The following is a 52,270-nucleotide window of genomic DNA, read 5'->3' on the forward strand; positions in this document are numbered from 1 at the left end:
TAATCCGTAATTTCCTTCTCTATACATTTCACCTTGACGAGCGAGTAATAAATATGTAGGATCCTCCATGCAGCCATCAAATTCTCCACTTTCATCTGCAGTTTCAGTAGAAATAGCTTTGTTGTACCAATAAACAGCTTCTGACCATGATTGCTTTCTAAAAAATAATTTATTTATTCCATTACTTAAAAAAAATAAATATCATGCTATAGTAAACATTAAAATTATTAAAAACTATATTAACACAATCCATTAAAACTGTCAAGAAATTTAATTATTTTCATTAATAATTCATATGTAAGCTAAAATAAAAGCACACCTTGTAACTACAGCAGTATGTTTTAATAGAGTAAAAAACATTTTCAACCTTAGACAGTTTTTATACATTTGTTATTTTCAATTATGATTAATTAATTATTTATATATGTTACCAGCCAAACCCAATTTCAGGCCAAACTAGTTTATCCTACGCATGTCAGGATATACTACTTTAGCCTCGGACAATCTAGTTTGGCCTAAATACTTTAGGCTTAACTAGTTTGACCTAGGCCAAACTGATTTATGTACTACAAATAGGTGCCAGTGTAAAAAAAAATGATTTTGTGTAATTCGAAATGCCACCACAGTACATCCGGTGGTTAAAGTGTACAGTATATAGGTAACCCCAATGGCGGTGCTTCAGTTAGGTTGGTTTGATTAGGTTAACTACATTTTTAGTAGACATTTCCTTTTTTTTTTTCTATAAAACTATAACTTTTTCCAACAACTATAACTTAATTTAAATATTCTGCTTTCATACTGACAGCATGAAATCAAATGAAGCATGCAATGCCATAACATTGTAAATGCCATTTTACAATGTTATGGCATTAAATGGTTCTAAATATGTTTCATTGAAGAAATGAATTCTAAATGCAATGTTTTCTACTACAAAAAACTATTGTGGTGACAGTGGTGCTGTAAGTGGTTGTATTTTGAAGTTGAATTTTATAGGCAAGCCGTAAGGCATTGTACACTTCATATATAAATTCATAGTTTTGATAAGAAAACATATCCTTTCAAAAAAAATATGTTTCCTATTAGAAGCATGAAAAATAATATTATAAAAAAATTTAAATTTTTATCTTTTCTTCCAAGTTTTCTATATAAAAATAGATATCTAAACTGTGAGATGATGCATAATCACATTGTGAGGAGTTGCACCAAAATATTATTTTATGTTCTGGGGCATTATATATATATATATATTTTTTTTGTCAAAAGAGTGAAAAATTCACTCTCCCCATTCAAACTTAATCACTCCATTTTTAAAAACTGATAGCTGCCCCATGACCCATTAAAGAAACATGTAATAACTGAATTTTTAAGTGCTAAAAATATAATGCTGATTGACATTCACCATTCAAAGGCTGTGTACGGTAGAAATACTATTGACCAACCTCACAGCAGAAGACCAGTTTCAGTGACAGATGACAATCATCAAAAAACAAGTTGATGAACTGATAAAAAATGATTGTTATATCATCCAAAAGCAGATAGCAGTCAGGCTAAGAATCTCTAAAGAAAGAGTAGATATATCATTGCTCTACTTGGCTGCATAAAAATTTGTTTTCAATGGGTTTCATTATAAATTTTTGATGCCAGGAAACAAATAAATACATGTGGAGTATTCTGAAAAACTGCTGAAATACTATCATAAAGAAGAAAATCAATTTTTTTTTTTTTGAACACTGTTACTGGAAATGAGTCTTGGATCAATCATTTTGATCTTGAAGAAAAACAACAAAGCATGAAGTACAGGCACACTTTCTTTCCCTGTTCAGAAAAATTCAAAACAATGCCATTTGCCAAAGATTGTTTTGACTGTTTTTAGGACTCATAAAACAGTTTATTTGACAAAATTTTTGAAATCTGGAAACATGCAAGACATATTAAAACAAGAAAGAATCTAAGGCAGAGTGTCAAGTTTGAGATTTTGTTGCTGCATGACAATGCAAGACTGCTCATGCAACACTTGTGCTCTTGAGAAGCTGAAGTTCAAGGTTTTGTTGCATCTGTCTTACAATCCAAATTTGGCACTGTGTGAATTTCATTTTCTACCGTCTTTAAAAGGAATCTCAAAGGGTTTCATTTCAACTAGATAATGGAGTGAGATAAGCTGTGACATTATGGATCAGACAAAAAACTCAAATTCTTCTTTTACAGTATGCATAAACTTATTCAATACATTTTTCTCAATTTATAACTAAAGGTACTTTCGTTCCATTTTCAATTGTTCAAATAAATAGCTTCTTTTTCTGAATATTTCACTGTGTGAATACTTATCAGCCTATCATATAAACTTTCAATACTGCTAAATTTAAGAAACATAAGAAATATGATTTACTTAAATTTAAATATCTGAACTGTAAAGTATAAAGATGATTGGATTATTTCTGAAAATGCTGATGAATTGCAATAGATCCAAAATAGTAATTTTATGATAAATAAATATTTTAGTAAAAAAATGACTATTTACTCCAAAAAAGGTACATAATATAGGTTTCAAATTTATTAATTTATGAAAAATTATAAGCATTTTCATAACTAATTATTTTCACATTAGGAGAAACCATATAAAAATTTGTAAATATGTCTAGCTTTTTCCTTTTAAAGTTCCTTTTTACAGATGCATTTGTTCAAGACAATTTTAAAATACCGAACCACTGTAACAGAGCTAAAGACTATTTATCCAATGTTTTCAAATTTATAGGTAATTAGAGACTAAAAGAAATTTACATATTTCATAAAGAGAATGTCCACAAATGTAGTTTAGTTAAAGGGGGTTTATGGTGTGTGTGTGTATATATATATTTATATGTCAGTGGCTACCAGGAAGCACTACAATGAAGGAAAGGGATCTGGATCTGATCATGTAACCCAGCTTCTTCTTAAAAAATTATTTTGAGCTACAATATAATCTATTCATTATTGAAAATATGTTATAGATGAAGCATCATGCATAGGGTGGATCACAGTATCGTGGAAACTATTACTCAGAATAATGTTAAGCAGAAGGGGCAATAAATCAGCAATATCAAACAAGAACTAATATTGCAACAGCAGCACCAGTCTATATAATTGCAAAATTATAATTATTTAATTTGTTAGTATAAAAAATTAATACAAAAGGATATGTATTGTTACAAAATAACATAAAAAATATATATTCAATGGTAGATGTAGAGAGGAGTGAATAATTTTAACAGTATAATTATTAAAAGTTAAAAGAACTGATGGTAACATTTAAACGAGAAAAACCATTTGGACAAAAATTATAAGCCACTGAATTTCAAATTTTTACAATTATTATTTATAACTGATCTATGTATCTTTGTTTTATGTTTGTTTGGGAGGAATTGCAAAAAAGGCTTTTACAATGCTCCCACCTGGTGTTTAAATTTAAAAATTAAAATAAATAAAAGTATTTGGAAGTTTGGCTTCCTTAAACTATGTGGTTTTAGGGGTAGGGGACATTTGTCTGACCATAAACATCGGGATAGGAGGCAATCAAAGTTTGCAAAATTTGATTACATGATTTGTGGACATTCCAAAAAACAATAAAAAAATAAACAAATAGTAATTGTAATGACTTTTAATTTAGTTACATACAATCTATTTCCAAGATCCTTTCCAGTATCATATGCTTTTGCAACATGAATCATAGCAGATCTATTTCCAGCTCGTGCAGCTTGTAACATGTAATTCATTCCTATTTCTTTATTTTCCTCTGTATCCTAGAATAAAATAAATTTTCTGTTTTAAAGTAAATAAAAAATAACACAGCAGAATCCACCTACTGTAATCATGAATATTGTCTTAGTTGTTTAATCTTATCTGAATAAGCAAGTTCAAAAACGAAAGTTAAAATATGCTTGTAAAACTACTTTTTGTAGTCAGAATTTAATTACAATTATCAGTATCTTCAGATAATAGGCATTTTTAAGCCACACTTCTGCACTATAAGCCTCAATATGCAGCTGATAACATACAATTATTATCAGTAATAATCAGCACTTTAAATATTAAACATTAATCATTTTAAGCATTGCTCACAATACAGAAGTTTAAATTGCTGTCATTTCTTACTTCAATTAAACACTAGATGAATTATTCTTAATAATAATAATAATAATAAATCTTCAAGTTACACATTTTATGATAATTTCAATGTGGTTTATAAGAAAAGAGTTAATAATACCAGAGTTTACATAATTATAGTCTTACTTATTTTCCTGCTTAATATTAAAGTTATTCAGTTATTATTATTTGTAAGTGATTGGAATAAGCAGATTCTACTGTATAAATGAGTACAGTAGTTTATTGTAACATTATATTCTGTATTGTACACTAATCAGTTAATAAATTATAGATAGCAAATAAAACAATAGTAAAATAAAATTAAAACTAGAATGGAGGCAGAAAAAAATACATCTCCCTCTTGTAACTTTAATAGGTCTGAAGGTAGTGTGGCCAAGAACAAAAGAATTTAATCCTAGGAGTTACTCGGTTTTGATAATAATTAAAATCTTTACTTTTTACAATTAATGACAATACTTTCTGAAGAAATACCATACAAATCTTACAACCTACAAATACACAAATATATGGGACCAACACCTACAACGATACTGGACGGGTCCCATGTGCTGACAAGACAAAGGAATGTAGTGTTTTTACTACTATTGCTTTACTTTTTGTCATTGTGCATGATAAAAACGAATGAGACAAGATCATATCAAAACTGAGTTTATTGTCTTCCTCACATATATGGTACATGTCTCGACAACACAGCTAAGCTAACAAAAGAATAACTAACAGCCAACGGTCTTACTGGGTGAGTTTGAATTTGTTCCAGGAAGTGATGACTCATACCACCTGGGGTTCGTTGCCTGGTTTTCACGACAGTTGAGATGTGAAGAGTGGCGTTCACCGTAGGAACTTTATTCTAACTTATTTCTAACTTAATTAAAAAATACAATATCTGGGCTCTGGATCAAGTTATAAGGAATTAGAAGATCAAAATTAGATAAGAAAAAAAAAAAAACAGGAAAAAACCAAAAGGGGAATAACTGTCAAAGATAAACTTCAGATCTGATCTTCAATAGGATTCTCTTTCTGTTCAGCATAGTATTCATGTCCTCTCCTCTCTAGCTCCTCCTTCCAAAAAGATGATCATCTCCTGGTGCATTCCCCTATCTCTCTTCTCTCACCAACCCCTATTGACCAATCCAGTGTTACCCCTTTTGGTTTGGGGACATAATGGACTAACCAGTCAGGATAAGGCCCGATGAACAAAGGTTGGAAGTGAAGTTTTGAAATAAAAGTGGTGAAAAATTAGTAACAAGGCTTAACCAAGCCTCAGTAGGAATGTCTAATGTTTCAATGTTTACTTTTAATAGGGTTCCAGGCACTTGGTGTTCTGAGACTAAATGAATTCTTCCAGAAAAAAAAAAAAAAAACAAAAATTGTCCTAGTGAAAACAGGGACAATTCCAGGATAAGCAGCAGATGTGTATTTTTACTCTGCTGCCTAATAGAAATACATTTAAGATGCAGAAAAAAAAGGTTAAAAACTGTTCCTACAATGACAGGTAAAAAATCATTCTGGTTGATATCCTTATCAAGTTCTTTAAGAGTCTTTTCTCAGTGAAATAGCATTGAAATAAAAAATATTCCTCATAACCTCACATAATCCTTTACTTATGTCATTTTGGTTTTTTTTTTGTTACAATGCCACTGCTTCTTATTACACATTTAACAGAAAACTTTATTAAGGATTATCTGTAAAACAAAAATTTATATGACAAAGGATTAAAATAAAAAAAAAACAAAGGAAAGAATGAAAAATTGTACTTTGCCATTAGATAGTGGCAAGTATAACATCTGGGAAAAATCCAGCACAATGTGTTGTCTATAAATGTTTTCAGAAAGAAGAAAAACAATGACCAAAAATAAAAACCAGAGCATTTGACCATCCTACTTTTAACCATATTTTAGTTAACATTATTAATTTTATAACAAGCCCAATTATAATATTAAGTCAATTTAACTAAGTAATTTTGGTTTATTAGGCAACCATCCTTCATTAATATTAATAATTATAAATTACATTAATTTAATTAATAATTAAGAAATTTCTGAAAGAAAAGAAATGATTTTGAGCAGGGCATAAATCCACATCTACATACAGTTCAAATGTATAACTGGCAATAATATGCATTTTGTTCAAGTCCCACTCTAGGTTGATCCTTTTTCCAGAAATTTCTAAATTATTTTAATAAATTATAACATCATTTTTGATTATCATATGGTTGCTTAATAACCTATTTTTAGGTCAAATAATTTAGTTAAATTAATTGATTAATTTATATTAGCTTAATAAATATGGTAACTAAGTACTGAATAAAAATAATTAAAAAGTTTCAAATTTATGTTTATTATGAAAAAGTTTCTAACAATTTGAAAAACTTTTAATAAATAAATAAAATGAAGAAAATCTAGTTCAAAAACAATTATCAAATTTAGATTTTATATACTGTATTGTTTAAATCCTATCTTCTGTTCATTTCAATGCTAGTTTGAGAATACTGGGAGCTAGTAGGGCAAGTGGTACCACTTGCCCTACTAGCCCCCAGTATTCTCACACAGTATACTAAATACCACTTAATTGGCAACAGATCGACAAGATCCACTCACATGGTCTTTGGATGGCTAGGAGGGCTACAAGATTGAGTGGGGAGTGAAGTGGGCAAGTGAATAGGGTGTCCAAGGTTGGATAGAGACAGGTAGCCAGGTTAACAAATAAAAATATAAGTTTAATATAAATGTCTAAATCTAAGAGTACATAAGAGTACAGAATATATCTAAAGCTACACGACTAATTATCTCCATTCATATTCTTTCCATGTTGAGGGAGAGAGTTTACATATGGCTATTAAAATACCTCTGAGAGAGATGCTGTTCTCTGTCTGGGTTGAGGTTAAACCATGATCGATGTCTTCCTTTCTTATAAGGCAATTCAAACCGTCATCTTTGATGATGATAGCAGGGAGGGAGCCTTGGAAGAAGTCTATTCTATATGGTGCCTTGGAGAGGCCACTGGTATCTGCTGTCTATGGCGAGTGGATCTTCTTCTCCGGGACAAGCTGCTTCCTAAAGACAAACGCCCCTCGAAGTGTGGGTGCTTTGTCCTTATATTTGATTTTTCCTGGGAAAATGATCAGGTGATCAGGTGTTGTTGGAGATGAAGGTTGATTTTTGCAGGTGTGAGGTTATAAGTCTCTATCGATGATGCTATAACATCACTTACATGCAGCTATCATGACCACACTTGGTCCGAAAGTTGTACGCTTCCTTCTATTTACTAGTCAATAATCAATTTTCTCCTCCTTTAACTAATTATAACATCTGAGTGTTTAACTTAACACTCAGATGTTATAATTCTCTCTCAGTTATTGATAGAAAAGATTATCATTCAATCCGTTTTCTGTGTGATATTTTCTTAACAATTGCAACAGAGAAATAGGCTTAAGAATTTTCTTACATTTAAGTAAAATCAGGTCTATGATCCTCACATTACTTCCTACTTTCTTTAAAATCATACTTCCTTAAAGGATAGTGTGATTTTAAATAGAAAAGAAATTTGAATACATTTTCTATTATACTCTCTCTCTCTCTCTTGCCCAAAAACTTCCAAATTCTGAATTGTACTTAAGCATAACATTGCTTCATAAGCTAAATACCTAAACTAATATGGGTTACAAATTTTTCTGTTTACTTCTATAACCAATTTCAATTTCCAACAAATTATGCCTAAATATGCCATTCAATTTCTCACACACAAATCCATATATTTGTGCAACAATTGTTGTTCAAAGCACACTGACTAAATGAAAGAAATGGAGGAGTTAATATACATTTTGTCACAGTTCGGTCGGGATAGCTGTATAGTTGATCACTCTAGAAGTTGAGAGTGTTCAAAGTCCTTCGTAGGTATTCTGGATAGTCTTATGTTGTTCTCGCAGCAGATAGATGCAAGTCAGATTTTCTTCGTGTGTGTGTGTGTGTGTGTGTGTGTGTGTGTGTGTGTGTGTGTGTGTGTGTGCGCTGACTTTCTGTTCTCCTTGAATATGGGACTTGCAGATGGAAGATTCACTAAGCACAAAGTTTACAAGTTAGGAGAGTTAGTACACCACCTTTCTTCATATTTGAATATAATTTCCGTATGGCCAGAGATTGATGGTTTTACAAAAATGTTCTCTTTTGAGACTAGATTACTCTCTCTCTCTCTTTTTTTTCTTTAATCTATAAGTTAAATTATCGCTAACCGATCTCAACTATATGAATTTGACTTCCCGACTTAAATGTAAATTATATGCATTTAAGGGAGACAAACATTGATATCAAACATTGGCTTGAAGAACTAGTCCTTTAGTCCACTAGTCCTTTACACCTGTTCACTATCTGTAACAACTATTGACAAAAAAATATATCAGATAGAACAGAAATATAAATTTTTTCACAATAAATTTATGATTAAATGATAAAAATGTGTAATGGATATGCTTTTCTTAAAAGTTATGTACTTGAAGAAAAGTTTATTCATTTTAACAACAATAGTAATCACAAAATAAAATTCATCTATTTATTTTTGTAGTTTTGAAAATAGTTAGGTTAGTTCAGATTATTTTACATCTGAACATGTTTTCTTGAATCTTAGAAAAATCAGACATAGCTGTTTTAGAAAAAAACTACTAACCTCAGCCAATACATCATTTACTTTTGCATGATAATCACAAAAGGATGTTGATTCCTAAACTATATTTTGTCACTTTTCTTACATACACAAAAATTCATTTTAGATTGTTTTAATAACAAACACAAATACTTACTTTTACAGAAACATCATGAAGAATATCATGTTGTAACTGCAAATAAATTCTAGCCATTGTTAATATTGCTTCTAAATTACCACAGTTTGCAGCATGTTCCAAATGAAATAAAGCAGATTCGTGATCATAATCATCTTTCCCATCAGGAGTAAATCGTCCTAGTTCATGATATTTTGCCATTTCAATATGAATCTACCAATTAATTTTAAAATAATTTATTAATTTGTCAGTAAAACCAAAAAAATATAATAATAATAATATTTTATACAGTAGAGTCCCGAAAACTCGGCAATCAATAACTCTGCCACACCCTGGCAGGGCAAAAAAACCCCTAGTTAATTTTTATTGTAGACAGCTTTATGCCTCATAAAGTATTTTTCTGAAGTCTGTCTTATCAGGTAAATTACTATACACTGTGTATTCATTAATTTTCATTTTCATGTAGTAAAAGCCTGCATAAAGTACGTACTTTTCCTTTGTTTAAGGGTATTTGGGCAGTTTATTCTGTTGTATTCTCAAGCAAACAATACATACAAGTACAGTATAGTATTTTCTGAGGAAACATTCATACTTATTCTTTTTTAACCCCATTCTCGATAACCCAGCATTTTCACAAACTCGGCCACCCTTTGGTCCACATTAAGCCGAGTTTTCGGGACTCTACTGTATAACTAAAATATTCCAAAATAAATAAATTTTCTATTTGTCTCAAATTTGCAAGAACATTTATTTCACAATATTTATTATATTATTCATTGTTAAAAGATGTAAAAATGCAATATGATGTTTAGACTACTGACTTATAAAGAAACCAACTCAAGCTGATGTCAAGTGACTATCAACTGAACTAAGTAAATTTAAAAATTATGAATTATTTTTGATATATTTTATTCATTGCAATATTGAAAATGTAAGTATATTTCTAAGTATATTTTAAAAATATCCATTTCTAATTTTTTTAATTGATAAAAAAAATTAGTATTAAATTATTATTAAATTCTCCATTAGTATGATGAAAATAAGTACTAAAATATAGTATTAAAAAATCACTTTACCTCACCCAATACTGAAGCACCTGACTGATTATTTCCATTTGCCTCTTGTAACTTTCTTATTTCAATTTCGTGAAGTACACAAGATGGTCGCGATTTTCTTGCAACTAGTTCTTGAAAAGCCTTGCATTCATGTTCCTATATCACATATATTTACTATTATTATATGCATATGTAATAAATTATAAAAATTATATTACAAAAATTTGGTAAAAGTTTACCAAAACAAAATTAATATTCTTTCTGTTGATTTTGTCATTTTTCTCTTAAATCTATTTAATTAATTTACTTCCAAGAAACATCCATCTGTAATTGTGAATTTACTTCATAAATTGATTTAATTACCAAAAATTTATTATTCATTAAATATTTATTTGGAGATGAAAGATATTTAGATAATGATTCTACAAATTTTGAATTCATCAAGATTCATAGAATTGAATTTCATGCCATTTTCTTCAATATTGAACTATTGTGGGATTCAGTAGTCTTGTATTATAAAAATAGTAGCACAATGACTCAATCAAAAATCAACTGAACTTAATAGTCCCTTTACTTGTAATGATATATTGTCTTAAATGAACAGTGGCATTCTCATTTTTCCAGAAAATAAAATTCTGATAAAGGAATTAGGATGATTTAAAAATATAATGTGCCAAATATAAAAGATAGAATTTGGTATCATTAAGGATGTAAAATAATTTCAAATATTTTAAACTTTTGTAACAAAAAGAAACTGTTAAACAGAATATAAATAGCATGATTTATATTTAAAAATATCTTGTCAGAAATTTATACTTATTATTCTTTTCAGTTTATTACAAAATGCAGATGATTCTCTCACTCTTTCCATTAACTGCATCACACATCCTGCAATAAATGTTAATAACTAATCATAAATGCAAACCTGTGTACTCTTCTCTTCATATGACATATCCGGCTCATATGAGAAATTTGCTCATCAAAACTCCAAAGAACTTTGAACTATTTAGAGTTGAATATCTAAAATCTCTTATTACTCATGTCTGTGGAATGATATAAGTTAATTATAAATATCTTCTTAAAGTGAAATATTATAAATATCCTCATATATATATATGAATGAATTTCATTACTCAATACTCAAAAATATTCTTTTTCAAGAAAAAAAAATAATTGTATATGTTAATTTTTATTCATAAATGCACAAAGATATTTAGGAAGAAACTACTTAATATCTGAAGTTTAATTAATATTTTATTTCTATATTTACTATACATTTTGTACTTGTGTATTTTAGGTATCTCTGTTCTTTTTATTGCTTAATTTTATTTTGCAACAATTTAAACAATATTTCATTACTATTTCTGATATAGTGTTGTAAGGACCCTAAATTATATATTTCATTAGCACTCTGTAAGAAAAAGATTCCATGAGAAAATAACCAAAAATGTAAATGAAAACGCACATAAATGTAAATGAGTGGGAGGTGCGGTACAGTGTGACATCACCCCTGAAAGGATAAAAGCCACAAGGAAGTGGGCCTTGAGGAAGTGAAGCTGCAGCTAGCAAGGAATGATGGTGCCCCATGAGTTACAGATGTACTGGACGACTGACCTACCTGGCGATGACAAATAAAAGCGAATTGGAGCATAGAACTTTTTTGTCAAATCTAACAATTAGTTTGACTACACGAGGGGTGGAGATAATTGGGACATCACTGTTCGTGCCTTAAAAGCTGCTTTTGTATACTTTGTTTATTTTCAGTACTACCAAGAGTAAGTAGTTGAGGAGTGAATAAACTTAATTTTTTTTGTGTCGATGATCAGTCCCATCAATTCTGAGTTCTCAGCATTTAATAATTCACATGTTCTTCTGCAACAAACATAGTTGTTTTGCATTGGTTCCCATACCAAGTTCAGGGGCAAACTATCAACTGACCCTCTACTTTTGTTTGTGTAGCATCTGTACCATTAGGACATTTCTGGGTCTAGAAAAAAAGGATGTTACAGTGTTGTTGTAGTATTTTACTAGAGTGTAAACTTTAAAAATGGAAAAAGTAAAAAATAAAAAAATATTAATAAATCCTTTTACAAAATATAATGAAAAACAACAATAGTCATATCTATCTCATATCAAATTACCATGGACTAGAGACAAAATAAGTAAGTCAAAATGGGAAACAAACAGAATTAATTATAAAATAATACAATAAATATTCACAACATTAATGAAGCTGACATATTAAAATATACACAATTCAATTAAAAAAAAATATATATATTTATATTTGCCTTTATGAAAATAACAGATTAAATTGCACATAATTTTTTAAATATATAAGAAATTTCATTACAATTCAAATAATAAACAATTTATGAATTATAACATGAACATGTACTATACGTTAAAAAAAAAACTGACTAAAGCAGTATGGTTTTCCAAGTAGAAACAAAAATTTAAATTAAAAAAGTTTACAATATCAAATAATACAGTGGTACCTCATACTTCAAATTTAATTCATTCCAGGAGGCTATTTGAACTCTGAATCATTCAAAGTCCAAATCAGTTTTTTTTCTATTAGAATTAATGGAAAGTCAATTAATCCATTCCCTGACTCTAAAAATTACTCATTTCAACAAACTTAAACAACAAATACAGTACATATAAATTAAGTAAAAATAACATAATTAAATGTCCTGATAATAAATTAAAACATGAAAACAATAAATAAAATATATAAATATTATGTAATAATATGAAAATTGTATTTACTGGTCTCACACCATCAACTTCAGCATCTTAAACATGGCCATCAGATCCACCACATGTATATTGCTTTCAAACTTCACAAGTTTCTTTTTCATCTCAATCACTGATATTACAACATTCCTCTTACACTTTGTTGCTTCCAGATGCTTCTTAGTTGGTTAATAAGTAAAAGTTATATTGAATTGAACAAAAAGTTTTTGATATTTTTAACAGCTGTGGTTACTTTATATAGATGTGTGATTTAATTAATTATAATAGTTGTGAACACATTATTACTAATGTGAAATTGTATTCTTTGTTTAGAAGTTTAAAATAAACTTCTTATTTGATATTTTGTTCAAATAAAATAGAGTTGAAATGTCTTCAGATAAAAAGTATATTGGTCATATTATGCTTTATGAGTTTCGGAAAAGTTTTAATGCCAAACAAATAGTAAAAAATTTCAAAACGTGTATGGAGAAGATGCTCTTAAACTTCAAACATTCCAAGTGATTTACACTTGTATGTTTTCAGTGCTTTTTTTCACTTTATTCTAGTATGTTTTGTTACATATATTGTATGTTATTCATTGATTTTTAGCAGCTTCTTCCTGCAATATTTCTTTGTGGATACCTTTTGGGCACCCCATATGTTTTGTATCCTTTAGTTCAAAATTTCTAGAATGGAACTTTTTAAACCAACTTGGGTGCATAACAAATTGCATTTAAGCTTCCAGTGCATTTTCACTGCACATGCAATTTGAACTCCAAAACAAATTTTTGTCAAATTTAGCTTTCAAACTCTGAAGAATTCAAAGTACAAGGCACCACTGTATTAGAAATTTATATAAATTTGTATTAGAAAATTATATTTGCCATAAGAAAAATTTGAACAGATCACATTCTCTTGCACCGTGGACAAAATGTCCATTGCGTAAATGATAAAAATTATTTTTATGAGAAATAATTTTATTTCACTCTAAATGTTTAACAATTTTTGAAAAAATGAAGATATAGATTGAACTTTAACTACAATAAGATAGTTGCTTAGTTTTTATCATTTTTATCCAAAGACATCTAGAAGAATCAACCAGATTTGACTATTTAAAATCAGTATTAATACTTTTACAGAATGAATTAAAATTGATATGTTAATGGATTGCTGATAATTCAAAATAGTTTATATATAAAAATTAATAATCTGTCAGAGTTATCATTACTTATAAGATATCAGTCAAAAAATAATTTTAAATAATCATAAATAACTGTCTTATACAACCCCAACAAAAAAAAAACCGTTGGACAGTATGTTATTTTAATTGATCTTTAGCTTATCCTTCAATAACATCAAACAGAAAAATTCTGTACACTTAATTATTTTATATTAGTAAACTTTCATTTTAACTGAGGATTTTACATAACAGTTAGTATGTTACAAGCAGTTGAAAAAAATCATGTATGACAAAGAAATAGCTCAGAGCCATTTCTGACAAATAATATCTGTTCCTAACTGTGTAAATGAGATGACATGTCATATTTGCATATTTTTCTTATTAACATTATCGAAGTGTATTTGTTTAATAAAAATGGCATCTGGTAGGGCTGTAAGTGTTGATGTATGTGAAGTAATTATCATCCTTCATAGACAGGGCAAATCCTTAATTAAGAAAAATTGCAAAGAAATTAAAATTTGGTATAATTCCATAGTATGGGGTATTGTTTCAAAATGCCAGGAAACTGGTAAAATCATCTAGAGAAAATCAACTGGAAACACCAGCAATCATAACAAAGACTGATCACACCTTCATAAAATAATTTTAAAAAATCGAGAGCATCATTCGATGAATTGTGAATGAATGGAATAAAGTTACTGGAAAGAAAGTTACAAAAGAAATTTGTCATATCCATCTGCATAAACTTGGCTACAATTTCTATCAGATAAAAAAATATTATTAATCTTTACTTAAAAATTGTGACAGGTGAAATTTCTTAGATAAAGGCAAACCACTTCTTACAAAAACACAAAAGACCAATTGAAGTGGGCCAAATAGCACCAATGTTGGACACAAGAACAGTGGAAGCAGGATTTTTTAGTGATAAGGCAAAGTTTGAAGTCTGCATTGGAGGCAATAGAAAAAACAATCATTAGAAAGCAAGAGGAATTCCATCATGACTGTCTACAGCACACTGTAAAATTCCCAGCGAGTGTTATGGTGTAGGGTTGCATGTCAGTCCCAGGTATAAGAAATTTGCATTTTATCAAGGGATCAGTAAATGCAGCAAAATATCAACAAATCCTTGAGAAAGTCTATTATCATTATTAGAAAAATTACAATATCATAGACATTTCATCTTCCAGCAGGATAGTGCAATTTGCTATACTGCTAAAACCAGGAAGTCTTGGCTGACCAACATAATATTAACACATTAAAATGGCAATCAAGTAGTCCCGACCTTCCCCTATAGAAAATATGTGGGGTAAAATTAAAAAAGCACTGAGAAAATGTCCTCAGGGAAGTATGGATGGTTTAAAGCAAAAAATCAAGCAAATTTGGGATGAAGTTATTCCAAATGAATACCTGGCTCTTGTTGACATGATGAATGATCATATAAATACTGTTATACAAGCCAAAGGTTAAATATTAATGTACTGTCTAGGGTATTATTTAAACTGTGTTTTTCAATTGCCCATAACTTTTTTATATATTATTAACATAAAAATTTTTTATGTAAAATCTTCAGTTATAATAAAAGTTTACTAATATAAAATAATTATAAGTGTATAAACTTTTTCTGTTTGATATTATTGAAGGATAAGCTAGAGATTGATTAAAATAACATGCTGTCCAAGGTTTTTCTCGTTGGGTTGTAACTATATATTTTTTTGTTTTTGAACTAACCATAATGAAAAAATGCAATAAATTAAGAAATCAGAAATCAAAAACAATAATTTTGACAATCATTAAGATTAAAAGAAAATCTAAATTGACAAAAATAATTAATTTAAAATTATAAAAATGGAATACTGACACAAAATGAAATCAAACATTGTATAAGTTAAAAGTTTAGAATTTTCTTTAAATTTATCAGTATTCATAAGTTTATGATATTAAATATTAAATCTTATAATAAATTGGTTAATTTATTCTAACTCTTTTAGAATAAATTAACCAATTTATTCTAATTTTTTAGAATAAATTAACCAATTTATTCTAAAAAGTTAATTTAACAATTAATGTAATGAAATTTGGTTCTTGAAAACAGAAAAAATATGTTTATACTGCATAAATTTAAAATAAATCATAAATTAAAAACTGTATGCATGGCATTTCTTACTTTTTATTACATTATATTAAATGATTTATATATTTTGACTTCTATTCAGTTTGCATAATCATACCTTAAATCATGTTCTGTAAATGGCATTTATTATATCTTATATAATTATATATATATACATATGCTATGCCAATAAAGAATGTTGCTCATTTCATTAAATAGACAAAAATTTGTATAATAAATTTGTGAAATAGGCAGGTGATGTGCCAAATTTGTAAAATTGACAAACGTGTCAAGTATATTAACATTGTTGTAAATTTATGAACTTGTAAATAGAAACAAAATGAAAGCTTTTCAAAGTACTGTATTGGAAAGTTTTCATTTCGTTTAATTTTTATTTACTGTTTTTTTTTAGTGTTTCTAATTTTGAAGTTTTTGCTGTGAGTATTTCTTTTCTATTATATATGCTTAAGTCCTAATTTAGTGAGAGAACCTGGACTAAATAATGAAAAGATACTTCTAAAAAAGGGAAACATCACCTAGATGTAGCTAAAGTATGACCTCAGAGAGTTTCCCCTTTCACTTTCCCAGCATTGGAAGTGACACCATTCCTGCAATCTTTTAACCTCCCCGAGGTATATTGCTGTTTTAATATACAAGGTCTGTTCAAAAAGTATCGGACCTTTTTTTTTTCTGCGTAAACCAATGATGCGCGAGAGGCCTCCTTCGGTGGAGTTGTGGAGGGAACAGTCATGCACAACCCTGAACTTTTTCCCACCTGCAGGAAGCGTCAGTTGTTGGCAATCGGCCTATGAGTGAGGTCATGTAGTGCGCTCTCGTCGGATTCCACTAAGCTGGAAAATGACTGAACAGCGTTAGCAGCGATATTACATCAAACTTTGCCGAAAACCTTGGCGATACCCAAGCGTAAACCATTTGCAAGATTCAGCAGGCTTTCGGGGACGATCCTCGAGGCCAAAAAAAAGCACGGCAGGTCCGCAGCAATATCAAAGGTCACGATGACAGTTTTTTCAACTCTTGTGGGGTGGTGTGTCATGAGTACGCACCACAAGGCCAAACCATCGCAAAGGAGTACTACCAGGAGGTCCTTCGTCGTCTTTCCGATGCTGTGCGACGCAAACGACCGGATCTGTGGTCGATCAAAACTTAGCAGCTCCATCGTGATAAAGCATCCGCCCATTCTGCGCATCTGATTCGGGCTTTCGTCGCCAAACATAACACTCCTGTGGTTCGTCACGCTCCGTACTCTCCCGACATAGTTTCGTGTGACTTTTGGCTATTTCTCAAGCTGAAAATGCCGCTAAAAGGAACCCGAATTTAGTCGAGAGAAGACATCGTGCAAAATCCGACAAACCGGCTGATGGCCATTCCAAAAGATGCATTTCAGCAGTGTTTCCAGCAATGGCAGGAACGCTGGGAGAAGTATATACATTACCAAGGAAACTACTTTGAAGGGGATTAGGGTTTTGTACCTCAAAGTCAATAAATTTATTTTTGCCGACCAAAGGTCCGATACTTTTTGAACACACCTTGTATACCAATGAACAGCCAAGTCCGGTAGTCATCGCCAGTTCCTCCAACGGTCTACTTGTGTCTGTGCATCACCTAATTACTAATGGATACATCACCTCCTTTATTAACTACTTCATCTTCAGATTCATCACTTGCTATATGATGTAGTCAAGCAAGAAGTATCAAAAATTTCCTTTAACTAATCCAGTCAATGATATGAGCCAGTCAATGAACATCAGATCTTTAGAACCTCCACAACAAGGTATTTATCAATTTGCAAACTATTGTAAACTCTCTCTCATGCTCAAGGCTAATAAAATCCTAATAAACTTGCTGTAATTGTCAGCGTACAGTCTATGTACCAATAAACAGGTATTTGTTTTGTTTAGCTTGTATCCGAGTACTTTTTTCTGCCACGCTGTCACTTAGACTTCCTCCATCCCGAATCCAACCACCTACGCATGTGACCACTCACGTGAACCAACAATAACCAAATTAAACAGCCACTACGGCTTCTGTGTCAATCAGAAAGGACACAGTGGTGTCAACCTGACGCAGCATCAACAAAGTGGTGCCAACTCTGTAATCACACTAGTACTTAAGGTAACAAGCATTATTAAGAAGTATAAAATATTAAATGATCTTCACATAAGAAGACAATACTAAAATAAATCTTCACGTATTTTCTAAGCCAAAACTGAATGAGTGAAACAAAAGTCAGTATCTTATTGGAAAGTATAAAATGGCAATTTCATGAAATACACTGTAAAATTCAAAATTAGCCTATTTTGTGAAATATGTAGTTAATGTGTTAATTTTAAAAATTACACAAATTTTTGCACAAAATGTACAACATTTCTGGATTCAGCATAACAGACCTGTATATATTCATATACACACAAATAATAATAAATAATACAAATGTACAAATAATAATAATAAATGTTGAATATATAAATACATTAAACATTTATTATTATTCATATTATGATTAATTTATCATCTGAAGATGAAAAATATTAATGCTGATAAAAGAGATTTTATAAAATTAAGTGATGGTTAAGATTTTATAATTTTATATCATTACAGTTGTTTAACACAAATATTTTTTAGAACTTTCTGTAAATAATGCATACATATGACAATCTGATATAGTAGAATAGATGCCAACATAAAACCATTTAAAAAGTAATAAATACAGAGTAAATGCCATTAAATTATAAATCAACTTTAAACAAAAATTCCAAATGGCATTTTCATTACATAAATAATTAAGTTAAGTAAACAGTAAATTGCCCTTATTTATAACATCTCCAATAGTTTTCTCTTATGCATTTTTAAATAGCATCTAAGTTTCATCATTAGCATATGCAACAAGAAATCTATAAACAATGCCCAAGAAGCCTTTTATGATGAAATCAAGAAATTATTTAAAATTGAAATAAAATTATTAGAGATTTCAGAACTAATGCTTTTTATTGTTTACTATTAATTATAATTTATAAACATTATTAAACAATAATCCTTATAATAAAAATATTTTTTCTTTTGGCTAAAAATTTTATAAATTTATAATATTAACTTACAATTTCAATGGACTATGTTTTAAATAAATTATATGTTAAAATTTTGAACTTAAATTATCTATATCTGTCAAATCATCACCAATGTAAATTACTAAAATGAAATTTTAGTTTTACTTACATCATATACTAGATTACTACTTTCAGAATCGTATCGTTGTCTTCTAGATTGTTTAAAAGATCCAACTCCAGAGTCTGGAGAAAATTGAAATTGTAGAAAATCATGATCTTCATCACTATCATTATCATCCCCATAATTGTTTCCTGTGTCATCACTACTATCATGATTTTCTTTAAATTTGAAATGAAAAATTGGTGAAAGATCATCTACAGGACTCATTGTTGGTGAGCTACCAAATGACTGACTACGAGAACAAAGGAATTCTCTTAGATGATGTTTTTCATATTCTGTTGGGGTTAAACAAAGTTCTTCTGTACCTCGGACCTGAGTTTTACTTGATTTCTATAAAAATAAATTTAAGTTTAATGTTAATATCAGATATTTAAAACATTTTCAGCAATCATAATACTTATTTAGTTATTGACATGAAGAATAATACATGTCAATTTTTAAAAACAAAACAAATAATATAAACTTTCAGCCAAAAAAGTTTCAATTAAAATTTCTTTTATTATATAATTACTGAATTATAAATTATTTTAATTCCTAATACACACTATTGAAAGCAATTTATTAGGCACAAAAAATACCAATGGATTGGTATACCGCTATTATATAGCCAATTCACAAGAAAGATGATAAACCTATTGTCATTGGACTGCCAAAATTATAGAGGAATATCTCTGTTGAAAGTCACATACAAAATATTATCTAAAATACTAGCAAATAGACTCTCCATACAGACTATAAATGCTATTGATGACAATCAAAGTGGATTCAGATGACGGTAGAGAAACCATTGATTATACATTTGTATTAAGAAATATCCTAGAGAAATGTGAATGTAATGTGATCTTACATCTATTATTTATTGACTTCAAACAGGTTTATGATAGTATTAAAAGGAACAAGCATTACAGTTCTATTTGTAGGCTAAAAAGATATCACTGACACTGATCATATTGATTAAATGACACTTAATTGTATTAAAGCCCAAGTTAAAGTGAGGCGTGAGCTATAAAAATGCTTTGACATTAATTAATAGTTTACATGAAGAAGATACTCTTTCCACTCAATTATTTAATATTTGTTTGGATAGCGTAAGATGCTAATGTTAATCTTGAAGGGTAGACCATCTTTGATGGGTTCCTACAATTGATGGCATATGCAGATGTCTTGATAGCATGTAATACACCTAGACTATGAGTGGAATTCCAGAGATTAAAGAAAGCAACATATGAAATAGATTTAGAAATGAAAGAAAAAAAAAAAAAATATATATATATATATGATCAACACCAGAAATGATACTAATCTAACAAATATCAATGAATTTATTGTCAATCAGTATTGTTTTAAGCAAGCATTATGTGATTATGGAGTGAGCGGTAAACTATTTAAAGATATGAGAATAATATATGAAAACAGTAAAACATGCATAAACATGGATGGCAAATGTCTAGATGGTTTACAATTTTATACTAAAGTTATACTAAAAAAACTTTATATATGTCTTCACTTTTTCAAGATTATTAATAAAATATGTTCTAAAGTTAGTAGGATATTTTAACATTCTGTGAGAAATCCTCCATTTAATGTCAAAAACAAGAAACAATTATATCAACCAAACATCACTGGCAAATGCATTGATTGAATGCATCTATCAGAAAAAAATTATTTATTTAAATCCTATTTTAAATTCACTCATTTAATAAAACATAAGTTTACTTTTATATTAAAATAAATGTACTGGTTTAAATAATTTAATTATTATTTGTTTATATTTAAGAGGTTTATTATAGTACAGTTTTAATTTGAAAGTTTGATTTAAATGTTTAAAATCATTAAAACAAGCAAAATGATTGCTATAAGATACAATATACAGGATTTGATACTTGCTATATTTATGTAACAGATACAAGACATCTTGATTTAGCACATCAAAATTTGATTTTGATCTCCAGGTTTTGTTAAATTGTGATTTATGTAAATAGAAAGGAAGGGAATTTACATTGCTTATTTCTTGAAATACTTATATTAACTTAATTTTACTCAAGTAAAACAGTTTACTTTGATTCTATAGTTAAAAAAAAAAGCTTGACTGTTTCAAATTATTGACTAAAGCACAAATCACTTATTATAGTTTATATAAATTTACATATTTAATAGTTCTGTGTCTACTGAAGAATTTTGTTTCCATAAAAAAAACAGTCAAAATAAATGAACTTTTGGGTTTATGTAACAATTTACATAAAATATAAAAAGGATTTGCTGTATTAAAAAGAAGATTTTTTATTTTAAATAATTTTATTTTCATTTATTAATCATTTAAATGAATACAATAATTATTAATATTAGTAATAAAACTTTATCAATACAAATAAAGCTAATAAACATTTAAAACAATATGAATTTTTAAAATGATTTACCAAAAAGAATTTATAACTGCATTAGAACAGAATCCGAAATTTAATCTATTTTTCAAGACGTAAATATTGTTAAAATATTATGTATTACCTGCAATATTGCAAATTTCTGACTTGATACTTTCTCAGTAGGTGCAATATCAAACTCAGAAAGTCCAAGACTCTTGCAAATTCTATTGCATACATGAGAATGAAAAAATAAAGCCATTCCTTTTGAACCAAGATTTCCATCTCCATAGCCTTTACCACTTGCTGTGTGAATTTGAGGATCTGTATAGAGATCTCCAACTCCTTGAATATCAACTACAATCAATTCATGTCCTGAACGCTCAAAAGTAAAATGACTGAATGCCTAAATTATAACACACACATATATAAAGTTATTGTAGATATAATAAATTCTAAAGGTCATATTTTAGAATTTCCATTTTCACATAATTAAAATCTTTTTATAATAAAATTACCTGTGGTGTGAGACGCAAATTTTCACAACTTATAAAACCTGAATTGGAATTATATTTTATGTAATGTCCTTCAATATAATGTTCAAGGTGAAATAAAGGCTTATCTGGTCTATTGATAAATTCAATCACTGACATCTGAAATATATCAACCTAAAGAAAAATTAAAATTTGTAATGTTAGGTACTTTGTATGTATGTAAGTTTAATAATTAATTCAATAAAAAAAGTTATTTTTAAATATGTATTATAAATATATAAATAAACTAGATGTATATCTAATTATCTAATTAGATTTATTGTCTTAATTGTATATAATATTTATTTATCTTATAAAATTATGAAAAATAATTTTAAATCATAATTTAAATTATCAAGAATTATATCATCATAATCAGAAAAATTACATAATCTGATACCTCTAAATTATCATAACTAAATTTTACATTGTGGTTTCTCATTATTCTACTATATTCATAATTCTTTCTTAAAATATTTTAAATAAAATTTTTATTAATGAGTGAATTTATATTTAACTAAACTATTTCTGAACAAAACAAAAGATAAATTTACTTTTTTAGGAGGATTATGTCTGTTGTATTCCTCTCCCCAAAGTTTTGCATCCATTTGAAGTTTTACATCTTCAAAATATACTTCTCTATCAACATCCTCCATATATCTTTTAGCAACATAATTACAGGCAGTTTTCCAACTGTGGGTATGTGCAAAACTTGAATGCTTTTTCCTGGTTTAATAAATTACATTTTTTTAAAAATGAAATCAAAGAAATATCTAAATCATTGCATGTTTATAGATTTATATTAGCAATTTTTATGACTTAATATACAGTCATATGCTACATAACTTCTGATTGTACCTACATCTGTGATCTTATAAGATAATAATAGAGAATAAGGTTATAATATTAGAGAACAAGAAATTTTGATTTCTATAAAAATCTTGTGGGACATTGGTCTAATATGGTGGGAAAATGCGGTTAATAAGGAAAAAGCTTATTAACAACTTGGCAAAACTGATCATATGTCTCTTGTGTACAAAGCAATTACACTGCCAAGCATAAAGTTTACCATATAACCAGCATTTCCACACCCTAAAATTTAAAGTTTTCTGAAAACCTTGCAAAAGGTATTCAGATTTTCCCAGATTTAAAATAATTAGTATATAACAAATAAAAAATTATGACACAAATAATTACATTATTACAGTGCAAGACTTTATGCAGTCTTGATGTAAAAACCAAGTAATCATCTTTCACAAATCCAGTGACAAAATGCAAACACACCCAACTCAAGCATTGACATTTGGAACATATTCACGATACACTAATCCACAGCAATTGAAAAACACAATATGCATAACTTTTGCATTTGAATAACTCATGAATGCCTGTTTTTGGATGATGGTTCATTCAATTTTCTCTATTTATAGAATTACCATTTAGTTTTGATTTCATATCTGTAGACCCAGCTCATCACATGATTAATGTATTTTAGAAAGTTATTGTCTTTCTCAGGACATTCGAGCAAATCCTGAGCAACTTCCAGGTATTGATGTTTCTGTTCTTGAGTTAAGATTTGAGGAACAAATTTTGTGACAACTTTCTTATATCTCAAAGTGTCAAGAATATCTTGACAAGAACTATAAGAAATATTAATATTTTCTGCAATTTCTCATATTGTTATTCTCAGATTCTACCTTACCAACGTGATAATCTCTTTTTTTGTCATCAGAAGTGAATGTCAATGGTCTTCCTGATCTTGGATCGCCTTCACTTAACAAGAACCACTTTTAAATCTGTTATAACTATTTAAACTCTTTGAATTTGTCAATGTATTCTCTTTAAAGGCTTCTTTTCATTTCATCCATTCATTCCAACAGCTTCTGAACCAATTTTTCTACAAATTAAAGTAAAATTTGGTGCCATTACCTGTTCCTTGAAATCAACCATTTCTGTAATTGCAGAATACTAATCACAACTCTTAATTGATAATGCTGTTGTAGACCAATGCCTAACAGATTAAAGTTTAAATTTGGCTCAGCATTAAGAGAAAGTTCATTTACTCTTTCTTTCAATTTTTTAAATCTGTTGCTCAGATACACATAAAATAAGTCCCTGTACTTTTTTTAAATCAGACTTTGTATTTCAAGAATTTTTTATGTAATTCATTTTAAAATATTCAGTTATACAATGATAAAAAATACAGTGAAAAACAAAACAAAAATAGATACCCAGAATAAACAAAATTTACAACAGTATTGTAGTATTGAAATTTATAAAAATAGCTTAATTGTGAACTGTGAACAGCAATGGATTATTGCCAAGATATAGACTTTCATTAGATCAATCACAAAGGATAACATTGTTATAGCATAATTTTAGCATAATAGAATGTATAAAGATTATTAATATAATTAAAAAGTTTGTAGCAGCAACTAAATAAACAAAATATTGTTGTAATAATAATTGTAGTACTTATATAGAACAAAACCAGAAAAATATTTTGTCTTTGGAAAAGGAATATACTTTTTACATAAGAACAATTCAAGTCAACTGCATATCTAAACCTTTCAACAGAACCAAACAATTAAACAGAGTTATTGAAATAACTTTAAGACAATGTAAGTCATAAGCTTTGATTTATGTTCTTTTCTATAATGCAACTATTTGTGATAGAAAGAAAAAACATTGATTCAAACCAAAGAATGAAAAATAAATTAAAATAATTTCAAGTAATTAAGAAAATTCTGTCTACTTTTTACAAACTAGTATTATAATAATTATAATGACCAAACATTATAACATTTGAGCAGGAGAAAATTTAATAAACAACTATTATGAATATGAGATGTTTATTTGCCAAACTGATTAACTCCACAAAATAAAAAGTAGAAAAATTGATAATATACATTATTTTTTAAAATTCCTTTTAAACTTTAAATTTAAGTAAACATTGCAGAATGTATTTTTATATATTCTGCATTAAAGCACAGCTTTAATATAATGATATAAAATTATTATAATATTGTTAAATATAAATATAATCATATAAATAAATATAATAAATGTAACAACATATAAATATGTCGTTACATTAAAAACCTATTTAATGATAAATTATATAATATAAATAACATATAAAATTGGTTATGCAAAAAATGTAAAAATAATAACAATTATTCCAAGGATAAATGAATGAAATTAATTGATTTGGCCTACAACTGGCTCATATGTTACATAAAATATCAATATATATGATTGGGTACTAATAAAACTAAGTTCTATTAGAGACATCTTCTCAATAACAGAAGTACAGATAATTCTGATGATAATTTAGTTAGTTAAAGGTTATTGACAATTCAACAAATTTTTCAGTGTAGACAGACATGTCACCAGAAAATTTGTTGACTGACACTTGTTGATTGATTTAATAATATCTAACCTATAATGTGTGTAAAAATTTATCTAGATCATAATAAACTATATGATATGTATAAGAAAATGAGTGTTGTAACTCTCCATCCCAAAACCATATAATATTCATCTTTTACTAAGATGCCTGACCAAGAAAATATCTATAGGGCAATATCTCCTATGTACAATTCATTAATTTTCAAATAATATTCAGAAACTAAAAATAAGTATATTGCAAGTAAAATTATGCATATAAAATAATCAAAGTAACATATTTCAATTATTATTTTGTATAAAAAGTAACAAGTTTAATATAAATCATATAAACTATGAAATACTTTGGTTACATGTTATATAAACTGAATTGGTATTAACAACTTTATTGTAATGATTAGAAAGTAATCTTACATGAGAAGAAACATGTGAAATCATGGTTCTCATAAAAGTGATTTTTAAAACAAGACTGATTACTCAAACTGGTTGCTTTTAAGTATTATTTTCTAAGTAATCAGCCTTGTGTTAAAAATCAGTTTGATGAAAACCATGATCCCATATGTTTCTTTTCACATAAGATTACTTTTAATCATTACAATAAAGTTAAAATATAACAATTTATCTTTCATCTGATTAAAATTATTATATTAAGTAATTTAATTATCATTATCATAGTTTTATAACAAATAATTTTTTGATAAAAGAAAAGCTTACAGTCGATAACAGGAACGCATAGCTCCATGGCTGAATGGCTAGAATAATAAATAAAAAATATATTTATATATAATTTATTTTATTTACAAAATAAAAAATGAATTAATTAATTATATGAATTAATTTATGGTATAGATATCAATACCTCTTTAGCAATTTTTACTAATATATCATCAGTTATCCAATCTTGTTTGAGAGCACTGAAACGATATCTTCTAACAACTTCAGTTTCCAATTTTTCTAAATGAAATTCTTCCCACGGATCTTCTAAATGAAGAACTTTTCTTGCTGCTTCCTTCCATTGCAATCTTACCAATGTAGCTAAATTTAATATAGTAAAAAAATTAAAACTGTCTTAGAGTTTTAAGAAATTATCTGTAGTATAAAGTTATTGGATTTCACTCTTTCAATCAGTTTTTATTTAAACTAACTTGAGTTTGTTTGAACACAAATCAAATAATGAAATTTTATATACTAAAATCAAAAAGTAAAGAAACTAAAAAAAAAAACTATATATATTCTAGAAGAGTAAATACAAAAACAGTTGTTAGCCTGAGAAGAAATTCACTGACAGAAAAATATAGCTACTAAAATACTTTATCTGAAACACAATATTCAAAGTAATGTAATCTATTCAGTGAAGCTATTTCCATTCAATTTCAGGTGTATACTGAAGAAGGCTTGATAACTCAAATATATTCAAGCTATGCATCATATTTTCTTACTCACTCACAGATAATTTGTTTTATAACTTGTTTATTACTTCTTTGTAGATCTAAATGTAATTTCTAAATTTTATATATATATATACAGTCTTAACATTTATAAAAACATATATTTTATTTTATTTGTAAGAAATCTAAAATACTAAAAGTAAATGTTCTCACTGTGTTATAAAAAAATGTGACTTCTACTGACAAGTACATCTTAATTCTTAAAGTTTATTAATTTTAAAATTGAAGTACCCTGTTTTTAAATGTTTAAAAATCATTTATTCCACTTGTGGTATTTATCATTCATAAAGTGATAAAGGTTTTAAGGGGGGGTTGAGTTTTGTTGGACGTCCGAAAAGGAGAGAAGTTATGGAAACTTGGGTAAACCGGGACAAGAGGGGGAGGGGGAGTAAAAATTTCAAGAAAATTACAGACATAATTTACGGAATTAAATTACTTATTAAATTTACTTACAATTTTTTAATTATTATTTTTTAGAGAGATATCAAATAAGATATTTGATATGTTAACATTATAAATTTAAAAACCAATCTAATTTTATAAAATATTCTAATAAAAGCAATTAGAAAAGAAAAAAATGAATACATTCACATTTATTTTTTTGACTTCATCAGGTAAAAGTTTCAGAATGTAAATTCAAATTAAATTCACACCTTATAACCACATGTAAAATTATTAATTAATTTTTTATTTAAGAATTTCATAACTAATCAAACTTCAACATTAAAAAAATTTTATTAATATTATTTAAAAGGAAGACTTAAGAACTGTAAAATACAGTTTATTTCATAGACTGGCAAGTTGACTTGATTTGGGAAAAGAATTTATCATTTCTGCAAACAACAATAATTGCTTTGGTTTAATTTAACTTGTGTAAAGATTTTCAGAAAATCTTAACAGAGGATAAAATTTTAAAAAAAAAGTTTAATTTTCTAAAACTAGTTGGGTTAATTAATTTTGTAGACATTTTTGCATTTTATATTTCTCTTTTGTTTATGAAGCTCTATAGGTTGTGCAGACATATTTGACAAAAACAATATCATTTTGTATCCAAATTGCCACTTTAAAAAGTCCACTGCCTTGGCAGTGAACTTTTTAAAGTGATTAATAAGTTCCTTTTAATTTTATTATAAAAGGTTTTCCTTTATTTAATCAACATTTTAAAGTATTTACATTTATTTTTTACACAAATATACACACATTTTTGTTTTTAAAAATATTTCTTGAAATTTTATCATAGTTTTATATTAATTTTATTTGTGTATTTTTTTTTAAAATCAACCTTTATAAAAGTTTACAATTACTTTTATGTTTATACAGCTTATGAACATAAAGCTGATTCACTCAGTGTTCACTAACATAATTTTAAGAAATTTTAAGATCTGTAATAAAGGACTGAGAAGGGGCATTTCCTGCATTTCCAAAATGCATTTCCTGGTATAATAAAGTTGGAATAGTCAATTACTGATATGTTCTTTGTGTGATTTGTTCTTTCCAGCAAAGTTTATGCTTAAGACTGAAGGAAATAATACCATCTACAACAAAAGTAGGATTTGAACCTGCAATACATCATTGACAGACTCTTCAATCAACAGTGAATTCCTATTTTAAAGAGTTATTAATATATTTTAAGTCAGAAATTTCTGTAAACAAGACAAATATTTTATTACTGAAAATCAATTGGATTTCTTTGCAGTGACCTGAAAAATGTAATATATTTACAGCTGATTGCTATTAAAAATGATGCCATATACTGTAAATAGTATAATATGCAGAATGGCTAAATGATAAAAATATAAAATTTCTTTTCTATTTTCAAACAATAATAAATTTAAAATAATGTGGATGTATCTCTATAAGTATTTGCAAATGTTTTATTATTTTTTAATTCAAAAATAATGCAATTGTTTTGAGTTTTTCTGTTATGAATTATATAGGATTTTTGTTATCCAAAAAGTTTTACTTCTGTTTTAACCTAAATAATAAAGAACCTTTTACAAAAATAAATTTCTCAACAAACAGTAGCAGAATTTATTAAGGAATTATTTGCTATCAGATAAATGTCATTTTTATCTAGGATAAAAGGATAATATTAATAATGAAACATTAAGGGGATGGGAATGCACTAATTAGGGTTTCTCTTTTCCCGGTTTTTTGTTTGTCCTGGAATTCCAGAAAAAAAGTGAACTGTTTCCCGGGATCCCAGGATATTCCAGAATATAACTAATTATTTTTAAAGATATAAAATAAATCTTAAAATCAAATGATATAATTATTTTTCATTTTAAAGTAACTTAATACAACCTGCAACCTTCAAAATAATAATATTAATAATGCTGTGTAAAATATGTATAAAAATTACTTTTGAGTTACATAGAAATTTTTCACAAATAGAAAAAGTTTATTAAAGTTTGTTGGAAATTGCTTATAACAAAAATGCCTTTGAATCAAGTTGAAAATTTAAAGAAAAAAACGAACATAGATCAAACTTCTAAGTTAGAAGGTAATTTTCGTTATTTAAATAAAGCATAATACAAAATATTATTGTAAATTTTTATAATAAGATTTTGAAAAGCAAAGATGGTCAATACTCCGATCATTCAATTTGATTCTTATTTTACTAAAGGAAAGTCCTGCTACTGAGAATGCTCTTTTCAATTCAATTGCTGTGGGTGAAATTGTCTTTAATACATTTAAGAAAAGACAGATGTTATGTGTTTTTTCACCCATGGCCTTGAAGATTTCTAGTTTGTTTTCAAGATGCATTACAGTATTTCTTTTTTCGTCTAGTATTCTTGATTTGTCTACCTTGGCTGCTTTAATAGTGGCATTGAGCTTTTAGCCCGATAATATGGCAGTTCGTTTGGCTTTAATAATCAGGTTTATAAAGAAAAACTTCATACTTGCATACTTCGTACTCGTTTGTGTCCTTGCCCAATTTGCACAACATGGCTGTAATATGTGTTGAATATTTAGATAAACATTAAATGTAATATAATATATGTTGACAATTTAAAACAAAGGAAATGTAATCGAGAGGTGCCGAGGTGGCGGGAGAGAAAGCGAGCGAGATAGCTCGAAGTAACCAGCTGGATGTAGAAGTGTTTAGTTGTATTATTAAAGAGTTATTCGTACCATAGTATCTGGTCAGTTGAGTCGTTTATAATACAATTGCATAATGCAGTTATTAAAGCTAATTAAGCATGGTTAAAAAGACAGCATAAGCACAATTATTCAAAATATTACAGGTTCTGAACAAGTATAGAATTTTCAGAGTCCTGTCACAAATAGGCTACATATTGATTGTTGACAATCTGTGACATGCCATAATAAACAAAAATTTAAAAAACTAATAAGCAGGCTTAAAATTAATAAATACAAATGTATTCACATTTGTATTTATTAATTTGCTGACAGTTTATGGGTTAATTATACTTTCTATTTGCAAAATTTCAACTTTAACACAAAATAAGAAAAAAAGTGAATTTTTAGGAAGTTTTCTTGTTAGGCAATAGCAACAAAATTTAGGCACACAAATTTTGGCATGTTTTATAGTTTCCTTATTATAATTAAAATATTAAATACTATAGAAAAAAATACTTATACTATAATTATTATCAGTATATACTATATTTATTATATACTATATTTATTATATACTAAATTATAATTAAAATATTAAATACTACATAATAGTAACGTGATATTTCTAATTTACTAAATTATGTCGCACAGGATTTTGTCTCAAGGTGGGACAAAACATATATGATTTAGATCAATTAAGCAACTGATTCACAAAAATCATGTCTCTCAAACAAATTTGTTTCTATTTATCCACTTCATTTTTATGAAGATGGTTAGATATGTATGGAAAACAAACAAAACTCTATCTTAAAATTCATGGACTCTTCCAAATAGTGCAGTTTCTGCAATATGGCTTTAAGAAGAATTAGAAAGGACTTATCAAAATTACTTCAATATAATGACTATTAAAATACATTTATTCCTATAAACTACCTTTATAAAATTGTTGTTTCAAAAAAGTAAAGAAAAAAAAATAAAGCAAATTACAGGAAATACAATTTTTCCTCCTGGCCCCTTTTACAGTGTCATTGTTTTGTATTGTAACATACAGTACTGTATATGTTACCAGCAAAGTATGAAATTTAGGCATTTCTAAGAGAAGGGCAATCTATAAAACAAAAGCTGTATTTTCCACTTTGCCTAGGCTTTTCATAAAATACCTGTGATTCTTTAGATATAAGAATATCTAAATATATTCTTAACATATATAAAAAAGTACAGTTCAAGTACATACTATATATAATAATAACAACATAGCATTTTATATTTAACATTTGTAAAAGTAGAACATGAAATAACTAATTGTGTATTAATTTTATTCATTGTTCTTCTGGTTAATTTATTACAGCATGTATTGTAATGACATTTTGAATCACAAAGAAAAGCATTTTAGGTTGTAGAGTGAACAAATTTTGTTAAGTGAATAAAAACTGCTTTCCAGTTTCTCATTCATTTTCACTATTTGCTGTCAATATGAGCTAATCTTTAGAATGACTCATTCCATTCTTTCGCATGACTGAAGTTTCATCAGAAAGAGACAACCGACTTACCACATACCAGTAGAGAATATGACAGGTTCATCAGAAAAAACAAGAAACAAGCAAAACTTGGTCAATTTTTAAAACTACATGACTTAATTTCACATTGTTTTACTTTTTCTTTCATATGCTGTTCAAATATACACTGTATATTTATGTCTACTGTATAGTATATATGGTAAAATTGATATTTCTTTGTTAAAAATTATATGTACAAATTCAGTTGTACAGTGTTAATTTATGCCATCTTATATTTTTGTGACAACTATATTAGCTCTAAAACCAATTCATAATTAGTTTCACTTGTACATTTTTCTCAATTTCCTTGAAAAACATATAAATAGGGTTCAATTGTAAAATAAAACAAATAATGATTTTTGAAATGAATAGCATCTATGAAGAATTAGTGGTATTCAGCTGTCTATTATTGGAAGAGTATGCTGTAAATTATATAATTCTTCATAGTTTTGCACTAGAAAAATTAAAACCATGTCTGCCATAGTAACAGAAATGGGCACAAATGACAGTGTTTGCTCTCTAAAAAAGAAAAAAATTTCTGTTAACTAATGGTGCACCATTAGTTAACAGAAATTCTCCATGCAACATGTCCTCTTTTTCTGTCTGACCACCTAGTGTGCACATGTCCATAACTTATAATGCAGCTGATTTTATTCTCTGCCCATCCATCTAAGTATATGCTTACCTTTATCATTCATTTTCTTTTATACTAATTATTCTTCTTAGCATTAACAGAATCTAAAATATTTTTCAATTCCTCTTCTTTTGCAATGTTCAACACTTCTTGTGTCAAAAATGAAATGTTCAAACCAATCTTTATTTTTCATCTGAACAACACTTAATATGTAGATTGTGATACCTACATAATAGACTCTGTTCTTTATTAACCGGATAAATCCTATACTTTAACTCCAATGAAGATTATTTTATCCTACATCCACATTATGATATTTTTTATATCTTGGTTTGACACTTCCTTGGGATTGATTATATCAGGGTTTTCCATGCACAATTTCACATTTTATAGAATTCTAAATCATTAATTATTGAAAGTAATGATTCAAAATTCTATATATATGAAAAATATTAATTTATTTCAATAACAGATTTACAGTAATAGTCTTATTGTTACTTTATCTTTATCTGAATCAAGATAAAATGATTAAAATCTTACAAAAATAATAATGGTTATTACAATTAACTTTAATCTTGGACATCTTATGACACTGAAAAAGTTGAAAATTAATATATAATTTTCAGACAATAAGCTTTGTTGAAAATCAATTTTCTGAATACATACTGACTAAATACTAACAAACTGATTAGAGGAAGATAAATTGCAAATTTTAATTTAAAATTAATCATAAAAATATTTATTAAATTATATTTTATAATAAGATTCTTAAAGGTTCTAATTATATAATAAGATTCTATAATAGATTATCTTAAAAGTCATATTAACATTTACTTACATCGACTTATATTCTTTCCATTTATTACACCTTTTTTTCGTTTAAGCCCCATAGCTGGTGATAATGGTGGCATTGTATTTTCTGCTTTCTGTATTTGGCTAATATTTTCACCAATATCAGAAAAACTTAAAGGTTGAAGTACAAGGTCAAAACCTTCTTCTTCCATAACTCAAATCACTTTTTGGTATTTAATAATAGCCTTTACTGAGTGCTAAACTGTAAGCCAAAGCAAACAGAGGTTTTGCATGTATCGTTAAACCCTATGAAAAAAAATTTATATACTGTATGTTATTATCTGTACATTATCGATATTAAATATATAAATTATTACTACTTTCTTAATTGTATAATAAAAATAAAATAAAATTCCAATTTAGAAACCAAGTACATTTTCTATATATATGTAATTTTAAAAAATTAATCATATATATTTAGTTAGTTCTTGTGTGTCCTATTTTCTTACCAGTCACAGCACTTGGAATTCTGCTGAAGGAAATGTTATCTATTCGGAAGCAAATGCTGATCCAGAATGTATAACAGTTCGAATTTTTTACAAAGAGTAACAACTTTAAGAGACCTTAGAATGAAGTTGACTCTGAAAACACTTATGTAATATTGTTTTCAAATGAAATCTGATTATTTTAATAATTTGTATATTATTCTTATTTTTAATTAACTTTTAGAAAATTTTCTAAATTCTCTAATATAGGAAAAAACATATTTTCAAAAACAATATTGTGCAATATGTAAAATGTTTTCTAAAATAAAAACTTTTTTTATAATTTATTATTTATCTTAATTTATTAATAATATTAATTTCTATGTATTATATGCAACCTCATTAGGTTATTTGTTTTAATTTTTAGTTCCTAGATTACAGGAATTGCTATAATAACTTCTTTTATAAGTCCATATAAATTTTAATCACTCAACATTTTTAGTATGAATATATGCTAAAAATTATCACTATTAATCATCAATTATCATGCTGAAACACTTCATTAACCTGTTTGTTCAACTGCACAAATTGACTGAATATATCCAAGTCAGTTTTGATAAAATATAATATAAATTAATAACACTAAATAAAAACAACTGATGAAACAACCAAATTTGTGATGAAGAAAATTATGGGTTTTAAAATTTTCTTCTTCACAAATTGAACCACATATTTATATAAACAACCCCTTGTAATAGGGAAGTAATTCCCATTAGACAATAAACTTTTTCTGATTCTGATATTTATATAAACAAATCACACACCTCTGTTAGTAAGAAGTAACATCTCATTTTAGAGGTCAAAAATTATAAATATAAATAAACTGGTTTTTTTTACTAATGGTTACAAATAACAAAAAAAATCAACAAACTGAAAATAATCATAAAACTATAAATAACTTATAAAAAAATTGTACATTTATAGATTTATCCTTTCCTTATCTAATAATATGATAGATTTTAAACATTAATCTTCCAACTATCAGAATTCATTTGGTATTGAAAAATAAATTAAAATTAAAAGTATGCAAATTATCTTATACTATACAAAACAGTATGTAAATTATAAAGATAATTTTTTTTATATTGAAGGCCGTTCAGTAGTAATAAGGATAAAATCTGTTCAAGTAAAATCTAAACAAGACCTCCCGAAGGAAGAAAATTAAGTGGAAATCTATTTTATATCCAGTTAGAAAAAATATTTCATTTATATTAAAATAGTATATATAGATAATATAAGAAATATAACAATTCTTACATTAAAATATATATATATTTTATTTTAATTGAACTTGAAAACTTTAAAATTGATAAAAACAGAAGTCTTGAACTCCTTACAGAAGTTTCAAAAAGTATGTTTAATGTTCTGTTCTATAATTGTAATGCAAGTGATAAATATTTGGAAATAAAAGCATCTATCACTGTGCCAATAATATAGAAGAGTTCTTCTAATATGAAATAAATTTAGGCAATTTTTAACCTTATCAGTTCATTTTTCAACAACGTTGTGAATTTTAGATGTTAATATTTAATAATTTGTGACCATATGCTGCATCTAATATTACAGAAATAATTTTTTTACAAAATTAGATTTACATCTGTGATCATTATTGTGAAAAACGAATAAGAATTAAAACTTTTGAATATTTCCTTTAAAATTTTTGAATTTATTTGAAAAATAAACACATTAATCAATAAATATTTCAATAAATATAAATTTATCATTCCATAATCCTGATTTAAAATAAAAAAATACTTTAATTTGTAACAATCTGCTTTGTATATCAAGATAACACTTAATAAAATTAAGGAAAGAAAATCTATCTGATTATAATATTCAGTTTTTTTTCAAAAACTTATACTTTCCTTATAATTAGGTTAATGATAATAAAAATATAGAATAATAAACTGTTTATATTTATTAATCTATGTATATTCATGTTTTTATTACTTAAAATTTTTAATCTTATGCAATTTATATTTCTTTTAAAGTTTTCAATTTTGTGCATTCTATTTTATATTATTACATTTTATAAATAAACCTGATAATCTCTTCCTACAAAGCCAAAAACATTTGTTCATAATAATAATAAAAATGCTAGATTTGATATTTGCTTTTCAGTTCTCAATTCTTAAATAATATACAGTAATTCAGTGTTGTTATACATAAAATTATATGCATAATATGTCTATTTGAATAATATAACTAATTAAAAGCACTATTTTTGATACTTATTTTAGCAACTCTGTTCACTTCAATTTTGAAATATCATATTTTAAATTTGTATTTTTCCAATAAAAATGCAATTTTGTAAAACTGAAGAAACAAAATTCTAACAAAATTAAGAAAAAACTCTAACTATTTCTACCTGAATAGCATAATTGACACATGGTTTGTTTCTAATTATTTAACAATAGTATCTAATATATCCTGTTACTATTTTAAAGTTTATTTTGTTGTTTACTGGCACAAAGGTTAGTTTTTTAAAGTTTTGGAGTAATTATTTTGGAAACCCATACATTTTTAAATATTCAATTTCTGCACTTTAAACTCATTTCACCATATTCAGATATATTTCACACAATATTATGAAAAAATTATTATTTTAAAAATATCTCAAAACATTAGTTTCTTCGTAATAAACTACAATATTTAAATATTAAAAGCAACATTATTAAAAAAAAATGTACTAAACATGTAACACGAAGCGATTATAAAAAAATAAGGAATTTAAAAATCCTGAAAAGAAAATTAATGAAAATGAAGAGATTCTTAATTAGATTTGAGGCAAAATCTTAATTTGACTGAAATAATGGTTAATATACGTTAATACAGTAAAAGTACATTCAAAATATAATATTATTTACCATTTTATAGTGAAATCGAGGAGTAATCGCACGAATAAACATTCCCACTAGCAGTCAACGAATTGAACAAAATGTTGCAATTGCCAACCGTATTAAATTTGTATTGTATCATTGGCCTATTTAAAACAATTCCTTAACCTTTCATAACCGACCTTCGCATAAACGACGGGTTAAGGTCGAAAAATAAGCGAATAAAACCCATTGTACACATTACCTATTCTAAACTACAGGTAATTTTTTTATAGTAAAAAAACGCCTACATAACGCAGATAGCATAATTTTTAAACCTTTCAAAATATGTTAGATAAATAACACTAAAATGAACCAGTTTTAATTATTGAACTGTTTATTTTCTATAAAGAATAACAGCATTTAATTCGATATTGGCATTACTCCAGTTCCAGTCACGCGACGGTACTTTAGTACATTTAACACAAGCTCATACGGCATGCCAAAGGCACGCTTCCAACTTCTGATAAAAATATCAAATTCCGAAGAAAATCAACTTCAAAACAAGACAAAACTATCTCGAAAAATTGTGGTTATATAAATTACATAGATCTATAAACATTTAATCTAAAAAAAACTAAACATTTCCCCATACAAAAGCCGATAAACGAATACTAGTCGGAAACAAATTCTCAAGAGGTAGGTCGCGATCGCCGTATCCCGGGGTAAACGTCCCGTTATTTTGGTACTCAAAAAAGAGATGGCTAAAAAAAAACGTGCTCTAAAAATAATAATAATAACTTGGATGGAAAAGTTGATTTATCAAGCTAAATATTTTAAAATAACTCATATATATTCAACAGTATTTTAATTAAATATGAATAAAAATTAATTAGAATAATGTTAAACTCGAATATATTTTAAGAAATTTGATACTCAAGCATAAATTACCAAACTAATTTACGTTAGAATCGCATTATTTCCTCCTGTTTATAAGATTTTGATAACTTTTAAATCGTTTTTAAAACTAAATTATCATTAAAATAAATTTTTCATGAAAAAAATAATTAATTAAATTGCATTTTTACGGTCGAATGACTTCAAAATTTGTAATGAAAATTGAGGTAAAAATCTAATTAGAATTTTCTAATCAATATTACATTTAAATCGTTATCTACAATGCTAAATGTATATATTATAATAGTAAATTTTATCAGCAAAATAAACCTAGAACCTAATGTTTTAAAACGTGATTCCATACTAAAATTTTATTCTATTATTATTTTTTTATATAGCTCACAACAGATCCTTTTTATGGAAGTTTGTACCAGGCATTCTTTACCTGTATAACTGTGCGCTTAAACAAATACAGAACGTATTCGAGTGCATTTTATTGTTAAAGCAAAAATTCCATCTAACGATAAACATGTTTTTATAAATTATGCATTTTAAATAAACTAGTTTTTATATGTATTTTATTTCCTGTATACATGTATATTGTTCGAGTCCATTGTAAACCGCTGAAGCTCGGTAAGATGATCAATAATACAGTACATTTACATACGATATATATAACTACAACATCAATATTTTATACATTTTAAAAATACATATTTTATATTTCTTGGTAGAAAATTTTTATATTAATTACACGATGATAATTATTAAGGCTAAGCGCTAAAAATCACAGTTAAAATTTTTATAACTGTTATGATTTTTAGTGCTTAAATGTTCCGATTACGCTTTAAAAAAACACAATTTATACAACTGATAATTTTATTTTTTCATACTATTACTTGTATACAACTTACTGAACAGCCACTTCTCCGAGAGAAGTCTTTGAATTGTATAGTCCTGTAAGGGGATCACCTGAAATATTAAAAAATAATACAGTTTTAATACGAAAATTTTGTATTTATTTCAAATATTTATTAATGTAAAAATATATATATATATATATTATTACATATTTACGGGAAGGAAAACTATGTAAATAGACTTATAGGTCAAAATCACAACATTGACAATTCCATAGAATTTTTTTGTGAAATAAACGGGTCATTAAAAACTAGTTATCTCCACTTTTACGATCATCTTACTTGTTTTCGTTTTGTTTTTCTTTACCTTTCTCATAACAAGATAATAATGAATGGAACGAGTTCCGAAAATAATTATAATATTCCTAAAATTAAAAGATTATTGTGGAGAAAATCGGCATTTAAATAGTGCATTTTTATGAGTTATTTAATTATCGTTCAGTGTATTATTAGCAATGTTTCGCATTATTACTAGTGTTTAATCTATCGTTTTGCATTATTACTAGCGTTTAATCTATTGTTTCGCATTGTTATTCGTGTTTAATCTATTGCTTCGCATTATTACTGTTTAATCTATTGTTTTTGCATTGTTATTCGTGTTTAATCTATTGTTTCGCATTATTACTAGTGTTTAATGCATTTTAGTAAATAAAGTAACGGATTTATAACGTTACTAAATAAAAAAAAACACACACATTAGACATATATTTACGATAGTCGATCTTTAAACATTTAAAATAAATCAATTACAGAAACGTGATCGTAAATAATGAAATCGATAATTTTTTTTTATTTGTAAATACGGCACGAACAATGTGTACGAGGTCGGCCATATTGTCAACGTGAATGCAAGTGTTTGTCAACAAATGATCAAATGCATGGTCCTACCTTGTCCGAGTGAAGAGAATGATTGAAGTTTAGAATGATTTTAAGAATCTGAGACATCGGTGTCACGATAATTATTCCCTTTCTATCCCTAACACCAGCCTCGAATGCAAGGCTGATCCGATCGTCACTTTAATAAACGAAACCAAGAAACGTCCAGGAAGTTTAACCTTCCCGATTCTCTTTTTTTTCTAAAAATGCGACTGCGATTAACGAAAATACGTTGGACGACGAACAATTTCGCTCCGAAACGAAACCCCACACGATCAGACGTCAATGACAGACGACTCGTGATGACTGCGGACGCTCTGAACCGCTATTCTCCACCAATAGTCTTTCGCCCGGCCGATCACGTGATCGTCTTCCTTCCTTCGTTTTCTTTTTCTAGAACGACCTTGACATTGTTTATTATTATTATGAAAAGATTTATTTATTTTTATCCGTCTATTTTCAAAATAAACTATTCGTATGTTTAAATAAAACAATCAAATTCGATAGGAATTTTTTTATGTTACGTAACGGTAACGTCGCGCGTGCCAACTATTGTAATAATGTTCGATTGGATTTTAATTTCAAAATTTTATCGATTTGTAAACCGTCGTTTAATTGGTGTAAAAAAGAAAAAAAAACCACGTGTGTCAAAGTGAAGTTTTATTGGCTGGCAGGTGTATTTTAAATTATTCTTTCGCGCACAATTTTAAAGATGGATTCTTTCGCGGAGAAAAATAGTTTATAAAAACAATTACATATTATTTTTAATTTACTTTATAATGTGTAATTTAATTATAAAGTAATGCGTATTATTTTATATGTAATATCAATATTTACTCTGATTTCTTTTCAGTTTAGATTACGAAGTATTACACAAAAAATGGCCTTAAGAAGACTTTAAATGTATACGAACAATATATAAAATTAAGAATGGAATATTCAATAAATTTCACATTCGTTTATTCTTAAATTATTAAAAATTTATAATGAAAATATTCTTCAAACGTTTACAATGCCGAGCTGCAAGTTTTAATCGTATTTTTAAATCATTTAATTTAAAATATATGCTCTCTATCTCAAATTAATAGTGGCTTGCCCCTGTACATCATACTTTTCCTTCAACTATAGACTTGTGCCGCTCGCCTATTAACTGCTTTCGGGGGGTTTGAATTGAAAAAACGTGACTTCCGGTTTGTATCGGAAGTTCATTGGAACTTCCTGTCCCTAAGGTTTCCATCACGGATTTCATCTAACTTCATTCTCGAGATTAAGACGGCGTAGGACGTGCTTTTCTCGCGCTGTTGGATTGTGTGCCCTTTTTTTCTGCTGTTTGCGGAGTTTTCGAAGGAAAATTAAAGATTTTTCAGGTAAGTCTTAGTCCGTATTGACCCTAGACGTAAGAATTTATTTAATATTACTTGGAGAATCGGTTCCAGAAGACATCTCGGCACGTCGTTCGATGGTCGACCGTTTGCGCTTCGGATTCGAATCTTTTAGATTTAAAAAGGTGAGCATTTTGCTTTTCTCGGAAGAATTTAGACATTAATTTAAGCTTTTGTTTTAATCGACTAATTGCAAATTTTCTTTCTTTTTTTTCAGAATGTTTGCGTGGTTTCGCCGGAGGTTCCGACGGAAGAATGCGGTGGCGCCGGAAGGAGGGGGTTCATCGGACGGATCCGATGAGACGTTCGAGGACCGCGGGTTCGACTGGGTCTCTGCCGAATCGATTGGTTCGTTGTGGGAAAAAAAACCATCGAGCAAGAGGCAGTGGGTGACGACTTTTCCCAAGTGCGTTTGGAGTGGCATTCTCCCGGAGGTGGGAGAGTTCCGAGTCCATTCCACTTGGCCAAGATCGTCAGGGATCAGCCGGCCACAGATCTTGTTGTGGAGGACATAGGGAGTGACAGCTAGTCCGAGTCCTTTTCTTGGAGTTCTATGTCACTCCCTATTTTCGCGAGATCTGCCTCTTCCTCCGCTAGATCGGCATCATCTTTTGGAAGCCGGAACGGGGAAAAATCGGAGAAGAGAGCCACCCAAGTCGAGAAACCGTAATGTCTGCGATTTTGTTGCTATGGGTGGCTGCGGTTCCCTTGGCCTAAGCAGTGATCCTCTTCGATTTTTCCCAACTCGCCCTTTGCACCCGGATGCGACATTCTGACCAGGTTCAACACTTTTCACTAGGACACGACACCTTTACTCGGGCGTGGCCTTCTCTTACTCGGATGTTCTCATGGACTTGTCTCCCAAACGTGACACTCGATCGACGACAATGGATTTGACGACAAACATTCGGCCGACCTTTCTTCCCAAACAGCTGTTTTGAGGATTGAGCTTCCGATTATGGTAGGTTAAGTTAGGCTAAATCAAGTCCTTCGCTCTTCTCATAACACTGTTCGGGAAGAAAGACTGTCTGATAAAGGTAATAATGTTGGCCTTAGGTAATAAATGAATGAACTTCTCGATTTCTCACTGCCTTTGTGTTTTGTAGGAACATTTGGGAGGGAGAAGAATCTCCCTCCCCAACTTTACCACCAAGAGGACAAAGTGAACATTTATCGTACAAGTGAATATTTTCCGATGGTAAGAACTCTTTCGTTTTATTTTTTAACACCTCTTATTCCCGTATCGTAATTTACTGTTTTTCTGTTTATAGACATGCCGAAGATGTTCTTCGATCACACACATTCATATACATGCACGGTAGTAACGTCACTGTACACGAAGATATACACCGTTTAACCTTTACTCGAATTCTTACACGTCAAGAGCCTCGTTCTGTGTAATTCAACACAATGAAACAACCTGAACACTCGCTTCCCACAAATCCAACCCCTGGGTCCTCGTCCCGGGAAGTAGACTTATTTAAAGTCTTTTAATTTAAAAAATTAAAAGACTTTAAATTGGCGGCCGAAGGGGCTCTGGTAATCACACAACTTGCGTGGATTAAATGAAATTTCACACATTAACATCAATAATCGTTTTGTGATGAATTTTTCTGTTAAAACAAATTATGTTATCAAAGCTTTAATAGTCATAAATAACTTGAAACCAATAGAAGGGCAGTGAAAAAATTAATTAGTCAAATTATTCAAAAAAACAAAATAAAAAAAAACAATTGATATCCAAAGTAAAACATTCGAGATGTAAAAAAAGCCGAGATTAAAACATTTCTCTTTATTTCGCCTATTTAACAATGCATTTCGGATTGGTAATTTTCCAATCCCTCTTTGGGCTCACGGCTTCAGTGTCTAAATTGTCTACAACATAACGAAAAAACTCGGCAAATATAATCAGGTGTGTTTAGTAGTATAAGTAACGAAAAAAGATTAGTTCGTCTTATATATAGAGAATATATACTGTATATATAAAGTAGGCCTACTACTATTTGTATATACACTATATATACACACATACATACATGGAATATACAAAACACTGTGTCTCGTCTATCTATAATTTATGCTCAATTCGGCCCAACTATCGAAAAGTTTGGGCATCATAAATAAACAAAAAATCATGTTATACTATGAACTTGGTGTGTATTTAGTGTCAATTCTCTATCAATAAAAGCGCACGGAATAATGCTCACAGCTTCAATTGACAAATCGAGAGGCCAAAAATCATGAGCACAAGTGTATATTATGCTCTTCCACACTAGTAAGCACGAAAAAAAGGGGGAATTCCTTTGGGTATTCACGCGGTTCTTTAAAGATCGCGGGAATTTTTAACTGTAATTCAGTCCTATGATTAAAATTTTGGCCTAAATTGTAATTGCCGAAAAAATTAACTCGGTTAATTAACAGTTTAGTAATTATTAAGAAAATATAAGCAATTTCCATTGGAAAATTTTCATTATAATATAGAATTAGAACTTAACGTTTTATCAAACATTAATGTTTTTTTATTACTTTCAAAACTATTTCAAATTAAAGTAAAAAACAAAGTCGACAGGAATTATCTAAAATCAACACGAGATAAAACGAAAGTGTTATATTTGATGTCATTAGACTATATACGGTGAGTTCTTCCTTATCTTTATTAACCACCGACCGACTACTTCTTAAGATATGATTGGGTTTATTCATTCACGTGAACGACTAGGTAAACAAATTGAGATTCTGTACGAGAACAGAGAGGAGTGTAAAGGTCAGAATGTATTTCTAGATAGTGACAAAATTCACGCAAGTTGCGCCATCGCTTAGCATTTTATCTGAAAGGGTATTCAAATATCAAAATGTAAGTAACTCGAAATTTTATGATCCCGACTTAAATTTCTTTCTTTCAAAATTACATTACATTTCAGAAATCGATACAAAATTATGGAAGATTGTCCTTCGATTCGATATACCCCATCGATGGAAGAAGAATCATTAGGGTCTTCAGAAGAGGACTTCATTGATACGGATGAAGAGGAGTTCAGCTGCGAAGAACAAGAGAGCATTTCCACGTCACACAAGCTTCTGTCTTTCGCTTACAAGATTTCGAAAGATATTTTTATGCATTTCCATAGCAAAACGGATAACGAAGATCACTGTGACGTTTACGAAAATAAATTCTCCAACACAATATCCGGGAGAGATTTATATTACGCGGATCTCTTGGCCGTGGCTCGACACGGAGAAAATGCAGAAACTTCGATAAAATGTAAAAAAATTGAAAAAAATCACAGTCGTTGTGATTGGCCTTGTTCGGGTATAATGAATCCGGATCTGGGTTTGGGACCACTTTCCGAATTATTCGAACATTTGGATAGAAATCCCAACGCTAGAATCATTTCGCCTCCATCTCAGGATCAAAATTACTTGGAAATTCCTCAACTACAGCAATATGAAAAGTCACAATTAGCGTTGCAAGATAGTATAGATGCTAACAATTTATATTCGGAATTAAATAAAATTGAAAACGACCTGTCTGACATTTTAGAAAATTGGACGTCTGAAAATTTAAGTGATTCCTTCTCCTCACATTTTTTAAATTTTATAGCTGGACAGTAATTTGTAAGTAATTGTATGTACATATTCAATTAACTAATAAAAAAAAAAGTTATTCAAATTGAAATAATTGTTAATTAAAATTTTATCTAGTTAACTAATACAGTACATTATCAGAAGAAAGTTTTCATTATGTGCTACCACATTCATATTTGATTATAATGCTTCCAACTCAATTGTTTAATCTTTATTGTTATGCAAATTAGATATACCAACTCACCTCTATTGCTATTTATTTGGTATCTTCAATAAAAATATTCATAATTTTCCAGAAAAATAAATCAACATATTGAAGTAATTAATTAGACTTCTATTTCTTTCATATTTCAAAGAAAATCTCTTCATAAATAATGTCCAAAACAACTGTGTCAACAGAAATGTTTATTATTAGTATATATATTGTTAATTTTATATTATTTTAAAACAGAATTAAAATATCGGGTGTAATTTTTTTAATATTCTGCCATCTCATTAGTTATTTTCTTTTATAATTTTGTTTCTGCTCTACCATAAACAGGGCTTCTCTAACAATTTGATTTTTCTAAAATACTCTCATTCACATAAAAGTAATTACAGTATTATTATTATTATTATTTTCCCAATTGATTGATAATGGGCACAAATAATGTGGATGATAGAAAATAAACTTTATAAAAATTCCCACAGGAAAAAAAGGAATTTGAAAAACTTTTTTGATAATATATAACAAAAATTTAGTATATGTTATTTCAATATTAAATTAATTTTTATTTTTAAATTCTTAAAATATTTTATATATTGTAATAGATAAAATTATAATAAAGAGAAAATGATTTTGCTTTTTAAGAGTTTGATTTAATAATGGGATAAACAACATTTTTAATGTTCTAAACATAGAGGAAAATAAACAATGTACATATAAATACAAGCTCTGTTAATTATTTTTCATTTAGAATTGATAAATAAAAATAAAATTGGGCAATCTATTCAAGTGAGACAGAAGGACAATTTGCTTTTAAGATATTGTGTTATCATATTTATGCTGTATTTAGAAATAACAAATGCATTAAAATATATCATAAAATTATGAAAAATAAGTAAATTTCCTTCTTTTTTTAATGAAATCCTTTATATTTTCTTTCTTTCCTGGAATTTTTTCACATGTTTTCTGTTTTGTTCTTCACTTATTGAATTAAACTAATAAATAAATAAATTCTCAAAATGATCAATAAAAAATTTTAACATACAAAATTTTTCATTCATCAGATTTACGTGTGTACCATTGTTTCAATATAATTGAATGGGATTTCAATTTGGAATTTCAGAATTTTGCAGTTCGAAACCCAACGCAGATTTATAAATTAAACAGAAAACGTCTGTTTGATTAATGATTAAACCCATTTGATAGAAAGAACGACTGGTTTTGAATTTATAAATTATCTGTTCCAGATTTGTTATTGGACTTTAAGATCAGATTTATGTGTGTACTGTACCATTGTTTCAATATAATTGAATGGTATTTCAATTTGGAATTTCAGAATTTTATAGTTTGATACCCAAGGCAGATTTATAAATTAAACCGAAAACGTCTGTTTGATTAATGATTAAACCCATTTGATGGAAAGCACGAATGGTTTTGAATTTATAAATTATCTGTTCCAGATTTGTTATTGGACTTTAAGATCAAATGTCAAAGCGATAATATAAATTTTTTATTTGGAATTGATCTCACTATTTTTGTTGAATAAAATAAAATAGTTACTATCATCGATAACACTCAAATTATCGTCTCTTTAGTATTAATATAATGCACCAGGCACATTATACGTTGTACAGTCGGTCGCAATTATGCTCATTATGAATGGGTCTGAACAGCATGAAGAGGGAATGCCCTGAACTATAAAATCCACACAAAAGTAGTAAGTCTAGACCAATTTCTCCCAATCTAGATCCTCCTTAGCAGTAGACTAACACCTTACCATACATCCATTTCACTGACATTTTTTGGTGTTAATATCTTACACAATTTTCCTTAAATTATTATGTAAATTTGCTGGATATCTTCAATTTAGTTTTAGTTAGCATTCAAAGTTCCAGATATTTCTGAATTAGTTTTAATGAAGCAATGATTTCATCAATATATTTAACTGATGAATTAGTTAAATGACTATAGAGAAAGAAACCATTTTGTAAAATATTTAAATGAAAATTTCATTAATATAAATTACACAACAAACTATATTAAATGGTATAAAAAGGAAAAATATAAAAATTTTAAAAGAACTTTATATGGTTATTCTAAATCCATAAATTTACTCCAAGGTTAACACCTTCTTTATTTCAGATTTGATATTATCATTATTTTATTATTATTTTTTTGAAGATAATTTCAATAATGATTTACAATTGACCTTTCAGCAAGACTTAATAAAAATGATAGTAAAGCATTTCACAATAATAAAAAAATATAGATATAATTTGAACACAAATTGAGAAAAAGAAAAATGAGTATTTGTCCAGAAAACATGTAAAAAATTAAAATTAATTGTTTTGTATATAAACTATATTGGGAATAAGATAAGTATGGATGAAATAAAGCAGATGACAGATGTAAGAAAGACATTCTTATAGTAATACTGTATTGGGAAATATCCATTGAATGGACTAAAATCCACATCAAATAAAAATATATGCACTTTCTTTCACCTGTTTTTTACTTCAATCATTATTATTCAAACATACTCATAATGCTTTCAATTAATATTAAAATAATTTTTAATCTGGCAGAACAATGCTCAGTTGAGGTCTTTACACTCTGCTACTTTAGAGTTTACAGTTATTGGGGTTGCAATTTGAAAAAATTGTAGATCTATAAATTTCCACTGTCGTCCATCATTCCTTAATCTCGAGAATGGAGTTAGAGAGATGAAAAACAAGACTAGATATGGAAACCTTAGGGGCAGGAAGCCCCAATTAACTATATATGAACTTCTGATGCAAACCAAAAGTCATGTTATTTCAATTAAAAAATTTTCCTCCTAATGGTGTTAGATAGATGACTCTATTGTTAAAAGAAAATTATGATGTACAGAGGTAAGCCACTACCAATTTAATGTGGAGAGCACATATTTTAAATTAAAAAATTATTAAAAATATGATTAAAACCGGTAGCCTGGCATTGTGATGTCACAATAAATACTTGCTCACTTTGGATATTAAGTTTTGATAGTTCTTGAAATTACAGAATCTGTATAATACTTGGTAAGTTCTATAACATTTCTACAGAATGAATAAAATTGCTCTTTAGAAAGCACAAATCATAAAATCTTTTCTAACACATGTCCAGATGCAAAATTGCATAAAGTATTATAAATGTGAATTGATTTTGATACAATACAGCTGAGAGCAATTTTTTAAAACAAATAAATAAAAATGTAAGTAAAAATTGTTGTATCATAGATTTTTCTATTATTTCTCACTATATTATATCTATTAGTATTATTTGGTAAACATTGGCCATACATTCAGGGAATTCTTAAAATTCTCAAAAAAGATAATTTATTCATAAAATTTTGTTTGTGAATATACTATTTTAATATGAATAAATAACAAATTCAAATAAATATTGATTAAAAACAGATTAACCAAATAGCAGCTTCATTGTCCATTTTTACTTCAGGATTAGCATTCACAATAATTCCTGATGGGAAAAAAGATAAATGAAGATGCTATTTAAATAGTCTACATTAGGGTTACCATACATCCATATTTAGTACAGACAATCTGTACTTTACAGGCTCTGTCCATATCGTACTTAGTACATATTGTAAACAATATGTCCATATTGTTACTTTATCAATAAATAATGTTGTGAGTGCAATTGTCGTCCTTCATGAAAAAGAGCCAAAAATCCATAAACTAATTTTAACAAGTAGCAACAAATGTTACATTAATTTGTTATAATTAAACAAGTGAATTTCATATTAATAAAGTAAAATGGAGCTTTTATGATTATTAATCTGTAGATGTTTATATTGTTTAAAACAATTTGATAGTGGTCTGCAGAATTTGAAATTGTGAGTTTAATAGTTCATGAGGTCAAAAAGGTTGATGACCGCTGGCTTAGAACACATGCGCACAAACATTTATTATAATGGTTCTTTAATTCTATAGAACTTGTTATCTATATTAAAGAGGTTGCGGCTGACATTTTCATCATGAAAATGTGTATGTCGGACATTTAGTGCAGCCTTCCTGTAAGCCTAGATGTTTGACAATGGTGTTTGGACGTCAGTGGAATCATGCTTGACATTCCAAACGCCATTGTCAAACTTCTAGGCTTACAGGAAGACTGCGCTGAACATCCGATGTACATGTTTTCGCAATAAAAACATCAGCTGCAACTTCTCTATTAATTGTAAACTTTACCCTTTAGATTATATACGCCTACATTTACTACATTGAAAAATATGAATAAATATCTTTTGTTTTGCCTCTCTATCTGAGTACTTTTAATGCTAATCTGTCCTTATTTTGCCTTGAATTATTATGGTAATCCTAGTCTACATTCATTTTTTAAAATGAACATTAGAGTTGTAGAGTTTTAAATGTTAAACTTAATATGACCAAAATAATTTTTGATAATTGTGATAAAATAAAAGCTCTCTCTCATCTTTATACCAAAAAACAGTCCAATACCATCATACACACTCTTTGAACCTTTCTCTGCAGTACTGCTTAAATTTCGGAAAACAAACATTTTCAGCATCACTCGAGGTCTGCTTCAGGTTAAATGAAAACTGGATTCCAATCTTAGAACAATTCTTGAAACAATTTCAAACGTTGTGTTTTAAATAAATTTGAACATATGTGTGTGTTATGGATTTTTGATGATTTCTTGCTCTTTGCATATGTAGCCAGGCATATGAAAGCATGTTGCCATCTTTAGAGTTTATACATCTTCCTGTCCGGCCAGCCCTGTAAATTTCAAGGGCTTTGAGGGCCCTGATGTGGTCAGTGCAAAAGACTCTTTTTATCAGTTTGGTGTTGGATAGGGCAGTGGTGTAATGAGCATGGTATTTGTGCTTCCTGACTCTCTATTGGATAGAACGTTTAGTGGAACTGATGTACACCATTTCTTGCCTAAACCTGTCATCTCTTACCAGAATACTCTATACTCCCGGAGCCCCAAGATCATCCTGTTTGTCTTTCGCATTGTGCAATAACTTATATATATAGTGGGGACCTTTGGTATTTTAATTTGGTGCCAGTTTTGGATGCAATACTGCTGTGATTTTATAAATGTAAGGGTTGGCTGAGTTTGCTGGTATAAACCATGGGACATAGCCTGGTTTGTAATATATACCAGTATTGACCACTCCCCCGTTGAGCAGGATGTTGATGTCTATGAAGTGGGTATTGGTGGTGATTAATTGGTCGAGTTTAAGGGTCAGTCCGTATGGATTGTCATTCATGTGACTTAAAAAATCGTTGATGTTTGGTTCTGTTTTCCATAGGATAAATACATCATCTACATATCTCTTTTATATAATTATATTGGACCTATACTCAGAAATGAATCTTTGTTCTAGTCTATGTAATACTAACTCACATAAGCTGCCAGACAGCAGGCTACCCATGCTTTTGTAGGTAGATCCTGTTGTCAAACTGGAATACGGAGTTGTAACACATGAGATGTGCCAGCTCTAAGACCTGTTTGCAATGTGTTGGCATTCTGCATTTGGCTAATAGGAGATCCCTCAATACCGGAGAGAAAGGTTCAAAGAGTGTGTATGAGAGTGTTCATAACACCGGTAATCAGATTGGAAGATATTGTAACAGTCCAATAAACTTGATATAAGTATTAAAAGACAGAATAACCAAAATTCTAGCAAAACAATAAATGTTTTAATCAAAAACAAACATTTTCAAGCAAATTACTGTAAGTCTGCTAAAAATATTTTTGTTGTTTTTTGCTAAAAATGATTGAAAACATTTGTTTTTGATTAAAACATTTATTGTTTCACTGAATTTTTGATTATTCTCTCTCTTTCACCTGTATATAAAAAATAAGATTTTAAAATTAAAATTAGTTCATATAATTATTTCACATGGATTACATATGATCAGTCTATATTAATAAATAGTATTTATATTTTTATACACCAAGTGTTCTGTCTCTGTCTGCCTTTGGTGGTCCAACCTCAACATTTCACATTACTTCATGACCTCTTATATCTGTGTTATATTGTTTTAAAAATTATAAATTGTTAGTAATATATCTGTTAATTACGTAACTATAAATAATATTTTAAAAATTTAATAAGGAATAATTAAATTATTACTTAATTCTTACTTATGAATGGATCCATAAATGTTTCCTTACACTATTTGTTTTAAGAAGTTTGTCTTTAGTAGAGATTAAATGCTTTGTGAGACCAATAATGTCTATCTCCAGATCAAAGTTTCATTGAGAACAATGTTTGAACTAAAATACAACAATTTAATGAATAAACTAATTCAAAATGTTCTCGAGTTTTCTTTAGATTCAGCTGTCAGGTATTAATATTGCAAATAAAATCAAAATAGAATTGTAGAATGATTGATTTAAATTTAAAATATTCAGGAATTTTTCCAAGTTTGGCCATCAGACATTAACATTGCACACAGTTAAAAATAAACATAAAACTATCACAGAGCAGTGCCTGTCTACTGCATTGAGCAGTATCAAAAACTAGTGAGATAATGAGAAACTTAGTTAGGTCTCAATGTCCTACAATTAAGCAATGTTATAGCCCTAATCTTTTATCTTCCAGCTTTCTATTGAGAATGAGATAATTTGCATAGAATAATTAATGATAAAACAAAATGAAAATGCTGTTATTTAATATAATGCAAAGTAAATTATTAATAATAATAATAATTAAATAAAAACGAGTACGTGGCACACTTAAGTTAATCATCCAATAGTATCAGTCTTTCAAGTGTCAAGGATTGAATTTTGATGTCTCAAAGAGTATTTGATTTTTTGAGATTCAGATTTTTCTGGTAATATATCCTATGTCCATTTTGAATTTACTATTTCATTTTTTTTTGGAAATCTGCTTCTACTTAAACATTAATAATTTTTTGACAACCTACAGTATATAATAATGTAATCAGAATTATAAAAAAATAATTACATTTAATATCATCTTGATTAAAAAATCTTCATTCCATGAAACAAAAATATTTATAATCTTATTTTTAATGAAACATGTGTAACAACATATATAAACAATCTGATAAACTCTACTAATCAAACAAACAGTCAGATTCTTATCAGACTTCATTCGGCTAATTAATTAATAAATAATTAAGCTATATGGCTAGAGATATATTACAACTATAACAAAGGATTGCAGCTTAACTAATTGTAAATAAATAGATAATCTGCAGTTCGTCTTGAGTTGGGAAGACCACCATTGGAACTGAAATTTGTTAAGGTTATTGTTTTGTTCTGGTCAAAAATCATGGAGTTACCCTCATGTGATTTGCATCGAATAACATATAATGTTTTGTTAACAGCACTTAAACATGGTAAGAAAAGTTGGCCAGCTTCAGTTAAAAATATTTTTGATGGCTTGGGTTACTCTTTTTTATTTTTATCTTATTCAGCTTCTTTGTTGAGAACCCATTTAAATGCACTAATTCAAACTAAGTCAGATCAGTTGTGGAACTGGGATATGTCTTCTATATCAGCTAAACGAGTTAATCTGTTTGAATCACGCTTGGTCTGGTGTACAGCAAGTTACTTGAATTGTGAGACTAATTTTTCTACAAAAAGCCTTATTATACAACTCAGACTAAACAGATTTCGAATTTTGTTCAAAGGTTTCCGGATAAATATATCCAGTGAAGGGTGTTGTGAATTCTGTGGTGTAAAAGAAAAAGAAGATCTTCTGACTCATTTGTTTGAATCCTGTCAAGTGACATACCAACTAAAATGTTCTGTATTAGGGGAGGAGTTTAGATGTGATTATTTGAAGAATGAGGTTATGTCAAAAATTACCTTATTTAAGCTCTTCTCCTTTTTCTCTAAATCTTTGGAATTTCTTCGTTAATTTTACTATGATTTGTGTGTTTTTATATTATTATTAATTTGTCCCCATTGTAAGAAATTTAAATTTAAATCAATAAACAATAATAATA

At 28.2% G+C, this 52,270-nt stretch overlaps 2 protein-coding genes and 1 long non-coding RNA gene across 3 annotated transcripts; 2 read left to right on the forward strand and 1 right to left on the reverse strand.

The window, feature by feature from the left end:
• Positions 1-32: 32 nt before the first annotated feature.
• On the reverse strand, positions 33-33,268 carry LOC111622125 (eukaryotic elongation factor 2 kinase-like; the record flags this gene model as incomplete). The annotated part of the gene is made up of 12 exons (XM_023364449.1): positions 33,103-33,268; positions 26,402-26,577; positions 26,257-26,294; positions 23,571-23,774; positions 22,689-22,860; positions 22,120-22,269; positions 21,747-22,007; positions 19,230-19,571; positions 9,988-10,122; positions 8,933-9,124; positions 3,652-3,776; positions 33-157 (listed from the first exon to the last, which is right to left on the reverse strand). Coding segments are annotated over exons 1-12 (2,086 nt in total), but the record flags the coding sequence as incomplete, so codon positions are not given.
• A 6,941-nt stretch (positions 33,269-40,209) lies between these two features.
• On the forward strand, positions 40,210-43,202 carry LOC111622126. Its single transcript, XR_002756200.1, has 3 exons — positions 40,210-40,617; positions 40,710-41,690; positions 41,764-43,202. It is a non-coding gene; the product is annotated as an uncharacterized LOC111622126 (long non-coding RNA).
• A 56-nt stretch (positions 43,203-43,258) lies between these two features.
• LOC111622149 lies at positions 43,259-44,104 on the forward strand. Its single transcript, XM_023364485.1, has one exon. The coding sequence runs from the start codon at positions 43,430-43,432 to the stop codon at positions 44,102-44,104; it is 675 nt and encodes a 224-aa protein (XP_023220253.1). The 5' UTR covers positions 43,259-43,429.
• The last annotated feature ends 8,166 nt before the right edge of the window (positions 44,105-52,270 follow it).

The sequence above is a fragment of the Centruroides sculpturatus genome, unplaced genomic scaffold, assembly GCF_000671375.1.
Source record: "Centruroides sculpturatus isolate CEXI.00-Female unplaced genomic scaffold, Cexi_2.0 scaffold140, whole genome shotgun sequence".
Taxonomy (NCBI): domain Eukaryota; kingdom Metazoa; phylum Arthropoda; class Arachnida; order Scorpiones; family Buthidae; genus Centruroides; species Centruroides sculpturatus.

Excerpts from the sequence above, each read along its gene's own strand:
- LOC111622149 (XM_023364485.1), top strand. The coding sequence starts at position 43,430 with ATGGAAGATTGTCCTTCGATTCGATATACCCCATCGATGGAAGAAGAA.